This window comes from Colletes latitarsis, chromosome 11, assembly GCF_051014445.1.
Source record: "Colletes latitarsis isolate SP2378_abdomen chromosome 11, iyColLati1, whole genome shotgun sequence".
NCBI classification, from domain to species: domain Eukaryota; kingdom Metazoa; phylum Arthropoda; class Insecta; order Hymenoptera; family Colletidae; genus Colletes; species Colletes latitarsis.
This window is the reverse complement of record NC_135144.1, coordinates 9,604,917-9,677,005: the sequence shown is the minus strand read 5'-3', so window position 1 is coordinate 9,677,005 and position 72,089 is coordinate 9,604,917.

Below are 72,089 nucleotides of genomic sequence, written 5' to 3'. Positions count from 1 at the left end.
GTGAGTCAGGTGCTATAATGGAGGCACAGAGATGAGCTTGGAACGAGGGATTTCGGGGTAGCGGTTTTATAGCGAGCTCGCAATTGTGGGAGTTGGGACGGTGGAATGTCGTGAGGGCTCCCAGGGTCCACCCTTGCTGCCCTAAAACGTTAACCACAGATTTCTCGGTGGATTAGATCGCTTGGTCAGGCGAGGCCCCGAGCTACGATTTGCGGGCATCAGGGAGACGAAGAAGAAGAGAAGCTGCCATGGTCCCCTCACGGTTCCTTGCGTGTACCCTCTTATTAGGGCGTGAGCCTTATCTAAGGGTCACAGGGTCCCCGCGACCTCCAAAGTCCCACAGGTACACCGAGGATCCTCTAGAATTCCAGGAGTCACTCTATACGCACATGCGTAAGGGAAACCTAACGTCTGCACTGGCGACATCCGGGGGGAGGTGCCAGGGACCAATTCCACCCCCTCATTCGCTACGAATATCCATTATTTAATTACGGGGACCCTTAACAGACCTCTTCATCAGATAAACGAAGTAATCCTAGAGCCACGTTTACAGAACGTAAGTAAAATAAAAATTTATACGTATATTAGGTCACCTCATAAATCATGCTTTTAAGTTTGTTTGTCTTCACCCTTATTATTCACACCGGTATACTATTCGTGTCATTGTTCAGATTCCTCAATGGTAATGGTGTAATGATAAAAAAAACTATATGTAAGTATCGATAGTTGACAAAATACAACGTGTAAAAAAATATAGGAAGAATTATCAAGCTTGGAAGACGAGTTGCGCGTAAACTGTAGAATTTGTGGAGCATTTTCTTCGAGACTCGAGAATCCTAAATGAAAATTGTTTCATAATTAAACGGGAATGTCAGAAAATGTCAAGAATTCTTGGAACGGGATTCTGGAGCACCGCCATTAACAGTGAGCAATGGCTGCAACGAGGAAATACTGTTAGTTTCCCGGTACTCTTTATAACCATGCTTGACGATAACATTTATAAGTTTTGGACTCGCGGTGAAATCGAGAACCCGGTAAGGTTAAATCGGCACGCCGATCAATGAATTAGACAGGTAGGCAGAGATGCCAGACGGAGTCCCGGGTGCACCGGGGACACCTCATTCCACTTTCTCACACTATGCCAGATCATGCGTACGTGAGCTCGTAGAGTTTTGAAGAGTCGACAAAGGCACACTGACATATGCCTCCCTTCTCGATTATCCGAAGTTGCCCAAAATAATTTCGGACCGTCTCGTAGAAGTCGAGAGACAAAGGCTCACATTCCTCTTTACGTAACATACATAGCAATCATATGAAAAAGTTAAATGAAACTAACAATTTTTCGATCTATTATATTTGGCACGTCAAATGTACGGAACGAAATGCTTCTCGACAAGCTTGGGCATTCTGACCGTCGATAGCGATATAGTTCATCATAAAGTAATATGTACTTTTGAATTTTCCTACAGGCCTCTGCTGACCACTGATGACCACTCCCGATACTTCTGACAACGTATAACGATTACAACTTGCTACTGCCAGCCTCTCCCAGCTTCTCTCAGCCTCTGCTGGCCTCTGCTGACCACTGCTTATGTTTTTGACAACGTATAACGATTACTACTGACTTCTGCGTACCTCCGCTGAACTCTGCTGACCGTTACTGACCACTCCTGATACTTCTGACAACGTATAACGATTACACCTTGCTACTGCCAGCCTCCCCCAGCCTCTGCTGGCTTCTACTGGCTTCTACTGGCTTCTACTGGCTTCTGCTGACCAACGCTTATATTTCTGACAACGTATAACGATTACTACTGACTTCTGCTAACCTCTGTTGGTCTTTGCTGATCTCTGTCAGCGTGTGCTTGTCTCTGCTGAACTTTCTTGGCCTCTGCCGAACGCTACTGACCACTGTAGGTATTTCTGATAATGTATAACGGTTAATACTTATTACCGAATGCCCCTACAAGTCTCTGCTTGCCTTTGCAGGTTTCTGCTTGCCTGTGCATGCCTTTGCTGGCCTCTGCTGAACACTGCTGACCACCCCTGATGCTTCTGACATCGTATAACAATTATTACTGACTTCTGCCTGTCTCCGCTGGACTCTGCTGACCATTGCTGACCACTCCTGATACTTCTGACAACATATAACGATTATGACTGGCTACTGTTAGTCCCTCCCAGCCTCCGTTGGCCTCTGCTGACCACCGCTTATATGTCTGACAATGTATAACGATTACTACTGACTTCTGCCTGCCTCCACTGGCCTCTGCTGACCATTGCTGACCACACCTGATACTTCTGACAACGTATAACGATTACAACTTGCTACTGCCTGCCCCTGCTGGACTCTGCTTGCCACTGCTTGCCACTGCTAGCCTCTGCTGACCACAGCTGACCACTCCTGATGCTTCCGACAACGTATAACGATTACTACTTGTTACTGCTTGCCCCTGCTGGACTCTACTTGCCTCTGCATGCCTCTGCTGACCTCCGTTGGCCTCTGCTGACCGCTGCTGACCACTGCTGACCACCGCTTATATTTCTGGCAACGTACAACGATTACTACTGGTTACTGCCACCCTCTGCTGACCTCTGCCAGCATCTCCCGACCTAAGCTGCCTTCTGCCAACATCTCCCGACGTCAGCTGACCATCGCTGACCACTGCTGACCGTTGCTGACAACTTGTGACACGATATAATATAATATAATATGTTTATATGTATTAAAGTTTTGTATAATGTAAATCTATGGCAATAAATGATATAATTTCAAAGAATTCTATGTATTCTCATCATTTTTTACCCCTCTTTTCCTCTCCAAATTTCGAATTCCTGGAAATAACGTCATTTCTAAAATTTCCTGAAAATTCTCGGATCCCTGAAACTTACCGGCGTCCCTGAAACTTCTCGGAATCCCTGAATTTCCAAGAAGTTTCAGGCAGTGGCAAAAATTCCGGCCTGAATTTTTCGGCAAAAATTTTAAAGAGCCGTTACGTAATATTACGTAACATTACGTAACATTACGTAATAGCTCTTTAAAATTTCTCGCGGCCGGAATTTTTCGGCAAAAATTACGTAACATTACGTAACATTATGTAATATTACGTAACATTACGTAATAGCTCTTTAAAATTTCTCGCGGCCGGAATTTTTCGGCAAAAATTACGTAACATTACGTAACATTATGTAATATTACGTAATATTACGTAATAGCTCTTTAAAATTTCGCCGGCCGGAATCTTTCGGCAAAAATTATGTAATGTTACGTAATATTACGTAATATTACGTAATGACGCCATTTCCAGGAATTCGCAAAAATTCCTGGCGGCGGGAAATTTGAAATCTTTCCGGGGAACTTAGAAAATTTTAAAAGATTCGGAGTGTCTTATAACTAAGGGAATGATTTCGATAGGAAAAGAAGGGTAAAAATGATGAGAACACATAGAATTCTTTGAAATTATATCATTTATTGCCATAGATTTACATTATACAACACTTTAATACATATAAACATATTATATTATATTATATCGTTCCACAAGTTGTCAGCAACGGTCAGCCGTGGTCAGCGATGGTCAGCGATGGTCAGCTGACGTCGGGAGATGTTGGTAGAGGCCAGCTTAGATTGGGAGATGCTGGCAGAGGTTAACAGAGGAAGGCAGGAGTCGTAGTTTTCGTTATACGTTGCCAGAAATATAAGCGGTGGTCAGCAGATCCCAGCAATGGCAAGCAGAGATTTCCAGGGGGGAATAGTAGCAAGTAGTAAGCGTTATATGTAGTGAGAAGCATCAGAGGTGGTCAGCAGCGGTCAGCAGAGACGAGCAGAGGCATGCAGTGGCAAGCAGAGATCAGCAGAGGCGAACAGTAGCATGTAGCAATTGTTATACGATGTCAGAAGCATCAGGGGTGGTCAGCAGTGTTCAGCAGAGGCCAGCAAAGGCATGCACAGGCAAGCAGAAACCTGCAAAGGCAAGCAGAGACTTGTAGGGGCTTGCAGTAGTAAGTATTAATCGTTATACATTATCAGAAATACCTGCAGTGGTCAGTAGCGTTCGGCAGAGGCCAAGAAAGTTCAGCAGAGACAAGCACACGCTGACAGAGATCAGCAAAGACCAACAGAGGATAGCAGAAGTCAGTAGTAATCGTTATACGTTGTCAGAAATATAAACGGTGGTCAGCAGAAGCCAGTAGAAGCCAGCAGAGGTTGGGAGAGGCTAACAGTAGCCAGTCGTAATCGTTATACGTTGTCAGAAGTATCAGGAGTGGTCAGCAGCGGTCAGCAGAGGCCAGTGGAGGCAGACAGAAGTCAGTAGTAATCGTTATACGTTGTCAGAAACATAAGCAGTGGTCAACAGAGTCCAGCAGAGTCTGAGAGAAGCTGGGAGAGGCTAACAGTAGTTAGTTGTAATCGTTATACGTTGTCAGAAGTATCAGGAGTGTGTCATCAGTGGTCAGCAGAGGCCTGTAGCAAAATTCAAAAGTACATATTACTTTATGATGAACTATACCGCTATAGACGGTCAGAATGCCCACGCTTGTCGAGAAGCAGTTCGTTCCGTACATTTGAAAATGTTTAACTTGTTAACGGTTTAGGAGAAAAAATTAGAAAAATACACTTTAGTCTCCATCTCACTTCCTCTTGAAAAGTGAAAATCTATATAATATGTGTATATTAATTTTGATATTCAAAATATTTAAAAAACAAGTAAAACTAACTTCTAAATGAGAAGGAATACATGGGACACATTTCTAATCTCAAATTATATTTTCGGAAAAGAATTTTTTTCTCGAAAGTGCGTAGGAATTGGGAGTTATATCTATTCACCAAAAATGGTTGTGATCAACCCCTGCAATCGAAAATAATTTTTCCAGAACAGTTTGAAATTTTTTAATTTTCTCGAAACTCTATTTACTGACATGTAGACAGCCTCACAGTTTCGTGAGTGAGAACCACATTTGCGCGCAGTTATTAAACGTTAATAACTTTTTAGCGAATCTTCGATCAACAAATTGTAGAAATATAAGCAGGAACTACAAGAAAACATTGTAACGAGGGCCCCTAGAATGAAATACTAATGTAAATATCTGTATAACGATAAAATGTAGGTTGGCGACTATATGGCGACGAACGAGTGCAAAGGGTTAAACCTTCCGATCAATGAATCGGAGGCAGAGCCAGCGAACGTTGATGAGGGACTCGTTGACCTACTGTAAACCATCCAGACTGGCAGGACTCGGTCGATATGACCACCGTGCGACCAACGGTTCGGGTTTGATTCGCACGAGCGATTAAACGCGCAATAATAAATTTCGGGAAAAGGGAAGGCGGCGGACGCGGAGGGAAGAACGTACGCGCATTCAGGAAGGCGAGGAACTGTACGGTCCCCGCGGGCCCATGGCCTGTGGTTAGGGCGGTGCGCAGCCTCTCTTTTTTTGCGGCCCGACGATTAGATAAACTGCCTCGGCCAGGGTGCACCGTGTGCCCACATTGTAGAAACACTCTCTAGGCCTGCTATTAGTTAGTAGTATAGTTTAAACTCGAGACGCCGGCCAAGGGGACGGCGCGGAACGGAACGAACACGTAAAAAATGAAAGTCGGGTCCTCCCTTTTAAACGCCGCTAATTCGCGACCGACCCAGGCGCCGGCTCACTTCCTTGCAACTCTATTTCGTTTCTTTTCTTCTAACCGAGAGATTGTAATGAGACTATTCGTTCTCGAGTACATACGTGGACGTTCCATGTAGTTCGTTAATTTTTCCCCTAGGGAAGAGTTGGCTAGTTTATTTTCCTGATTTGCCACGGTCGGTACCGCGGCGTTCCCGTTATCGACGGCGCGCCAGGCTCGAGGCCCACGTAGTTTCTCAACGTCGCCCGTGTCAACCGCGAATGCAAACGCGCTCGACACCGAGATTCCGCCGTTCTCCGATTCGTTCATTGACTCGAACGCTCCTACCGCCGTGCCTCGGCGTTTTCGGGCACCTTGTATCCGCCCGATGCTGCCACCTATGGGCGTCCGTGGCAACGGAGGCGTGGTTTTCAACGCGGAAATGTTTGCTTTCTGTCGGGTTTCGCGGCGTTAAAAGTGTATCCTGCTTTGCTTCGTTCGTTACTTTCGAACTTTGGTGGCGGAATCTTTAACGAATATATACGACTCGTCAAAAGGGAAGTTTGTTTTCAAGTAACGGAGATTTTAACGCCCGACGAGGTCCGTATGAAGATACATTGCTTTCTACTTAATATTTCTCTCAAATTTCATTGGCTACTCGATATATATTTTCTCTTAGACTATATCTATCATATTTAACCCTGAATGGGGTTACAAATTCACGGAAACGTAGGGCTCGACGAATTCAATTTTGCTTGAAAATGTCGTTGTTCACTTTACGTTACATTCTGTAAACGTTTTCATTCATCCATTAAAATCTTTTAAATCTTGTATTTCTCCAGGCCTGACATTTGAATTATGAAAAAGATCCGAGACGCTTATCGAAGTCTCTAATTTAGTATAAAAATTACCACCAGCATTTCTGTAGCTCTCACAGATAGATTCGTCAACGAACAGTCGACAGCTGTGTATTCTCATTCTGTTCGTACCGACGATTCTCGTTCCTTCTGGAACTAGGTTTGCCCAAGCTGGAGCACGGTTCCACGAAGAAAAATCACCGATGGACTATAAACGCGTGTAAATTCTGCGGCGGTCGACGCGCGGCAACCGTGGATTATCGGCTCATAATTCATCCGGGCTCAAGACAGTGATTGTCAGTTTGCACCGGCGTTACATCCGCTCGGGCCGCGCTTCGGATCTACGTAATGGATCATTACAGACCAAACGATAATCAATTTTCGATGCACCAGCGCGGGCACGAGCCGGAAAGAGATCGTTTCGAATGGTCCATCCGCCGACGCGTAATTTCCGTCCTATCGACTCCGATATTCGTGATTCTTGGGAACGCGGGAGAAAGTTACTTCGATTCGTATCGATCAAATTGCAAGGGAGGGCTGAGAAAAAAGGTTACCTCGGAACATTGTACTTATTAACGACAGTATCCGATTGTCTGTCGTTTATTAAATTCGTATTACCAGTTCCAGTTGGCTGCAAGAACACTGTCGTCAAAGTTTTAACCACCTTATTATTCGTGCAGAAATTTATAGAGAAATGGAGCTCTTAATACGAGATAAATTGCACGAATCGAAAGACTCGATCGAGTTACGAACTCCATTTTAAGATATTTGAAGAAACTTTAATTTTCGTTTTTTATCGACGCTATTGATGTTTTACTGTTGTTTAAATTGAAACGCGTTTATTGCATTCAACAGAATATTCGTAAAACTAGTCGGTCCCTCGTTGGTAATATTCCGGAAGAACTTTCGATTACTTTTGGTCTTGGTGGCTATTAGTATGGCTATTACTGGTTAGAGTATTTAATAAAAATGTCGGTGAGGTGTGCTTGCGTTAAGACGTCGCCAGTTTTCTTTGTTGATTCATTACGTCAATCCTCGAACGCGCGTAAGGTAACACTACGCCATGCTGTAATTTCCGCGTTCTTTAGCGAGCTTTCCTGTCGGCTTACACGGGACGATTGGACGGAGGAATTTCTATGAAAAGAAAACTGACAATTTTTCAGGGGACAGCACTCTATTCACAATCAACAGAAATCAACAACTTTTGATGAAACTTTCCAGGGGACAGAACTCTATTCACAATCAACAGAAATCTACAACTTTTGATGAAATTTTCCAGGGGACAGAACTCACAATCAACAGAAATTAACAACTTTTGATTTTTTCGTTAAATGTTCACGACGTACGAGAATAATTGACAAATTCTTCGTTTCTAGTAATCTTAACAGGTTCACTATCTATTATATCATAGCACCACTCTTTTGAATACTTCGCTAAAAGACTGGACAGTGAACGTGTTAATTACTTAGAAGGTGAATCTAATCTTTTCCAGTCTCGAGTTTTCGTTTTCCTATAGAATTTTAACCCACTTGCATCATTAAACGGAATAATCCGCGCACAATTTGCAAGTTGTTTAATACCATGCAAATTGGTGATGTCAATTATAGAATAATATTATAAAAACGAAGAAACTAAAGAGACTTCAACTACCAATAGCTCACGAATACCTCCAACAGAAGTTGAGTGAAAAAGGACATTTAAACAATGCACTGTACGTAAATCGATAACAGTCAGAAGAGAAATTGTTTTCAAATGTGTCATTTACGACGTTCAAAAACACACTATTTTGAATTTTATTGATTTTTTCATTCAATTGTCAAGCATCATCTATGACAATTATGTGTGAAAGACGATATCTACCAGATGACCACCACAATCACGTTTACAGATATCAATTCGAATATGAAAATTTTCGATGACATTTTGGCATATTTGCTCGTTTAATTCACCACTTTATTTCTAATTTAGGTTATGAATCGTTGCTGGTTTGTTGGCCTAAACTTTCCTTTTCAAATAACTCCAAAGAAAAAAGTCCAGTGGGGTGAAATGAAACGAATATGGTGGCCATTCTTGAGAACGACGTGGAATTGACGTTGATGGTTCATTAGCAACACTTTCCCGAACAGCAGTTGTTTTGATCTATCAGACTTTGAGTTCTCACGAACAGATCCAGTTTTATCAAATTTTTTAATCAAATTTCGAATTGTCTGCTCAGATAGAAGATTATGTATAAAAAAGCACGTACGTAATTTACGATGGGTATTTCTTATTGAACACTGATTTTCAAAATAAATTCTAATAACTTTAACACGCTGTTCGATCATATACGACTCCATTGTTGAAATTATCTATCATCGTAGATCAGAAATAACAGAAAGCGACAAGAAATAAACATGGCGTTTGACAGATATTCTCATTCAACATCCTAAAGGTACTTTTCGATAACCCTGTATGACGATATACATTAATTTCCACCTCACTCGGCGACCATAAGTCTACAAACTCTGACGAAACGAACTCTACACCTGAAAATTTCTAACGATCAAACGTAGCTTTCAAGAACTTGCATAATCTCGTGTTTACAAAGACTATTTTGTACTGGTATTCGATATTTTTTTATTCAATTAGCAAATATTAAATATGATAATAATTCGTGGAAGATGATATCTACCAAATGACCACTACGACCACGTTTAGAGACATCAATTCGAACATAACAAGTACGTAAGTGCCAGAGCAAATTACACGTTTCAACGATCCGACATTTCCTTTTTTACTCGATCGTGTTTTTAATACTCGTCATTTACGCCTCTACACATTCAATATACAGACCAAGTGTACACATACACGTGTATCGATATTTCTTGAATTCGAACAAGGTAGAAGATTACAAAATAGCGATTTTCAAATATTCTAAAAGACGATACCGTAAAAAATAAGTTTTCACTATCTCCATTTTGGAGACTAGTTTCTTTCAAACAGGATTGCAGACGATACAAAAATACGCCTGGAAATTTTTAACGATCAAACGTAGCTCTCAAGAACTTGCATAATTTCGTGTTTACAAAGACTATTTTGTACTGGTATTCGATATCAATCTAGCTGTAAACTGTGAAGAGCGATGTTAACGAACCGCCAAAATAATATTCCTATAATCTTATAAACTCAAACGTCAATATTTCTCGAACGAAGGGGTTTGAGAACATACTTCGTGAATTTTAACCCTTTCCACTCGTATGTCACCATATAGTCGCCATCCTACATTTTATTATTACACATATATTTACTATTTCATTCTAGTTTCTGCTTAAATATGTGTGTATATGTATGGTGTCCAGCATGGGGGGCCCACTTCAAGACTACATTCTACGCATGAAAACAATAACAAAAGTTCATATAAACATACGTCCTATTCGAGCTTGTTTTCGAGCTATGACGAGTTGCATGTTGATATAATTATTTCGAAAGATATTAATTAACGAACGCAAAAGTATTGTATAAGGCTTGAATTTGAATTTTGGCTTGAATTTTAACCCTTTTCACTCGTATGCCTCCGTACAGACGACATTATACGTTTTACCGTTGCCCTCGTATGTCGCCATACTTACATTTTATTATTATAAATATATTTAGATTAGTATTCCATTCTAGAGACCCTTGTTACAATGCTTTCTTTTAAATTTTGCTTAACACGTTCGCTACCAGATGAAAACCATACAATATTCTGGAAGATTAACATTTTTATTTCAGCCCATTGTAAACTATATAACCTACAAGTTGATTCGATATTTATTTTTGTAATCTTGCTAAAATTTACTTCACAATTAATTTTTCTAGTTCCTTAGTGGAAAATCCTAACACCCATGTACGGATGATTAAAAGGAGATATGTTGAATAACATAAACATACAAACAGATATATTATAATGAATGAACGCGAATGAACTGTACAAGGTTTCCATGACATGGCGTTCGACAGATATTCTCATTCAACATCCTAAAGGTACTATTCGATAACTCAGTTGAGGATGTCGCGATTAACGTCGATAGCGGTTGATCCTTGATGTTTCATCGTGGGTCGCCGTGTCGCGATTTCCAGCGACGATCGGTAAGCTTTCGGTGATACGTATGGCGAAATTCCGGGTAATGAAAGGGCTGAAAACCGCGGGTCCCGCGATTCGGCGCCGCGAAGAAAGAAAAGGGAAGCCGTTGGAGCGACGCGGTCGGTGGAGGTGGAGGAGGCGGTGGCCGTTACGGAGAGGTGGAAGCGGTCGTTGGAGGATGGACCTCGGCGTTGATAGAGAAAGGGGAAGGGGAAGAAGACGAGGAAGCGGCGAGGTGTGCACAGGTTGGTGGAAGCGGCGACGACGACCGGGTATACAAGGAGATGGCTATGGGTGGTATTCGAAAAAGAGGAGGCCACGGGGACGATACGCGGGGAGGAACGTCGCGAAAGAATGGAACAAGAGGCCAAATCCGCGGTGGATTATCAATGGAGCCGGGCAGATCGAGGGGGATCGGGGTAAAAGGATGGTCCGCGGCGTGGACAGGTCTCTCTGGTGAACCGGAGGATTCGGTGCAGGGAACAAAGGCAGCGGGAGGCAAGGCGGAAGATAAGGGAGAAAGGAGAAGAGGCGAGCCCGCGAGGAGTCGTGGCGCAGCCAAGGGGGTTAGTTAGGCGCGTGGGGCCACGTGCGTTCCCACGGTTTCGAGAGGCATATCGCACCAGCCCTCCGTTTCGCTTCCCTCATTCCCTCTCCTGGCCGCGTGGAAGGCCAGCTCTCGATGCTTATACAACATTATATACGGTTTTAAGTGTATGCATACACGTACAGATTCCCCGGGTACGTACGTATACCCCGGCAGAAATGCCTCCGCCATCCCCTTCCACGTCCCGCCAACGACCAAGTGGTTCCCGAGCCTCCTACACCCCCTCGATCTCTCCCATTCCATCGCCTCGTCCTTCCTCCTCGCTAGCGTTGGCGGCGCGGTGACCTTTGACCTCCCATTACCGGCTCGACTGACCGACGACTCGACTCCCTCGCACATGCAGACCCGTGCACGCCGAGACACGGTACCTCGATGCAATATAGACGTACGCGCTCGTCGGGCTCCCTCGATAGCTCGAGCGTTATGGAATTTTCACGGAATTGAATGTTCCTGGGGGATGGAAACCACCGAGGGTAGCCGCGGTCTACGCTCGATGCAACGCGGTTGCCTCGAACGATAATGGAAGTCCTCACCTGCGAATGGGCCACACTTCCGGGCGTGGATGTCGTAATCGCTAGAGTAAGGGAGCAAGTGTAGTTTTTAGGGGGTAGGGTGAAAGGGGATGCTAATGGGAATATATTTCGAGGTTGGAAAGTTTCATTTCTTTCTTCTGTTTCTATATCGCACTGTCGATTTATTTGTACGTTTACGTTGAGAAGGTAGATTAGAATGTACGAGGGTCGTTCAATAAGTCCTTAGAAAAACATAAAAAAACAAATTATTTTAGGTAGATTCAACATAATCTCCTTTTAACTCTATACACTTTTCCAAACGTTTCTACAATGTTTTTAAGCCATCTAAAAAGTAACATTTCGGAAGTTCTTCAAAATAGGCATCTGTTTGGGAGGTGAGCCATTTTTTTAAGTTTGGAAATAAAAAAGAGTCACTGAGGGCTAAATCTAATGAATACGGTGGATGTTGTAATAATTCGAACTTTGCATCGTGCATTGTCTTGATGCAAGAGGAAGTTCCTTGCTTCAATCGACAATAAAAATAAAACCATGTGTTGGGTATAACTGAAACTTTGACAGTTGTCTAGTGAGTCATGATGCTTACTAAAAACAAACCATCTTCGATACTACGAGCGCCAGGTCTTAGATTTTCTAAGGACTTATTGACCGACCCACGTACCATAACGCTTGGTGACATCTAATGATTCATGTGCAATAGCTTTAAAACTGTACATACGCGCGTCTTAAAGCAAACATTGATTGTTAATGAATCTCCAAAAGTAAAGTTTTGCTGCTTGGATCCAAAAAGCTCAATAGTATGTAGGGTATTTTAACCCTTTGCACTCTTATTTATATTTGAGATACCAATCAACTTCATCTTTTGTTTATTTATTTTATTTTATATACAGGGTGTTCGACCACCCCTGTAAAAAATTTTAATGGGGGATTCTACAGGTCAAAATAAGATGAAAATCAAGAATACTAATTTGTTGATGGAGGCTTCGTTAAAAAGTTATTAACATTTAACGTTCCGCCCGTACTGAATTTTTTTCTTGAAAATGCGTAGGATTTCGGGGGTATGTGTAATGACCAAAAATTATTGTAATCGACTCCTGCAACCGAAAATAATTTTTTTAAAACGATTAGAAAAAATTTTTTTTCGCCGAAAAATTTTGGCACCTACCCCCTGTCAATTTTTCTTAAAAATTAGTTTTTCATTTTTGATAATTTTATTTGACGCCCTACAGAAAAGTTGTCTAATACTTTTCTGTAGGTACCCATGAGCTCTACTTCAGAAAAAAGTTTCATTTAAATATATTCACTATTGTAGGAGTTATGGCTGTTTGAAAATTGGACCATTTTTATGAGGTTTTTCTCATTTTGCGGAGTCAAGGACCAACTTTTCGAATATTTTTGCGATTTGTACATATTCTCCACCAAAATACGCGTAGTTTGCTTTTTTAAACATTAAAATCGTCCAATCCGTTCAGGAATTATGACGTTTTAAAGATTTCGAGAAACCATTTCTAGCCTCAAATTAGATTTTCGGTAAGGAATTTTTTTCTCGAAAATGCGTAGGATTCCGTGGTTATGTGTAATGAGCAAAAGTGATTGTAATCGACTCCTGCAATCGAAAATAAATTTTTCAGAATGATTTGAAATTTTTTAATTTAATTTTTTAATAACTTACTAACTTACTAACGAAGCCCCAGTAAAGAAATTGATTTTCGTCTTATTTTGGTCTCTAGAATCTCCCATTAAAATTTTTCACAAGGGTGGCCGAACACCCTGTATATACACACATATTTAACGCTTGGACTGCCACGTCATCCATAGATAGGTGATAGGATTTCCCACTAAGGAACTAGAAAAATTAATCGTGAAGTTAAGGCGAAGAGGAAAACAAATTGTAAATTTTAGCAAGATTAGAAAAATAAAGATCGAAACAACTTTTTGATTATATAGTTTACAATGGGCTGAAATAAAAATGTTAATCTTCCAGAATATTATATGGTTTTCATCTAGCAGCGAACGTGTTAAGCAGAATCTAAAAGAAAGCATGGTAACGAGGGTCTCTAGAATGGAATACTCATCTAAATATATTTATAATAATAAAATGTAAGATGGCGACTGTATGGTGACATACGAGGGCAACGGTAAAACGTATAATGTCGCCTGTACGGAGGCATACGAGTGAAAAGGGTTAAAATTCAAGCCAAAATTCAAATTCAATCCCTATGCAATACTTTTGCATTCGTAATTAATATCTTTCGAAATAATTATATCAACATGCAATTCTTCATAGCTCGAAAACAAGTTCGAATGGGACGTATGTTTATATGAACTTTTGATATTGTTTTCATGCGTAGAATGTAGCCTTGAAGTAGGTCCCCCATGCTACTGGACACCATACATATACACACATATTTAAGCAGAAACTAGAATGAAATAGTAAATATATGTGTAATAATAAAATGTAGGATGGCGACTATATGGTGACATACGAGTGGAAAGGGTTAAAATTCACGAAGTATGTTCTCAAACCCCTTCGTTCGAGAAATATTGACGTCTGAGTTTATAAGATTATAGGAATATTATTTTGGCGGTTCGTTAACATCGCTCTTCACAGTTTACAGCTAGATTGATATCGAATACCAGTACAAAATAGTCTTTGTAAGCACGAGATTATGCAAGTTCTTGAGAGCTACGTTTGATTGTTAAAAATTTTCAGACGTATTTTTGTATCGTCTGCAATTCTGTTTGAAAGAAACTAGTCTCCAAAATGGGGATAGTGAAAACTTATTTTTTACGGTATCGTCTTTTAGAATATTTGAAAATCGCTATTTTGTAATCTTCTACCTTGTACGAATTCAGGAAATATCGATGCACGTGTAGGTGTACACTTGGTCTGAATATTGAATAAGGCGTAAATAACGAGTATTAAAAACACGATCGAGTAAGAAAGAAAATGTCGGATCGTTGAAAGGTGTAATTTGCTCTGGCACTTATGTACTTGTTATGTTCGAATTGATGTCTCTAAAGGTGGTCGTGGTGGTCATTTGGTAGACATCATCTTCCACGCATAAATATCATATATAATACTTGTTAATTGGATAGAACAATCAATAAAAGACTATTTTGAATTTTACTTATAAAAAGCTTCCTATAATCCATTTTGAGTAATCCCATAGTGGATATCAATTACCGATACCAGGTATTAACGTTCCCATACCTCGACATCAAGGACTCATCAACATCGAATAATATAAAACTCGCTTATCGAACAAAAGCAACTAAATAAAAATAGAAGATGCACACTCCAGATTTATTTTTGCGGTAAATCGAGGAAGATGCCTTTGGCCTCGCAGGAAAGTCAGCGAACCGTATATTTAACCGCTTGTTGTTCCGCGTCACGAGCACCTTCCGTTTCGGTGGAAGAAGAAGCCGTGTCGTTAACACGAAGATACGATCCCTCGACGACGTCGCACCGTTTAACGCCCCCTTTCGCCTCCGAGAACTTCTCCTAATGGATTCGCCGGCCTACTTCAAATTGCCGCAGGAATTGATGCTCCGGTTGCTCCGAAAGAACTTACTTAATGACGGTGAATCGGTACAAACGAATCTCTTCGCGCAACTTTCGGCCCCGGTCCTCGGTTTGCTGCAATTCCGAGCGGTCGTTAAGCCAGAAATCGTTGGAGGAATCGGTTGGCTTCGAACGCGATCGAAACCAGTGCAACCGTAAAGGCTTCAAAGTCTTTGAGAGCTCATTCGATAGATTTATCGATAGAATCCGGAGGAAGCGGTTGTATTTTTCTACGAACCGTGAACAGCTTCGAACGGATACAGAGAGTGGCAGCGGGGCCCGCGTGGGGGTCCTCATCGTGGAGCACCCGCGCCGCCAAAGAAGACGCTCGCAGGATATTCCCAAGAGCAAAAGCCTGCAACCGAGGTCACTCCTCCTCGTGGGAGGGCCCCCAGGCGCCGCGTAGCCTCCCCCGTCGGCTCACCCAGCAACGAAAAACAAGACTTTATGGAGCTACATCGCTGAATGTACGCGCAGAGGCACGGTTGCTTCGGCCCAGGGCCGGTCGAAGGCCAACGAAACCCTGAACGCCTCGCAACGACGTTTCAAAAAATCTTTTGAATAATTGTACGACTTACTACGTCCGATTCCTGGCCCGGAATTAATGAAACGGATCGCGAGGGTTGAGCCTCGAGGTGCCGAGGCGTGGCGCGCCTCGGAAATCAACGGTTACCCTAACAAGAGCATTTGCTCGACGACTATCTTTGCTCCTTAATATTTCGATCTTCGTTTACTATTATTAGGGGCCTCGAATCCCCTTGAATCCTCTTCGACTATTTGGCGCGAAAAATTTTAAGTGTTAACCCCCTGATGTACGATTTAATTCCAAATAATTTTTCAAACGTATACTATTTCATTTTGTTTAAATTTCTTCGTACAAAGGATGGTAATGAAAAAGAATTGATTTGTTTTACGAATACCTCGTGAATGTAAATATGTGTCAATGTTAATATATAAAATTTCATGGAAGAGTGAGTAGCCTAATGATTGTAAAACTTGGCATCAAGAACTTGTAACGAGTCAGACTCGTTATTGTATAGCAAAGGGTTAAATGTTATTTACGCTAATTACGACATCTCTGATTACACAGATTCAGTATTTTTGTAAATTGTATTCGTTCTTTCTGGAATCTTTTTTTGTTGTTGATCGTGTCTCAGTTCATGTTAGAGCTTTGTAATAGTAAACAGGTATCAAGACCATATTGTGAATATTATATAAAATATTATATGTTTAATGCAATATATATTTATTTAACCACACACTGGAACCAATGACCTATCACCAAGTGTATTAGTATCTTTGCCAGTATTAATAATTTTTTTTATTTTAATATTACACCGTTAAGTTTACAACCGATTCCATTGGGGATTTTTTAGTAAATATCTTGACTAAGACAATGACATGTATACTGGTGAATATATAGCTTCAGCTGTTAAATAATAAGAAAGAAAGAAGTGGACAGGAAATTTGCTGTCGACGATTATGAAAAATTAGATAAATATACAGATACAGATTTACAGTGCAAAGTTTACACCATTTTTATTGCTTGAAAGGTCAACAATATTTTACGTAGACTTCGACGTTAATATATTTTCTAGTGTTCCTAATGTCGATAGTACTATTACAAAATTTATCGTGTCGACCATGTTAATTTTCTTTTTTTTATTTTATTATTACATCACAAAATTTACAATCGATTCCATTGGGGAATTTTTAGTAAATGTGTTGACTAATTCAATGACACTAATAGTATACTGGTGAATACATAAGTTGGGATGTTAAATAATAAAGGTGAAAGAAAAACAAATTATAGGATGTTCATCATGTTAATTGGAATTGAATAAAAATGTTTGATAAAAATATGTTTCATGTAATGTATGTATATGGATATCGAGAAAATTTATTTAACCACGCTTTGGAATCAACAACAACCTATCCCTAAGTGTATTAGTATCTTTGCTAGTATTAATAATTTTGTTTATTTTAATATTACACCGTTAAGTTTACAATCGATTCCATTGGGGAATTTTTAGTAAATATCTTGACTAAGAAAATGACATTCTGTATACTAATAAGAGTGGAAAAAGAACAAAATATAGGATGTGCATCGTGTTAATTAGAATCGACTAAAACTGTACGATCTTACTAAAATTGAATATACAGCAATTCACTGTTGTTAAATGACAGAGTAGATACATTGTGATATGTGTAATAGTTTGTTGTTCTTGTAAAATAAAACCTAATATCGAATTAACTGAGACAACCCACTATAAAGTTCCCATTTCATTAGTCCTATAAATAAAAATATGAATTTGTATAAAGATTCGCAGTCTATCGACGAGTATATGTTTATAATAATTGCAATGTTTAAGATTAGAGAATTCGTTAAGCACGATAGCGATAAATCCTGGGCCCCAACAACAGCTTGACATCTACGTTACGTCGAATCGACTTCGTGCAGTAGTCTATTGGCATTTGGGACGACAGCGTCATGATTTGTTGGAGTAATTCATCTTTGTTAGCGGACGACCGTGAACCTAACTGTCGTTTTATGTAATCCTATAGATGTTTTATGGGATTCGCATCAGGGGATTGGGCTAACCACTTTAGAACATTGATTTTCTCATTGTTATACAAATTTCTCAATCAACTTCGTTGTATTCTTTGTGCCGGGCGCGAACCTCGGTTTCGTTTTTAAAAGAATTCAATAAATCAAAGATTTAAAATGTTTTTTGGAACAGAAAATCCCCCCCATAAAAATAAAACAGTACAGTCGAGTCTCCTGTAACGCGTTTCTCGTACAAGAACATTTCAAATGGCTTGAAAAATTTATCTATTGCAACACTTATTGGATGTGTTAAATTTGTTGTACGTAGTTGACATTTATGAGCAAACAATAAAACATTGCTCTCTTTTAATTTATTCTAAGAACGTCTTCAAATGTGTTCAGACGTATGAGTAATGAAGTTCTTTTGACTTGCTTAATTTACGTTATTGGAATCGTAGAACATTAGAGAACATCCAGGTAAAATTTTTTATATGCTGTATTATTTACCTGGAAAAAAAATGATTACCCACAGGTTTGCAAAATGGCTGAAATAAATAGAAGTAAGAAGAAATATGGAATAACCTTGGTGGATAAGAAAATTTATGATGGAAAAGATTTTAATAAGGGCTTTGATAGGCGCCCAAAAGATAATTATATAAAATAAAGTAAAAAACCGTTTAATTTTAACACGTTAGAACCTTATTTTAAATTAGGATGCGTCGTTAATATGTATCAAATAATGTTTTGTCTTATTGGAAACAATTGTTTTAGTTTATAATTATATGAACTCTGTATTATATACGATAAACCTAAATTCAAGTATGTAAAAATCTACATATTCGTTGCCATTTCTATTATAAAATTTTATTTATTAACCGTATCAATCACAACTTGATACTTTGAGAACGCAGTTTTTATATACGTAAGTCTCATTTAAGTACAATTTATTTATTTCTCAGATTTCATATAAATTAATCGTCTTATTACCATGTTTACCATAACGCGGTTTCTATGGAATACGTTTCCTGATTTCAGTTAATTCTGATTTTCTTCTAACACGGTTTCCATATAACGCGGTACGAATTAATCGGCGTTACAGAAGACTCGACTATAGTAAATTAGATGTTCGTCGATCTGGAAACGACACACGTACCGATATCTTCGCCAATAATTACGTGGTTCCAGTGAAAGATTTGAAAACTTGAATCCGTCCATAGATTAAGGGGTTAGGTAACTCTAAAATTTTGAATAATTCGATATTTTGTTTTTCGGCTTAAATAATAGTTTGAAGCCTTAAAATCATTATGTCGGAACAATGTTTTTGCTGAAAATTTAGAGCCTCGAACAATGACGTATATCTGCTTATATCTGCGTATATCAAACTTTAAATGCATTTTCCTCGGAACTATGTTCTACAAAACGGTGTGCAGAATTACTCCAGTTCTAATTAATCAATTGCTTTGAAAATTTACAGTTATCTTTACTGTTATATTTATTAAGCATTGACGATCCGTTTTTTAAAAAATTGTCTAATAATTCTGCAAAATATTAGTAATAAAAACTCGATTTTTGATCAAATTCGATTTTAGGTTTCAAATATCTGCCATATTGTTCATTTTTATACAAACTGAAATGTCTCATCGTCAATGCTAAGGACTTTTATCATAGTTAACCCTCTATGGGCCGAATTTTTTTCTTGAATATAAACTTACGAACCACTTTGATATTTGATGCTGCCAACCGTCATCAATATTGTTATTAGTAGACTGCGGATCTTTATGCAAATTCGTATTTTTATTAATAGAATTAATGAAATGGGAACTTTATAGAGGGTTGTCTCCACCCCTAAATATAATAATTCGTATCTTACTTGAAACATTTCTTATATTTTAGCATATTAAATGCATTCTGTAGTTTTTTGAAAATTTAAATTTCCCATAAATGCATAAATATCCGCAGTCTAGTTATTAGTTATCTCAGAAACATTAAATAATTAATACGTACACGTCATCTTGTGAGAAAACTAAAATTATTTTGTAAACTGTCGATATATTAACATGTGACCTGAAAGTTACACGGGCCCATAGAGGGTTAATGGAATATTTCGACAACCATTTTACCATAATCCTGCATACCAGTTAGGCATCAAAAAATGAAGTGGCTCGGGAACATGGCACAGTGTAGGCTTAATTATAAATATTTTTTAAACATTGCCAAGGGTCTTTTTCAATATTTGTTATACCTAAATATAGTGCAAAGTCTCAGGATGATCGACTGCTTACTTTTTCTTCATTGTAGCTTAAAAAATTGCCTTGTTTTCCATACCGCTAGAGTTACCTAACCCCTTAAACTAACACGAAACGAAATTGAATATTAAAAACGATCAAAACGGGCCACCGTAACGATCACCCACGCGTCCATCGTGGCTTCATCCCCCTCGCGGGCGAAAGAAATAAAACTACGCGTACGGTCTTTTATAGCTGGCACGGAAAAACCGCGAGCGCCTGTTTCGAATTTACAGGACCGTAAATAATACCGAGAACACGGGTCTGGAGCATGAGACCGGATAAACGAACGATAAAAGCAATTTCACCCGGGATGAGCGCGCGTGCTGGGCACGTAGGAGGCGAGTTACAAGCGAAAGCGTCATTAACCGGACTGTACTTGCAAGAACGAGATAATTAACGCGTTAAACCGGCGCCACGTCAAGTTATCAGGCCTCTCCCCGTTTAATTACGTATACCCACGTGTTGTCGCTACTCTATTCGACCACCGGTGCTACACGTTCGCGGCGATCGCCGCGCCGGTAACGATCGATACGAAGATCTTTCGAATTCTTCCGCGTCCCCGACGACCGACCGATTCCTCGCGAGTCGAACAACCGGGGGGAGAACAAAAACGGTAAAATACGCCTGGATCGCGTACGCGCGGTGTGCAACCAAAAGAAAAGAGCTCATTGGTCCCTCGGAGCGACCATACATTTACATACGCGAAGACGTAACCGCGCGAATTAATTATTCTGATTAGGGGAGACCGGGGATGAAAGTGACAAATTAGTGCGTTTATTCTTTTCTGACTTGATCGTTCTTCGTTGCGTATGGCAGGGTCAGTTGCCCTAATGTGGAATTCGTCCCTAATTTGCAACACGGCAATATTAAAGAATCGTGATTTTCCCATTTGTTGGCGACGAATGTAATCGATTACGATTGTCAAAAGAGCATAAAATGTCCTATAAATTCATACTATTTAAGTTTTTATAGTTCTGCAAGCAAGTGAAGCAAGTGTATAGAGAAAAGTATTCCACGTTAGGGCAACTGACCCCATATTGGGTTGCATCGTAATTATTTTTTCATATTCAAAATTGTTCTCCACATCTATTTTGTATTCCTAAAGCAATAAGCCTGAATTATATTGATACTATTTGTTAACAATAACTGAAAATCATGTCGATAGGGTAGTACGCGATCTATGTTATAATATGTACTTACCATGTATGTATGTATATAAATATGGACCACGTTGTGAGGAATGTTTCAGAAAAGTGTAAGTAGTTGTCCAAGTAAACAGAACTAGTAATTGTAATAATTCGTTAGTCTTCCAAAATAGTAAACCGTAATATAAAATTAACATTATCAAGTTCTTTGATATGTCCAAGTGTATTTAATCTAAGAGCGCTCTGTATTATTTTATTAATAATCGCGTGCAACGAAAGGCGCGAGCACCGAAGGCAATAAATACACATAGCAGGTCACGCTACCGGACATTTTAACGTCACCTTTGACCGGGCTGACGCTCACGGGGCACCGCGGGGTGCAAAAGCGTCACAAAAGCAGTAACAGGTGGTCAAAGCTACCGCCAAGAGGACTCGGGGTGTCAGTGGCTCTTTGTCAACGAATAACGAAGGGGGCGTTACCACCGAGCTCGTGTCCCAGAGGGTGGGAAGACCCCTGTGCAAAGAATGGGACGAGGGTGCCAGAAGACAGTCGATAAAAGAGGCAGAGATGAGCTCTGGATACTTAGGGAACGCTGAAAGGGTGCAAAAAGGCGAAGTCTATTGTTCGACTGCGAGGCGACTGGAAAATTTCTCTCTGTTCGCAGATTTCAGACGACCGATATTACAGGGTGGGATTTTCGGTGAGAAACTGAAATTTTTTAAATGGATGTTGCAACTTTAATGTTCTTTGATTTATTAAACACGCATAGTGTCTTACTATTTCTCTCGTGCCACACGTAACCCGTTGTGTGTCTCGTACAACTTTCGATAATAAATACTGCAGATTACCATCGATTATCCGACCTTAATTAGAGACACGATGCACGGATAATCGATTTTTTCGGATGATCGAATGATCGCATCTTGGACCGGAGAAAGATCATTTATTTCAGTACATTGTATTATTGAACCTGTTGAGGTTTTACTTCACAATGTACTTTCTTAATTATATGTTTCATTTTTAATAAGTAATGAGAAAACTAGCTGTACTGATCTATAATCGGTGATCCAACAGGTGGCGATCGATTTTCTGCACTACTTCATCAACACAAGTGGAATTTACGATTATATTTTACCATTGTATGTTTTTTATAAATTTTTGTCAAATTCCCAAGATACAGAAAAATAGCAGCCATTTAGATCTCGCGCTTTACTTCGTGCAACACACCTACTTTTTTTCACCGAAAAAAAATAAGAAATGCTCTATGAGTTTGTAAGTTGTTCCAAGTCGCGCGCAACGTCTACGATTATACACTATGATCGTTCTTATGCGCGCGTTCAAGTCTCCACGTTTCAACTCTGGATTATCGAAACAAAAATTCGTCGTTTGTTTTGTCCGGAGCATTTTGATTGTTAAATTCCCAAGATACAGAAAAATAGCAGTCATTTAGATTTCGCGCTTTGCTTCGTGCAACACACTCTTACTTTTTTTCACCGTAAAAAAATAAAGAACGCTCTATGAGTTTGTAAGTTGTTCCAAGTCGCGCGCAATAACTACGATTATACACTATGATCGTTCTTATGCGCGCGTTGAAGTCTCCACGTTTCAACTCTGGATTATCGTAACAAAAATTCGTCGTTTGTTTTGTCCGGAGCATTTTGATTGTTAAATTCCCAAGATACACAAAAATAGCAGCCATTTAGATCTCGCGCTTTGCTTCGTGCAACACACTCTTACTTTTTTTCACCGTAAAAAAATAAAGAACGCTCTATGAGTTTGTAAGTTGTTCCAAGTCGCGCGCAATAGCTACGATTATATGTATACTATGATCGTTCCTTATGCGCGCGTTGAAGTCTCCACGTTTCAACTCTGGATTATCGAAAGAACAATTCGTCGTGGTTTGTTTTACCATTGCCCGGAGCATTTTGATTGTCAAATTCCCAAGATACAGAAAAATAGCAGCCATTTAGATCTCGCGCTTTGCTTCGTGAAACACACTCTTACTTTTTTTCACCGTAAAAAAATAAAGAACGCTCTATGAGTTTGTAAGTTGTTCCAAGTCGCGCGCAATAACTACGATTATACACTATGATCGTTCTTATGCGCGCGTTGAAGTCTCCACGTTTCAACTCTGGATTATCGAAAGAAAAATTCGTCGTGGTCTGTTTTACCATTGCCCGGAGTATTTTTATAAATTTCTGTCAAATTGCCACGATGCAGAAAAATAGCAGTCATTTAGCTTCAAGATCCAACGTTCGAATCTATACGTTTCGACTCTGGATTATCGATACCGGATCACCGCGGCAATCGTTCCTCCGTTGCGCGATCGCAACAACGTCCCTCGTAAGTTTCAATAATTACCCGACACGTGATTCGTCATACGAAATGAAAACTGTCCGATAGAAGGTGGATTCGAAGGAGAAATCGCGAGTTGCCACAGCCGAATGAGTCCCACGCAGAGACGATGATTAAAATTGTAAATATCTACGGCCGACCCCCGGTGTTACGACCTTTGCGCACCTTCGGCACCCTACCGGCTCACCCCATATATCAGCGGATATTAGATTATGGTAAGAGGTGCGCATTAACGAACGTGGATGCGCGCACACCTCGTTTACCGCCCTTAGACTTCGTTCACGTGCCATTTTTCACGCACCCGGGCCCGTCTTCGTGCCGATCGCCGATTTCTCCCCGGGAGCTGCGAGAGTCCCAGGCTTTTTATCGGCTGCTAGTATCAGTCGATCATCGTTGAACGCTTGATCCACCGCGAGGGGGATGCGTTCTGTCAGTGAATACATTTCTCCTTGTTAGAAGTGGGTGAAGGTTCCGTTGAAAGCCACCTTCGATAACTTTTTATGGCGTCCAATCTGCGCGAGGTTTCCTCTCTGTTAACCGGAAGGTCTCAAGGGACCTTTCTACTTTGTGGGATCAAAAAAATCGAATCGATCTTTTCGTATGTAGTCTCGAAAATATATCTACCAAATAATAAATTGGTATAACAACTGGACGTAAAACTTTAAAGGTGGTTTTCTTGAAACTACATTTTTCGACACTGCGTAGACAATAACATGAAAACTATTCAAGATATCAATATCAAATTTATGCAGTATCTTTAGAACTGGTATCTCTATAACAAGAACTAAGATAACTGCGATATATGCAATACCTTTTCTTTTATTAACAAAAAAGCAACCGAATATATGAAAATATTCAGTACCTTTTCGTAAAATAACTGCCATTGTAACATTTTTCGTTTTTTTGAAAATATCTTAGTTCATGTGATAATCAAACTTGTCTATATTAAGAATATCTTTGGTTTTTGGATTTCGGATAACTCACAAAGAAACATCTTTTTTTCTTGCCTACAAAGTAGAATGGCCCTTTAAGCAATTCGTTATTCTTGTTTACTCGAATAAATTGTAAACGAAAAAGTATCATGTTGAAACTTGGAAGCCCACAGAGCGAAAAGTGGAAATTACTACGATTTATTATTGCACGAAATAATTTCCCTTTAACTTAAGCTATCTTAATCGTAACCAATTAACTTACCATTTCTAGATCGGTAATACAAAAATTACGTACTGCATAAAATGTAACCGTAAATTGCTTAAATGAAATGTAAATAAAACGTTGAGGAAAAGTCAGTTTCTACTTTAACTGTTCCTCTTTTGCGTGAACTTATTGGTTAAATTAATAGATGATACTTAACGTTATACGAAGTTGAAAATATAAAAGATATTACAAAACTGTAGCACAGGCCCACGAAAGTATTCGAACGATTCTTAATTAAAATCGGCAAAAAAGGGTGCAGTATAGTAAATATTTTGAAATTGTCGCATTACTTTGATAGAAACTAGTCCCCAAAATGAGGATATTGAAAACTCATTTTTTAGGGTACCGCCTTTTAAAATATTTAAAAATCGCTGGTTTGTAATCTTTTATCTTGTTTGAATTAAATTACTATTACTATTTCTACTATTATAGAATATACAGAAATAGAAATAGATATAGAAATTACTTTTCAGCCTATCCTCAAGATTCAGAAACCGGACACTTAAGGATTGCTCACGAATACTTATTACAAAAATCAGACCCACCGATCTGCAACCTTTGTAACCAACTAGTATCAACACACCACCTACTGTATGAATGTTAAAGATTTGCTGTCCAAAGGAGAAAATATGGACTCCATCCAGAAACATCGTTGACTTCAGAGGACCACATCAGGAACACCTTGAACTATCTGAAAGAAACCCAATTATACCATAAAATTTAACAGAATTACCCAAAAATAATCGACCTTGTAGTCAATGGGACATTAAACCCAAAGGAAAAAAAATTACATATTTCCATCCCTCAAAGACCAAGATCAAGCATCGTTCGTAATAGTTCGAGCAACTCGGTCAGAGAGGGTACCGGGGGGGGGTGGCGTTTCTACCGAATCTTCTAAAACAGCGGCTGGTACGATGAGAAAAGGAATCGAGGGGGCGGCCCCGCTGGTTCTCCGCTGGTAGAAAGTGGTAAAGGGGTGCGGATGGGGGCAATATTTTCATGGCGCTTAGCGGCAGGCCGACTCGGACGGCTCCCATCCGCGCAGCACGACACTTTATTTCCGAATGTATCGGCGGTCCCAGCAGTGCGCCACGACATACAAACGCGCACACGCGCGCACGCGGTCCGTCCTCCCCCCACCCCCCCTGTACGCAGCTATATTTTCCTGAATATATGTAGCGCGCGTATATACATACATCGAAGATTAATCGAGTCAAAAGGCCGCGGTCGTTACAAAGTGTGCCGCCCGCCGCGACACAAAACCCATGCATTACCGGTCGAACGTTGTCGAAGGAAGACCGCGTTCGTGTTCTAACGTTCATCTTGTCTCCGTCGATACACCCACGCTGTCCCTTCGTGCCTTAACAACACCCGAAGGGAGACGTCGCCGCGGAGGGTTGCGTCGCCGCGAAAACCGCCGGTCTCGTTCGCCTCGCTTCTGTGAAATCGTCTTGTCTTCTCTTTGCCGTCTGCGAGCGTATTTGCGTCGAGGGTTTGCCGCACAATGTACTTTTTAATTATACGAGTCGTTGTTAAGTTTTATCTTTAGTTTTTATTATTTTGGACGACAAGCAAATTACTTTGTTACTGTTACAACGGCTCACAACTTACTTCGAGAGCATTCCTCACGACGCGATACATATTTATATACATACATACAAACATACATGGTAGATATATTTGGACAATAGATGTCACGCGTCTGTTTATTTCGTACGTAGATCGCGTACTACCTTATCGATTTCAGTTATCCTTAACAGTCGTTTATTTTGAAAATGGCGTAAGTCCATTTTCCAACAAAATCGAGTTAGCTACCTTAACACTAGATTTACGGAAGCCGTCAATTTGACGGATGTCAGATTCCATATTATAAATATTACTTTTTAACAACTTATGTTGAATTTGTTTGATGCAATGACATGAATACATATTCTAATTAAAAGAAAAATCGTATTTTAAGGTAATCGTCAACATGAAAGGTATCAATAAATATACGTGCGATCAATACCCGTAAATCTAGTGTTAATAGTCACATTTTTGCACGATCTTTTCATTCTGAAGCAACTTGTTACTAATGTATTGAAAATCATTAAGATTTTGTGACACGAAAATTTGCTGGTTAATGAAGCGATGAAAAAGTTTATTTTGAAAGTGGCGTAAGTCCCATTGTGAGAGTTTCAAATGGATATGGAAAATATTATGCGATAAAATTTTATGAGATCCCAGCTTTTTTACTTTGTTGCGTAGTGTTATCAAAGTAGCAGTTGAATTATCAATGTGCAATGAATTTGTTATAAATACAGAACAGAACATTGTTGAAAACCAGAGTGACGAACAGTGTTGTTTCATTTGCTGAGTATTTTGACTTGTTTCTACAGTTTTCTTAAATTCGGATCGCTAAATTTCTGCTTCACTTGTAATATTATAAATTTCAACATGTTGGAAAATGCTCATCTTCAAGATACGTCCGACAGTGACGCAGGTGATTAAAATAACTGCCCTACACATGTTCACATAATAATTATTATTAAAAATTCGAAGGAAATTTTAGGAATTACTACCAAAAAAAGATTTTTCAGAAAGTGAAGATGATCTAAAAATTACTCATTCTAATTTTGGAAATATTCGAAAAAGAAAAAGAATTATAGAAACATATTGATCAACAGAGAGTGAATCTAATGATGCAGACGATTTGACAACAAAAATACTAAGAAACAAGAATAATAACACTTAATATTTTTTGGACTTTATAACATAAAAGTGTATACATTTGTTTTTATTTCAAGGGAAATTTACGTTTCCTATGGACTTGTGATATTATTTCTTAAATAATCTTAATTATGCTAATTGGGATGATAAATTTGACACCCTCAGAAACCCAAAAACATTATTCTACTGTGTCATCTGTTACCCATATTTTTAAATTTAATCCAACGCAAACCCTTCAATATCTCGATTCGAACATAAATGGACTTACGCCACTTTCAAAATAAAGGGCTCAATTATTGTACGTATAATGTCGTTTAAATATTTTAATATGGAATAATTTCGAGTAATTCTCGCCCGAGCATTAACACTAGGTTTACGGACACTCGTTGCACATATTTTCATTATAATTCGCTACGTTGACAGTTGCATTAAAATGCAGTTTTTCTTTTAATTAGAGTATACATCCATATCATTACATCGATTCAATTCAACATAAATTGCTAACAAATAATATTTATGAGTCCTATAACGTTAAGTTTAGAATCTGAATGCGTCAAATTGACGCGTACCGTAAACCTAATGTTAAATTAAATTCTCATGTTGTTGCTAGTTCGTATTAATAACGATGCTTAGATCGCAAAGGGTTAAAATGAAACCAAGTTGGTCCCCAAGGAATCGACGTCGACACGTCGAAGTGGCGTTCTTTCCAGGATCTTGAGCGGAACATTTTGATTCTGGATCGCGTACGGGGTACGAGGATCACGGTGGCGATCGCGTAGTCACGAAAATAATGATTGATCGAGCAATTAAATTCCGTTGTCGTGCGGCAGGCGGGGGCAGGCTCGCGGTCGGCGGCGGTGAAGGTTCAGGCCGTGGCCGAGGTCGGCGGTGCCGGTGCAGCCGTGTACCACGCTGCAGGGTGCCATTCGGCCACAATTGCTGGTAATGAGCCAGCCTAAGGCCTTCTGACGGGCCTCTTACGCCCCCTTGCCTACGAATTCGCATTCTCACGTCCATCTCCGGGCCACGATGACAACAGAAATCGACCAAGACGGACCCCGACGGGTATCCCGACTTGGAAGCGGTTCCAAGGAATTCCGCTTGATTTCGAAGAAACTTGCACGACGACCGCGTGATTGACCTTTATACGCGTCGCTTCCTTTTTCGCCGGCTCGTTTTTCCTCTTCCTTTTTGGGGCTGCTTGACGCAACGAGGACTCGAGCCTCGGGGGAGCTTCGGTGGATCATCGGAATACAAATCGAACGCGTGATTATAACGTCACAGTTCCCATATTAACGCTTATGAAGATTGCACAGGGTCTAAACCGCCAAAAATAACGAGATTTGTAGAAATTATTTAACTTGGTTTCGTTTTAACATTTCGTGTATTTAAGTGAAGCTTCTCGTGTAACGGTAGTGTAGGATTGGTGTATTCGTGTATACCGATCGGGGTGAGTTATACGTCATTCGATTCGTCTGATTTAGTACATTATTAATATGCATTTTATTATTTGCGGAAATTCGTTATTTTTGTTTAAACTTGTCGTAAAGTTGCAGTAAAAACGTATGGTTAAGTATATTTTGACAGGTTCACAGGTAGAAACACATGACTATCGTTACTGTGTTCATGGTGTAAATTATAAATGTCAGGTAGTCAAATGATAATTTGTTAAACATGTACCCGAATGAAATTTCAGCTATTTCTGCTAATATTTCATTGAATAAATCTCCATTTTCCTGTTAGGTACATTTACTAAATACGTAATGGCTCAGGTATCCAATGAAGTTACCCTTCTTGAAAATATAAAATATTGTTAGTATTATATGTTATAAAAAAGATTAAAGAATGTGTGGTCTCAATTTAATTCGTGTAAGCATCAGTAATGGGATCTTCAAAATTGACAATATTTTCTACGATAAAATGTCAATTCATCAATCACGACAATCTTCTCTGCCCTTCCAATTGCTGTGCAGAAATTATACACTCAATCGACCATTATTTGTTCTATAAAATAAGACCATTGCAGAACAGTATTTTTATTTAATTTTAGTTATATAATAATATGACATTGTTCATAATTGTATGTTAGCATATATGTTAATTTTAAGACATTTGTAGCAGAGTTAGGTTTGGGTTCGGGGGAGGGGGGGGGCAATATTTTGTACTGTTGCCACACATTCTGTCTATCTGACCTACTCCTGCATAGTATGTGCATAAAAAAATGATTTTTATGCATACATGTTTAACAAATTAGCACTTGACTACCTGGCATTTATAATTTACACCATGAACACAGTAACGACAGTCATTTGTTTCAACCTGCGAACCTGTCAAAATACAGGGTGTTCGGCCATCCCTGGGAACAATTTTAATGGGAGATTCTAGAGGTCAAAATAAGACGAAAATCAAGAATACTAATTTGTTGATGGAGGCCTCGTTAAAAATTTATTAACGTTTAAAGTTCTGCCGGTACAGATTTTTTTCTAGAAAGGGAATAGGATTTCGGGGGTAGGTCTATTCACCAAAAATTATTGTAATTGACCCCCGCAACCGAAAATAATTTTTTTAAAACGATTTCAAAAAATTTTTTTTCGCCGAAAAATTTCACACCTTCTCGAATTTTTTTCTAAAAAGTGGGTAGGATTTCGGGGGTATGTCTATTCACCAAAAATTATTGTAATTGACCCCCGCAACCGAAAATAATTTTTTCAGAATTAATTACAAATTTTTTTTTTCGTCAAAAAATTTAAGCACCTACCCCCTGTCGATTTTTCTTAAAAATTCCTTTTTCATTTTTAATAATTTTGTTTGACGCCCTACAGAAAAGTTGTCTAATACTTTTTTGTAGGTACCCATGAGCTCTACTTCAAAAAAAAGTTTCATGGAAATATATTCACTATTGTAGGAGTTATGGCTGTTTGAAAATTGGACCATTTTTATGGAGGTTTTCTCATTTTACGAGATCAAGGAGCAATTTTTCCAATATTTTTAGAATTTCTACATATCCTCTACTAAAATACGCGTTGATTGCTTTTTTAAACATTAAAATCGTCCAATCCGTTCAGAAGTTATGACGTTTTAAAGATTCGTATGAAAATTCGGGCAGACATTTCTGGCCAGAAATTATATTTTCGGTAAACAATTTTTTTCTCGAAAATCCGTAGGATTTCGGGGGTATGTATAATGACCAAAAATGATTGTAATTGTCCACTGTAACTAAATATAATTTTTTTAGTATGATTTGAAATTTTTTAATTTCGTCAAAAAATTTCAGTACCTACTCGAATTTTTTTTTCGAAATTGGGTAGGATTTCGGGGGTATGTGCATTCACCAAAAATGATTGCAATTCAGCCCCGCAACCGAGAATAATTTTTCCAAGACGATTCAAAAGTCTTTTTTTCACCCAAAACTTTCATCACTTACTCGAATGATTTGAAATTTTCGAATTTAATTGTTAATAACTTTTTAACGAAGCCTCCGACAACAAATTGATACACTTGATTTTCGTCTTATTTTGGCCTCTAGAATCCCCCATTAAAATTTTTTCCAGGAGTGGCCAAACACCCTGTATATTTAACCTTACGTTTTTACTGCAACTTTGCGACAAGTTCAAACAAAAATAACGAATTTCCGCAAATAATGAAATACATATTAATAATGTACTGAGTTTATATTGATAAGAATGTATTATAAATACAAAGAAAAAACAGATTTGAGGTATAATCCAAGTAAATAAGTACAAAATTGATTGATCAATTGGTTTTTAAGTTATCGTGCACGCCAACTTAAAAGACATGGTTTCCAGAAAAACGCGTTCAAAGGTTGATGTTGTTTCAAAATACTTGCACACACGCTACTAAGAGCTGTTTATTCGCGATTCCCACGAAAATCTCCACAGAATGTACAAATGCGAACAGATACTCGACACCGAATTTAAAAAATATGATCGCACTTTCTAAAGTCCAAGTGGAAAACAATATTATCACGTTTAATTTCGCATCTCGTAACAAAGATGGCCGCTATTTATCGAGGACGTCTCCTCAAAAAACGCTCTCCTGAATCTCGAAGCGTAGGGAACCCCACGTCCCACGCGACACCTGTTCGAAAAGCAAACAGGAAACGCTCTGTAATCAACCACTGCTTCATCCTCCATCGTCAAACAATCGGTTCACAAAAGGAACCAAGAGACTCTCGATCGTTGAATTAACCGAGCGCGTTAACTATACACGGAGCGTGCGTCGCGTACGCATAAAATTGAAGCTAATTCCCCTATCATCATGACAATGAGAGTCTAAACACACGCCGGCTTCGAAGGATGCAATCGAATTGTCGTCGGCTCGGTTCCCTTTGATGACTGGGGATAGATCGTCGCCGAGGCGCGCGCCGACGAACGAAAAGAAGAAGAACCGGGAAGGAAGGTGGAAAGGTGGAAAGAAAGAAAGGAACCGAGAGACAGCGTGGAGACAAAAACGAAACCACCACCCTGGCCCTTTTACCGTCATTCTCCACGCTCTCACCGCGCCATTAGGCCCGCTCCGGATAGATACACAACCGTCTTACGAAAGGGGAGCGTCCCTCACCCCTCGACCGACTCACCCTTTCCGAGAAACAATCTGTTATAGCGGTCCACGTGAATGGCGAAACGTAAAAGTACCCTCGAGTTCTCACGTGGCCGTCTCAATGGATCCTCCGGAGGACCGCCACAGGGAGAGAAAGAGCAGACTCTCGGGCTCCCCGACGAACAAGGACGCCGGAGGATTCGTCGCGGAGTGCGGTTTTCAACGAAACCAATTATTAGATGCGTCTCGGAGTCGAGGAGACGAAGAAAGGAGCTCGACTATCGATGTGAAATACGCGGGAACTTATAGTTTGTCGCGGACCGTAATTGGAAACGAGCCCGCGTGAAATACTCGAGAAATTTAATTTTCAAAAGGACGCTGCTCGGACTAGGAAGGGGGTTTGCGAAATATTACGGATCGTTTCGCTGCTAGTTTTGTTTGGGGGTCGACAGAAAATTTTGTAGAGCATTTTGTTAAGTGTTGATTCCGGAGAATGGTTAAATAATCTTCTTATTAGGTACAGGGTGAGGCACGAACTAGTCTCTATGATTTTTCAGCCCCTTCTCGATAATCTGATGAAAAAATGTTTCCTATCGAACGTTAATCAGTATTTAATCGACATGAAATTACAGTTGCTTAAATTTAAAAACGAATTGTTTTTCGATAAAAAGTTAAGGTCACTGTTATATTTTTAATTTCATTGGAGGCGTCATCGAGACGAATTCAACGACCTGCTACACAATCACTTTCAGATGACATTTTTGGTTTACTTGATTCATGACCTAAATTAGAAATGAAATTGGTGAATTAAGCGAGCAAATATGCCAAAATGTCGTGGTAGATATCATTTTCCACACGTAATTGTCATAGATGATACTTGATAATTGAATAAAAAAATCAATAAAATTAAATAGTTTCTTGTTTACTTAAAAAGGAACTTCCTATAATCTATTTTGAATAACCCTGTATACAGATATATTGTATTACACGTACAATATTTTATAATATTCACAATACGGTTTTGGCTTTGGCACGTGTTTACTTTACAACACTCTAATATGGACTGGCATATATACAATAAAAACATTCCAGAAGGGAAGAAAACGGTTTACGAATAAGTGTGACTGTATAAGCAGAGATGTCGCAATTAGGGTAGCATCTAACATAAAGGATCGCTTTTTGCTTTGTAATATATCACATATAGTGACTTCTATGGCCCGTTGAGAGGAATGTTTTCTTTTCACCTTGAAAATTGTTCTAATTAAGACGAGGAAATCACGGGGGTCGAGTTAACCCCAGTTCCACGCGCAATTAAGCCCGAAGTTGGAACCGCGGCGCATCCTTAAATGTCGTTTTCGAGCCATGGTCACGTATGACTGCTCATTTAGGAGGGCCATTCATCCTCGGGACACTACTCTTGTCCGGTCATCTCGGAGAGCACCGTCCGATACCCTCTCTCCCTGTCTATCATTTTCTCTTCAGGCTCGCGCGCGGTCTTATTCGAAATGGAACGAAACAAATTACTCGCGTTGCCGTGGACACGTGCTCTTTCCGACTCGCCGCGTGTCCCAACGCTTTCTCTTCTCTCTCTTTAATTGTAACCGCCGCTTGGGCGGGCACCGCGAGCAGGGTGGGCGGCGAAGAGGGATAAAACATTTATTATTCCGAGGGTTAAGTCCCTGTAAATACGTACAACCAGCATAAAGGAACGAAAAAGTCGGACAGGAGGATGGAATGTTAACCCTTCGAGTCCCTTCTCGCACTTTTGGCGATTCGCATCTTAGTCATTCTTTGTGTTTATAATTGCTTTCTACCTTCGGATCTGGACTCCTTTTCGTGGACAATTTGTTGCAGCCCACGATGACTGAACGTTACACGTCTATTCTTTGTACGATGCGTTCCCCCCAACCTTTTTGTTTCTAGAAACGTGGACAGATTGGGAGGGTTATACGATCTTAATCCTCCGCAGATACCATTTTGTATCTTACCCAGGCGCGTACGGTCTTTTAGGATCGCTTTGTTTCGCTCGTTATCTTCGAAGATAATTTTTCCAGGGTACAATAACGAATTAAGTATCTTGTTCCTATTGTAAGGAGTAATAAGACGAAACGTAATCGAAAATCTCACTTGCGTCGGTAAAGCAGAGAAGGTAATGGTACAGCTAATTAATTTTCTCATTACTTGTTAAAAATAAAATATACATTCTGCAGAACCTCAACAGAAAATCTCCTACATCCAAAAATCACACGATGAAACTGCAAGAATTTTGCTTAACTTAAACGACCAAAGTGCAAAGTTACTTATATTCTTATAAGAAGTATAATTTCTTCTTACGACGTCCATTTTACAAGAATCTAATAATCGAAGAGCCAACATAAAAACCTCAATACCTATAAATAGTAGAACCCGAAAAAATTGTAGGTTATAATAATCAAAGTACTTTGAAGAATTTTAACCCTCCATCGACACTGCCATTTTACTTTTTTGGTCATTATTGTAACCATCTCAAACTGTGCATTTTAACTGAATAGAAATGTAGCGTGACTCGAGCAAGCAACAAATATGGTGGTTGAAATGGCCAATGTAAAATCTTTAACACCTATAAATAGTAGAACCCGAAAAAAATTGTAGATTATAATAATCGAGGCACTTTGAAGAATTTTAACCCTCCATCGACACTGCCATTTTACTTTTCTGGCCATTATTGTAACCATCTCAGACTGTGCATTTTAACTGAATAGAAATGTCGCGCGACTTAAGCGAGCAACAAATATGGCGGTTGAAATGGTTAACATAAAATCTTCAACACCTATAAATAGTAGAACCCGAAAAGAATTGTAGGTTATAATAATCGAAGTACTCTGAAGAATTTTAACCCTCCATCGATACTGCCATTTTACTTTTCTGGCCATTATTGTAACCATCTCAGACTGTGCATTTTAACTGAATAGAAATGTCGCGCGACTTAAGCGAGCAACAAATATGGCGGTTGAAATGGCCAACATAAAATCTTCAACACCTATAAATAGTAGAACCCGAAAAGAATTGTAGGTTATAATAATCGAAGTACTCTGAAGAATTTTAACCCTCCATCGACACTGTCATTTTATTTTTCTGGTCATTATTGTAACCATCTCAAACTGTGCATTTTAACTGAATAGAAATGTCGCGCGACTCGAGCAAGCAACAAATATGGCGGTTGAAATGGCCAACGTAAAATCTTCAACACCTATAAATAGTAGAACCCAAAAAGAATTGTAGGTTATAATAATCGAAGTACTCTGAAGAATTTTAACCCTCCATCGACACTGCCATTTTACTTTTCTGGCCATTATTGTAACCATCTCAGACTGTGCATTTTAACTGAATAGAAATGTCGCGCGACTCGAGCAAGCAACAAATATGGCGGTTCTATGCACCCTAGGCTCCATTCGTTGGGCACCCCCTTGGCCAAGATAAAGGCACTTGTCGAATGTATCTTGGTCAATGGATACGCGCCCCCTTTTCTCCGTTCCTCCGATTCGAATTCACTCGGTGCACCTTTGTGCGCGTCGGCCAGACCGAAGAGAAGCGAGACGCTGCAGGGACACTCGCTTCTCGCGCTGCCCTGACAATGGACCATTCGTCCGCCATTGTATCTCCGGCGCATTAATTGTCTCTTTGAAGCCCGATGACCTCCGTGGATATGAGACCGCTCCTCTTCCCCCCTCCCTTTGCCTTGCTTTGCTCTGCCCTTTCGATACTGGCACCCTTTTGTACGCCGACGTCGGTAAGGGTTGATAAAGTGTGAAGGAGGGGCGACAGGAAGCGAGCGTTGGCGTCATTGGAAATTCGAGGTGAACGTCTCGTGAATGGCGAGCGTTCTTGATTCATGATCAAACTTGGGCGTATTCTTTTCTCTTCTTCGTAGATGAATGATTAATGCTTGATCCTCTCGGTCGAAGAAAAGTAAACACGCGTTATTCGATCTCGATCTTGTTGTTCGTCGAGTATCCTCGGTATCGCGACAGTTTTTAATTTCTTGGTCCTTCTCAGGTTTCGATCTAACGAAGCAGTCTAATCAAAATACGTTTCATCGAACTAATTATTTTTTATCGTGCAATGACGGACAATGTTGTAATTATGAAATAACACAGAGTCAGCACACACTGGTACTGAAACTGTATTGTAATGATCTTTGTACACTTAGCGAAAAACACACATCTGGACTTTTAATTGTCACAATGAATCGATAGTACAGACGACGTTTCAACGGTTAAAAGAAACTTTGAAATTGGCATTTGTATAGATCACGGATTACAAAATTAATTTATTTGGAAAATAAAGATCGTCAGATAGATTTACAAAGAAGCAAGACATTTCACCTTTTGCATCGTAGGAGAGCAACCATAATTAATACTGTTCGAATTAGCATATCGTTCTGGGCGGGTTCCTTTTAAATCCATCGAATTTGACGAAAAACGAGCCGTCGAGACGAGAAGGACAGATCGTCTAGCGGGAGATCCCCATAAATCCCTTTGGACGATGTTCGCTGAATTACGAGCGATATCGAGGAAGGGCTCCGCCGATATAATTAAAGAGGCGATCATCCTCCGCAAGCCTGCTCGTGTCTCGCGTTGGAATCCAAATTTTATGTCGGTATCATAAAAGCGCGTGACGGCAGAAGAATTAGGACGGCACTCAGTCTCTCCACTATGGCCACCATAAGGACCACTAGAGATATATAATGGCTAATTCACACTGGTGTTGTTTACTGAACTGCCCCTCGATGCGGCGTGATTTCTGATCTTCGAGTTTCGGTGTCCCTTCCTCGTTCACCAAAATTATTTCATCCGACACTAGTCACAGAAGACCCGTAAACTTTGTTTTTAACACTTCTCACGCTTTTTCGTAAAAAATAGCTTCCTTTACCGTGTCGTGAAAACGTAATTAATTTCTCGAATGCACCGATAATCCCGTAAATATGGAGAATCGGTATGAAATCGGTTTCAAGGCGAAACGTCGTCGCGGCAACCGTATAATCTGTGTCCGTTGGCCTTAAACCAACGAGGCACGGATAAGGAGAGGACGCGTTGGCGAGAGGGAGAACGAAGGCGAAATATGGATGAGTAATATGGGTTCCTCACTACCCTCACGGAGGACGAGGCAGAAAGGCAGACGAGGGTGTCGCGATTCCCCGCTGTGCATTGATGGCCTCATCTAGCCTAGGAGACCTCGGGAATTCAACGGTAATTACCTTTTCTTCGGCCCGACGCCAACGAGAGGTGTTTCTAGTGTACCGAACGAATGGTGCTTGAAAACCTGGACAGCAGTTTCAGCCGGTCGTAAACTTTCATCAACGTGTTTTGCGGGGACGTAATGATCCTGTAAATCCGACGACGATGCGTAACGTGTCCAGTGATACGTCCAGTCCTCGTTATTATTGCTATTGAAGCAAGTGTAGCGTATTTTCGAATACTACTTTGTTTGAGACATCGTTTCTCGCATTCTTTGGTATTGTTCTTTGCTTCTGGGGCTGTCTCGAAAAAGTGAGAATCGTCCAACGATTCGGAAGAAATAAAAGAATGAAGACCGCCGGCGTGAGTCAGGTGCTAAATAATTTCCGTCCCGAAGCAAGAAAAGAGCAGAGATCCGCTATCTTCGATTCCTCCACGGCTATCTGCCGGGCCACGTGACGTGGATATAAGTTACGAGCGTTCGAATAATTACGCGGTTCGGTTTCGAGCCGGGCCGCGGTTAGCGGAAGGCGAAAGACAATTTTACGCAGCGGGACACCGTCGTCCCTGGCGACCCGGTGGCAGCCTCCTTTTCTGCCAACTATTTACCCCCACGAAATCGACAGCTAGGAAACCCAATGGCCCGGCGATCAGGTCCCGTTTAACCCAAAATATCACGAAACTTTTTTCTTTTTCGCTCGCCCCGCTAGACCGGTGTTCTTTGCCATCTGCGAAACGCAGGTTTCCGGAAAAAATAATTTACGACGCGTTCGAAAGCGATGGCCAGCGTTAGTCTGGCTTTCGTTGAAATTATTTAACTTGGTTTCATTCTAACATTTAATATCTTTATATTTTAACGTTAGTACAATTTATTTGGCATGTGTCTTTTCTCAGTAGCAAAAAACAACGTTGCTCCTTTTTAACAAAAAAAACAAACATAAGACCTGATCAAATTGGTATTAAAATTGACGAGTATTTCATGTCAACTTGGTTCCTAGGTTTTATGTTTGATTATAAGAAGTCGTTTGAATCTCATGTAACTTATGTTTGGAAAAAATGTATGAAAACTCTTAACGTTATAAAATTATTACGTGCAACCTGGTGGAGATCAAACATATTGATTATGGATGTTTCGTTTACTATCCCAAGACCAAAAGAGCAAGAGAAATATTGGAAAAAGTATAGTATTCAGCATTACTGTCCTAGAATAATTTCCTTATTAGAACCATTTCTAACACCTGCATACAATCCAACAAAACAATAAAACACTTTTTTAAGTAGAAATTCCCAACTATCGCTGAGGACTGCACAAGGAAACTGTAGCTCGAATTAGAGGATTCAACAAATAATAAACTGTTTTTTTATAAATAAAGAATTACGAATCATGCGTTACTTATTTCCTTATTTCATATTTTTCCTTTCTAAAAGTGTAAATTCGATATATTATGCTATTCCATATTAAGCACACGTAGTATCCCATATTACGAGTACTGTGAGCCTAATATGGAAAATGAGGACTTAAGAAGTAAACATTTCCTAAATTGTTATTATATTTTAAATTTGACTGTTATAAGAGTGTAAAATTTCCTATAAATTCATACTATTTAAGTTTTTATAAAAATTCTGCATGCAAAAGAAATACGTGTACAAAAAAAAGTATTCCATAAGGGCAACTGGCTCTGTATTAGGGTTTTTTCTATTTTAGACGACTAACAGATTATCTATTACAAATTACTATATCACTTTACAACGGCTCACACTTTTCTTCTAGAACATTTCCCACAACGCGGTTCATATTTATATAGATACATACATACATGGTAGACACATTTGTCTCAAGACAATAGATGTCACGTGTCTGTTTATTGCGTATATATTAACGTAGATCGCGTATTACCTTATCAATTTTCAATTATTCTTAACAGAAACTAGTGAAAGTCCACTGTGAGTAAAATGTATAAACCCTCTAAAAGTATATTGATTGTGGCGTTTTAGGGTTGAACGCAACCCCCGAAGCAGATCCCACGCGTTACGGGGACGTTAATTGTTCCCGGTCTGTGGATCCAGAGTCGCACGGTTCTGGTTGCGCAACTTTCGAGGTCGTGCGATCAGGTATGCGGGAGACATCCGTCAGAGAAGAAAGTTGCCTTCATTAGTCGGCTCGGTGCTATCCGAAAAACGAGTCCGTGGGTCTGCTTTATGTAAATCAGTCGCGGCGTAATTGGCACTGAACGAAAAAGCTAATTACCGAAATCGTGCACCCGGGACCCCTAGGACCCTGGGCTCCATCAACGCCCAGCGGGATATCGCGACACCCTCGCTTCCCAGCGATCTCCTCCTCCCTCGTTTCTCCTATGTATATGCATCTTTCCACGGACACGATCACCGGGGCCCGCAATATTATTCATCCGGGACCGATATACGACTACCTGCTTCTCGATTATACTCGCTGCTACTCGGCTAAGTCGGCTCGCGTCGAAAGTGGCGAAAGAGATATATTTCAAGTCTATTCTCCGTCGTTTTTCTTTTGCTCCATTCTTTCTCGAAATAAGTAATGAATAATATCGTAAATCTCTGCGGCTGCCCGGCGTCACCGTGCTTTCGCCCCTTTGTGCGAAAGTGCGCGAGAAAATTTGTTCATGGAGATTTAGTGGGCCTCGTCGCGCGGTCTAACCCGTGCTCCATCGAGCACAGCGTTGTTCTCTTGCTTTTGCTTCGACGAGTCGATCGACATCGACGATCGTGATTACCGGGGATTCCGTAACACCAAATTACGAAGACTCTGTTTCGTTCGGAAGTGCAGCAGTCGTTCCGATCGTGGACCCCACTTAGGATTAATATACTCCTGATTTCCTAAGCCTCTACTGGATTTAATCAAATCAATCTAATTTGTCAGTTCCTTTCTATCGCGACATAGACAATTCTCGATCCCCGTCGAAACCGACGAACAAGTAAATATGCTCGATCAAATTGCGTTTCCTGCTCCGAAATTTATGGGTTTCGGTTTCCGATGACGTCAGCTTGCGAAAATCTATATATCAAATCGGGAAGGCGCGCATCGGAGAGATGATGAGTACCAGCCGAGGATTCTTCAGAAGTGATCAGCGGGGGTCCTCGAACGGTCCACCATCCTACGCCGAACGACAGCGCGAGGAATATTCCCGAGCCGCGTGTCGGCTGCTCGAAATTTGTGGTTTTCCTTAAACGGCAGCTTCCTCGTGTTTCCCTGCCCGGCGGGTTCACCCCTTTTCAGAAAAAAAAAGAGAAGAAACGTTATTAATCGTCGCGGGACCGTTGAAAAGAGGCAACGACGAGGCGATTTCGTAGGAGTACGCTTCTCTACCTGACGCTGGTGGAAGGATGCTCAGGTAGCCGGTGGATCCTTTGACCTTTCCACCGGCTGTCCTGCGGGATACGTCTCGTTCCTGTCCACCTTCTGTCTTTTCTCACCGAAAGAATTCCGCCAGCGGCCGATTCCTAGGGGGCGGGGTACCCCGACTTCGGTCAGCTCCCGCTATTCATTTTAGCTGCCTCCCGAGAGAATGGGAGAATTAATAAGTGACATCTCACGGAGAAAAGGTTTTACGCGCGGCCGCGACCAACGGGGAGGAAAGGGGGAGGGAGGGAAAGAACAGAAACGCGGGGAAAAGAGAGAAGGAAAAGGGAGGACCTGGTCTTTCACGCGGTTGTCTTCGATCTGCCGCGGACCTCTTTGTTGTGCCGGTGCTGGCCTTTGTCAGGAAGGCGAGAAACGGAACACCTTGTCTTAGGTCGCAACGCAACACAATGCCCTACGAATACACCGTGTCTAGTAATTCGGAACGAGAGACGACGGGGGCTCCAGGTGCTGATCACGGGGAACACCGGACCAATTTCGATAATTATGGAGGATGACAGGGGATTAACCAGCCACGCGCGTCTACGCGACAAGCAGGATCGTTCGTTAAACAAAAATACAGATCTTAATTGCGCTGGTCCAGTTGTCGAAGCGTTAGGGATTACGGTCGTCGCGAATAAACTCCCAACAAAGGCAAAACAGAGAAACTGAACAAAGAAAGTGACGACTGAAGCAAACTGGCATTTTTCAAAGTAACGAATATTGTTTATAGGAGTTGCTATATCATTAGTTATTAATTCCATGCAAGGAATTAGAGAAATTAACAAGAAAACTTGAGTACAGGGTTATCCAAAAGCACCTTTAGGATGTTGGATGAGAATATCTTTCAAACACCATGTTTGTTTCTTGTCACCTTCTTTTATTTTGTTGGTTGGTGAAATAATAATTGAAGAAATCATAGTTGTATATTCTCAAGAATTTCTATACAAAGTAAGATTTGTTCGCTTTAGTTGCCGATACAAGACTGTACAGAGAGGACCACAACGTGCACTGCACTTGCACAAAGCCTAGATGGCAGCAATACAATTTTTCAATACACTGTTTGTTTCTGAATTGTATCATGTCGTGCAATAATATCTTATTAATAACGAATTAAAAAATTCATTACCTAACATTGAAAATATTTTTTAGCGATGAACAGGTAATTTAAACATTAATTTGACGTTAGATTCGTAATTCGCGGCCCTGGAAACCCCAATGTACTAATTTTCGTATAAATCAAAGATCGATTTCATATTTTGCCCGCGTTTTGGCCACTTTTGCACACTGTACGACGTAGCGGTGTAATCGCGACGCGTCAAAGGAGGACGCCGCAACGATCGGTCGAGGGTGTACCGTTCGAAACGCCCGTAGGATACGCCGTGGAGGAAGATGCAAAAAAGGTAGGACGATCGGACAGCACTTCCCACGAAGTGTGCGCGCGATCAATGGGGGAAGCGAGCCGCTACATGACGAATGGGGGCGCAGCCAATTTAGATGCATAGAGGTCGCGGCGTAGGGTCGTCCGGCGACCTGTCGTGTCTCATTCCTCCGGCGACCAACGTCTACGGTTCTCTTTCGTTCGGCGTAACGAGAACGATCGTGATGCTTTGTCCGGCACTTCTTGCACGCTCATTATCGAAACGGTGAAAGGCTGCGTGCCGTGGCCGATAACGGACGTCAAATCAGCTGCTAATGAACCGGAGTAAGCTACAACTACCGAGCTGCGAAGATTGTTTCTGGTACGCGGGACCGAACAATCCGGACGATTGATGATGCCCCGATGAAAATTAGCCGGGGGGACCCCGTGGGACACTGGGGAAAGCGTAGACGCGGTTCGAAAGTTTTGGATCATTTATAATATTCGCTTTTCCGATAACGACGTTCGATCGACGGGGCCGCCATATTGATTAGTCGCACGTTCGAGTCACGACGCGACGTGTTCGGTACTTTATGAATCACCGTAGATATAATTCTACGTTTGAACCATCTTCTTGGATTACAATTCATCCAGTTGTGTGTATAAACATGTTTTTAAAGTACGTTTCTATTTAAACAAAATGGTATATATATATATTTATGTAGCATCTTTTCTATAGATAGTATTAGAATAAACATGGGTTCAGTATCTAGTGGTAAATATAGCCCTAAATTATGTGTATCTAATATGCAATTAACATTTATTCTTTCATTTTCTAGTCTTGAGGTATACAACTTCAAAGTGGAACAAAATGCTAAGAAGATCGAGCATTAAATTGTAAGAGGATCCTTGTAAGATCCTTGTAATATCGAGGTTAGCGATACAGTGAAGACCAAGGAAATGCCAAGAAGTAGGACCAATGAAATCCACTCCCTATTCTAGGAGTTATGATCATTTGAAAATTGGACCATTTTAGTAAGGTTTTTCTCACTTTGCGGGGTTAAGGGACAATTTCTCCAATATTCTTAAAATTTTTAAATATTCTCTAACAAAATACGCGTTGTTTGCATTTTGAAACATTAAAATCCTTCAATCTGTTCAGCAGTTATGATATTTTAAACGTACGTATGAAATTTTGGAGAACCATTTCTAGCCACACATTATATTTTCAGAAGCGAATTTTTTTCTCGAAAGTGCATAGAATTTTGGGGGTATGTCTATTGACCAAAAATGATTATAATCGATCTCTGCAACTGAAAATAATTTTTCCAGGATGATTTGAAATATTTTAATTTCGACGAAAAATTTGTCTACCTATTGAAATTTTTTTCTCGAAAGTGCGTAGGATTTCGGAAGTACGCTTATTCACCAAAAATGATTGTAATCGATCCCTGCAACTGAAAATAATTTTTCCAGGATGATTTGAGATATTTTAATTTCGACGAAAAATTTGTCTACCTATTGAAATTTTTTTCTCGAAAGTGCGTAGGATTTCGGAAGTACGCTTATTCACCAAAAATGATTGTAATCGACCCCCGCAACTAAAAATAATTTTTTTAGAACGATTTGAATTTTTTTAATTTTACCGCAAAAAATTATGCACCTCCTGTCAATGTTTCTTAAAAATTCGTTTTGTTTGACGCTGTAACTAACAGGTATCCATGAGCTCTACTTTATAAATAAATTTCAACGAAATACATTCACTATTGTAGAAGATCATTAGAATCAACTATTCATCCTCGAATCCCTGAAGCGATACGAAGCGCCAGTGCTCATATATCGTGGCTATGCATTAGTGTGTGTGTAAGTGGGGGGACAGTTTCCTTCGAGCACCGGTCTGCTATCTGAAAATACTAGCTTGCTTTTTTCAATCCGTCCCATAGTCAACTCACATGTATTTATGCACACAATTCAGTGAATAGTTTCTCAACTGACCTCCGAATTTTGAGGTCGGCAGGGCAGTCAAATTGGGCCACGAAAGTCCATAAGGTGTAAGGTCTACTCGTACATCTCGTCTGTGATACATACGTCAGTCTGTGTTAACTCGTTTTCACATTACTTGTCAGAAATAAAACATATATAATCAAAAAATCCATTGTGTATTAAGAACCTCAACATAATCTACCAATCGAGACTCATTATTTAAGTGCATTTTTAGTGCCCCCTTTAAGAATTCTTTTCATATAACGACTCAGTTCTTTGATGGTAAATTATTTATATTTTACTAGATTTTCGATGTCCAATACTTTTAGTACTACCGTGCTATGGATGCCCTACGATAGAAGTCGGAAGGACTTAGCGGCCGCAGGAAGAAGCCGCCGGGAGAAATTGGTACCACCTTTCATTTTGTTCGGCTGATTATCCGGCGCATTATCAGCATTGTCTTCGGCAAATCTGATATCCCGCGGCCTGGGTGGCGCGCCGGTGTAATTACTAACACGAAACTACAGGCCCCGTCCGCTGATTGGGTGATCAAAAGCTCGCGATGACGAAGATCTCTTACCCTGCCCCCTCGAAACCAGCCGGAAAGAGCGAGAGAGTCGCGTTCAACGCCAGCCAGGACGAAGAAGGACGGTCCCGAGCATTGCATCTTCATTATAAATCCTGAGAATCACCCAAATTGATAACGGCATCCGAAGGCTGCCGTAAGGGTCCTCGTAATACTCTAAAGAGTGCTCACCTCCACCCTCGCGCAGCGGGGTGTCCACCGGGCACAAAATAAGACGAGGCCACTTTCGCTTCTCCTCCTTCAGTTGCTCGTATATTCTCCCCTCGTCCGCGTTCCGCTTCTTCCTCCGTAACGGTTTCGAAAGGTGTGCAGCTTCGTTACTTCTTCTATCGACTCGCGAGAATTACGACGGACCGAAATGGATCTGGAAAACGACAGCCCACGGAACCGTGAACGGTTCCACGGAGCGGGCGGAGAGAAAGGGCGAAGTAACATGGATCTATGTTTCGTTTCTAGAGCTTCGATTCGTTCGACGTCTTCATTACGCAAGCGTGGATGCTTCTACCGAGGTTTCGTGCACGCTTACATCGACCAAAAGGTGTTTGACATGTCGGTATTATGGTTTCGTCCTTGGCATGGCAATATTCCGAGACTATAGTATGAAAGGCGATGTTTGCGCGGCCTTAACTAAATTAATTAAAAAAGATGAAAGACAGAGGACTTGTTTAATTCTGAACTTTGGAACGAATAATGAGAGAAGATTCGCCCTCAGAGTCGATCCAAGTCCGGATATAAAGGATCGCCATAATCCAGGATTCATCTCTCCCCCTCCTGCGAACGAGCCGTTAACCGCAATTGACAGTGTTAATAAAAGACTTCGCAGGGTACCAATCAGCCGGCGCGGGCATCGCTGAAAGCGACAACATCCAAATGACGCCGTAAAGTCCCGCGTAAAATAAAGAGAGCCTCAAAGACAGTTCAATGGAATCTTCTCGCCGCGGGGTGTCGCCGTAGACCCGAGCAAGAAGCACCCGATCCTCGGTTTCTCTCTTTTTCGATCCCTCAGCTGTCCTTCACCTCCTTTTACAGTTCTGCCATATCTCGACGAGAGAAGGTTCGCGTAGGATCTCTTCGTTACACGCCGGGAATAAGGAGCAGAATGACGCGGACGGGGTGGACGGGAGGTAGAGGGTTAGTCGTGATATTTCCTTCACGAAAGTGTTCCTTGAACGGTTCCTTGTCGTGGAGTCCTCCCGGAGGAACGAGGGAACCGAGCCTGGAAGCAACCACATCCTTCGCTGGCTGACCGGTGGAAGATTCATAAATTATTTCAGGAAAAAAGGAGGAAAAGTATTTCCAATTACAGTTTTTTGTGAAGGGTTGCCGCGGGCCACGCGGCAGGGGGTCCGCTTAATGGCGACCCGCACTCACCGCTCCTCCTTCTCCACCTCCTCCTCCTCCTCCTCCTCCGTCGTTTCTTCTACTCCTTCATCCACCTCCTCCTCTCGCGCCGCCGTCTCTCTACCGATTCTTCAGGGTCCTCCGACACCGCCAACGCGGTATATTCTTTTTCTTTATCCTCCCACTACGAGCCACGTTATTCCTCTTTCGTTTCTTCTTTTTTCACCCTGCGTCTGACGAGCGCCGGTGACACGAAAGAGGATCGATCATCCTGCGGCCGGGTCTTGCTCGCGAATTGGCTGTCGGGGCAAGGATAACCGCGGGGGTGACTGGTATCGATTGGAACCGTTTTTTGCATTAACGCTAACCACGGTTCTTAATTCTCAACAATCGCTATTCCCTTTCGTCCACTTAAGGGGGCAGATCTATATGAACTAAGCGACAAGTGATTCATCGAAATATTGAATATCTTTATTTTTCATTGATGGAAACTGTATGATTCTTTGCATCAAATTTTCAGTATTACAAAAAAAACCAACAAACTATGTAAAACTTTCAATATAAGTAATTAAGTGACAGGTGATTCATCGGAATATTGAATATCTCTATTTTTCATTAATGGAAACTGTATGATTCTTTGCATCAAGATTTCTGTATTAAAAAAAAAAAAACATTAAACTACGTAAGTTTTTAAATGTAATGAATTAAGTGACAAGTATTTCATTTAAATATTGAGAATCTCTGTATTTCATAGATGAAACTATGATTCTTTGCATAAAATTTTCAGTATTAGAAAAAAAGCCAACAAACTATGTAAGACTTTCAATATAAGGAATTAAGTGACAGGTGATTCATCGAAATATTGAATATCTCTATTTTTCATTGATGGAAACTGTATGATTCTTTGCATCAAGATTTCTGTATTAAAAAAAAAAAAACATTAAACTACGTAAGTTTTTAAATGTAAAGAATTAAGTGACAAATATTTCATTTAAATATTGAGTATCTCTGTATTTCATAGATGAAACTGTATAATTCTTTGCATCAAATTTTCAGTATTACAAAAAAAACCAACAAACTATGTAAAACTTTCAATATAAGGAATTAAGTGACAGGTGATTCATTTAAATATTGAGTATCTCTGTATTTCATAGATGAAACTGTATGATTCTTTGCATCAAATTTTCAGTATTACAAAAAAAAATAACAAACTATGTAAGACTTTCAATATAAGGAATTAAGTGACAGGTGATTCATCGGAATATTAAATATCTCTATTTTTCATTGATGGAAACTGTATGATTCTTTGCATCAAGATTTCTGTATTAAAAAAAAAAAAACATTAAACTACGTAAGTTTTTAAATGTAAAGAATTAAGTGACAAGTATTTCATTTAAATATTGAGTATCTCTGTATTTCATAGATGAAACTGTATGATTCTTTGCATAAAATTTTCAGTATTACAAAAAAAACCAACAAACTATGTAAGACTTTCAATATAAGGAATTAAGTGACAGGTGATTCATCGAAATATTGAATATCTCTATTTTTCATTGATGGAAACTGTATGATTCTTTGCATCAAGATTTCTGTATTACAAAAAAAAATAACAAACTATGTAAGACTTTCAATATAAGGAATTAAGTGACAGGTGATTCATCGAAATATTGAATATCTCTATTTTTCATTGATGGAAACTGTATGATTCTTTGCATCAAGATTTCTGTATTAAAAAAAAAAAAACATTAAACTACGTAAGTTTTTAAATGTAAAGAATTAAGTGACAAGTATTTCATTTAAATATTGCGTATCTCTGTATTTCATAGATGAAACTGTACGATTCTTTGCATCAATTTTTCAATATTAAAAAAAGAAACATCAAACTATGTAAATTTTTAAATATAAAGAACCAAGTGACAGTTGATTCATTAAAATATTGAATATTTCTATTTTTCGTAGTTGGCTATACCACGAAGATTACACAAAAAATGTTCTATAATCCACAATACTTAACATTTATCTCTCAATATTTAACAGTACATTCTTAAATATATATTTTCAAAAAATGAAATAAAAGAAACGAGACTTCCACCTTAATAAACTCACAAACAGTGTCTACCTTTGCTTTTGTTTCGCCATTTCTGAGAAAAATAACTCCCATTATGCATACCAGCCAATAAACAATATTAGAAGAATTCGTAGACTCTTATTATCCGAACATTCTATTTCTCGACCGGTTTCGATAAATGGAATTCTACTGTATTATAAATTTTTATCGAGAACCAGATAGAAGATAAAATTGCTGGTGTCGTTGATTATACCCCAACGTAAATTATCATTCCTCAAGTGTTTGCAACGTTCAAACTTTGTTCGCTACGATATCTTAGTAAACGCGTAGGTCACACATGCCATAATAGTTGAGCATTCCATTTGAAAAATCTGTTACTACATATCTTCCTCCATATACAGAACAATATTTTACAAGACCAAAAGTTTAATTTTAGACCATTGAAAACTGCACGACTTAATATTCGTCGCAGTACTTATTTTCATAATCTAACTAAAATTCATAAATCTTATCCAAATTTATTTCCCTCAACGTCTCAACTTGAGAATTAATTTCTCTAATTGCAAATTCTGTCATCTATATATGGACCACGCGACAGTCAAAGTGTTAAACAAATTTCAAAAATTGTAACAGAAAAGAAATCGATGAACCGTGGTATAGTGAAGAATATCGGTACTGTCCATCGATACGACGAGCCATAAGCGAGGAAAGTGCTATTATAGCAACGTACTTTCTATTTGATGTTCTGCACAGAAGAAATTGGAAACTCCGTACGACCAAAGAATGAAAGTACAGTGGCCTATTGTCGCGCTTAGAAAGTTGTAAGATGAGATTTGCATCGTATCGTAATTTTACCGCAACTCTGTCAGACCTGCATTTGCCAAGTTCCTTTATAAATTTTTATCCGGACTAGTACAGAAAAATCTGCGCAATATCAAACAATTTGAACTACGTCTCTGATTAGATTACTTAAATGTAATTGAAGCTTGATGATTGAAGGAAATATTATAGTATTTAAGGCGCAGGATAAAACGATACGCGTCTCGATGGAATATGAAACGGGGGGAAAAAATAAATATCCGCCCTCGTGCGTGGTGGACGTGACAACAGCAATCCTACGAGTGGTTAAACACAACCGCAGGGTTAAAATTTATTGCTGTCACGGTCGTTAAAGCGTAACGTCGCATTAGTTTGTTCTGTGCGGTCAAAAACTTGTGGTCGTCCATGATCGCGAAGAGAGCATTCTTTTTTGCAAATTCAGAACTCGTATATCATCGCGGCGTGAAAAACTTACTTTTCCTCGTTGGTCCATTAATTACACAATTTAGAATTTGAAAAAACTTAATTTCTCTGCAATAGAAAAAATAAAAGTTAGAAACTAAGAATCTTATACGAAAGACTTCGATGGAAATGCGACAGTTTCGTTTTACTTTTAACTCTACAAGACTGCTGCGTTTCTAAAGAAATTTTTTCGAGGATCGCAAGAACATGCACGATATTTTGGAACAACTATGGCTACATGCGTGGGGGAAGAGGTGGGATAAAGGGACCTGCCTTCATATTTCTGGCAGAACGCCATGCGGTCGCCGGTCATGTAGCGCCATAGGCAATAATATTCATAATTAATAGGTCGCTGCTCTGTGAGTGACGGTGAATAAATAGAAGAAACAAAAAATTATCAAAATGGGTCGTCAATTATACCGGCTTTTAAATATTTCTTTCGTTACAATAATTTCGTCGTCCACTTTTTTCGACCTTCGTTCCCCGTGCTTCACTGTAAAGAATTGGTATAATTCATGCGATATTTGCGAACCAAGGACGAACTTACTCCGCAAAAAGAAACGCGAGAAGGTTTACATCTCACGACGGGCCCTGTTCCGTTCACGAAATTGCTACTTCGTGACGTTACCAAAATCTTCCACCTTGTTGAAAATGATATTAAAAAAGTTATATTTTCTCAACTTGGATCTTCAAGAGAGGATAACCGAAATGCCTCTAACATTTTTCAATTTTTGCACTTTAATCACAAATTGGTTTTCCTCGCAAGCTGTCTACTAGCGTAAGACTCTCGCAGCTGATAATATTCATTCCAAGGAAAACAAGGAACTCGAAGTATTTGAGAGCGTACAGAGAAAATGGTGGTCGGTTGGAGGGACGAAAGTGTAATCGTGGTGGAAGAAATTCGAAAAGTGACACGGTGGCGAGGACACCGGGAATCAGGGAAGCCAGGTGAAGGAAGAGACGGTTCAGTTAGAAAGAGGGCTGTTGGCTTGTTTATGGGCGTTCGAGGTGGACTTCCCGGAATGCTCGGCCCGTGTAAAAGCGGACCTAACCAAGCGACGGATCCGGCCACGACCCTGCACGCGGGCTCACTCGATCTCTGAGCCAGGAACATCGAAACGCAGGACGTATTGCTCTGTCACCCAGGGACCGGCGATCTATTAGTTATGAATATTGTTGCCCACAGCGGTACATGACCGGCTCGACCGCGTGGTGTTCTCCCAAAATATGTACGGAGGCTCGCATACGGGCGTCCTTTCCCCCCTTGCACGCGGCCATATTCATTCCGAAATGTCACGTAAACCATAGACGAACGCGGACGAACGATACGTCTAGCGAAACATCGGAATTCCCCACCTAATCGCGGGGGGCACGGACCAATCGCCACTCGTTTATTTTCCTTTACCCCACCACCAATATTGGGGCAATTACAAATCTTTTGCTCACGCTTACCGACAAAACTCGAGAAATTTCTGGTATATTATAGACTATGTTTATGTATTTATGGGAAATTTTAATTCTCGAAAGATTACAGTATGGTACGAATTATTATATTTAGGGGTCGAAGCTACCCTCTACAAAGCTTCAGCTTTAAACATGATTTTTCTTTTAGAATATAGTTATGTAAAGGCTACTGTTAAAGAAGCAAAATAAGGTTCGAGGAAATTTAATTTCCTCTCTGTGGTTTCTGTTATAAATATGGCACAAAAGCAATATTTAATCGTGGGGGACACGGACCAATCGCCACTCGTTTATTTTCCTTTACCCCACCACCAATATTGGGGCAATTACAAATCTTTTGCTCACGCTTACCGACAAAACTCGAAGAATTTCTGGTATATTATAGACTATGTTTATGCATTTATGGGAAATTTTAATTCTCGAAAGACTACAGTAAGGTACGAATTACTATTAGGAGTTGAGACTACCCTCTACAAAGCTCCAGCTTCAAACGATATGATTTTTCTTTTAGAATATAGTTATGTAAAGGCTACTGTTAAAGAAGCAAGATTAGGTTCGAGGAAATTTAGTCTCCTCTCTGACACTTAGGGTTTCGGTTATAAATATGGCACGAAAGCAACATTTAATCATGGGAGATACGGACCAATCGCCACTCGTTTATTTTCCTTTAGCCCATCACCAATATTTATGTATTTATGGGAAATTTTAACTCTCGAAAGATTACAGTAAGGTACGAATTATTATATTTAGGGGTTGACACTACTCTCTACAAAGCTCCAGCTTCAAACATGGTTCTTCTTTTAGAATATAGTTATATAAAGGCTACTGTTAAAAAAGCAAAATAAGGTTCGAGGAAATTTAGTCTCCTCTCTGACACTTGTGGTTTCTGTTATAAATATGGCACAAAAGCAACATTTAATCATGAGGGATACGGACCAATCGCCACTCGTTTATTTTCCTTTAGCCCACCACCAATATTGGGGCAATTACAAATCTTTTGCTCACGCTTACCGACAAAACTCGAGAAATTTCTGGTATATTATAGACTATGTTTATACATTTATGGGAAATTTTATTTCTTGAAAGATTACAGTAAGGTACAAATTATTATATTTAGGGGTTGAGACTCCCCTCTACAAAGCTTCAGCTTTAAACATGATTTTTCTTTAAGAATATGGTTATGTAAAGTCTACTGTTAAAGAAGCAAAATAAGGTTCGAGGAAATTTAGTCTCCTTTCTGACACTTAGGGTTTCTGTTATAAATATGGCACAAAAGCAACATTTAATCATGGGGGACACGGACCAATCGCCACTCGTTTATTTTCCTTTACCCCACCACCAATATTGGGGCAATTACAAATCTTTTGCTCACGCTTACCGACAAAACTCGAGAAATTTCTGGTATATTATAGACTATGTTTATGTATTTATGGGAAATTTTAATTCTCGAAAGATTACAGTAAGGTACAAATTATTATATTTAGGGGTTGAGACACCCCTCTACAAAGCTCCAGCTTCAAACATGGTTTTTCTTTTAGAATATAGTTATGTGAAGACTACTGTTAAAGAAGCAAAATCGAGGAAATTTAGTCTCCCCTCTGACACTTAGGGTTTCTGTTATAAATATGGCATGAAAGCAACATTTAATCGTGGGGGACACGGACCAATCGCCACTCGTTTATTTTCCTTTAGCCCACCACCAATATTGGGGCAATTACAAATCTTTTGCTCACGCTTACCGACAAAACTCGAGAAATTTCTGGTATATTATAGACTATGTTTATGCATTTATGGGAAATTTTAATTCTCGAAAGACTACAGTAAGGTACGAATTACTATTAGGAGTTGAGACTACCCTCTACAAAGCTCCAGCTTCAAACATGGGTTTTCTTTTAACATATAGTTATGTAAAGGCTACTGTTAAAGAAGCAAAATAAGGTTCGAGGAAATTTAATTTCCTCCCTGTGGTTTCTGTTATAAATATGGCACAAAAGCAATATTTAATCGTGGGGGACACGGACCAATCGCCACTCGTTTATTTTCCTTTACCCCACCACCAATATTGGGGCAATTACAAATCTTTTGCTCACGCTTACCGACAAAACTCGAGAAATTTCTGGTATATTATAGACTATGTTTATGCATTTATGGGAAATTTTAATTCTCGAAAGACTACAGTATGGTACGAATTATTATATTTAGGAGTCGAAGCTACCCTCTACAAAGCTTCAGCTTTAAACATGATTTTTCTTTTAGAATATAGTTATGTAAAGGCTACTGTTAAAGAAGCAAGATTAGGTTCGAGGAAATTTAGTCTCCTCTCTGACACTTGTGGTTTCCGTTATAAATATGGCACGAAAGCAATATTTAACCGATAAATCGATAAATCTTGCTTCCCTCAGACTAGGTACCAGCGATTCAAAGCAACACCTATCTCCGCGCGTACCCTCTGTGTTTTTCTTGCGACATCGTTGGAGATTATTCATTTCTCATCACCATCAACGACGTTGCCAACTTCTCTTATGCACACCGGGATAACAAAGAGCAACAGATGCTCCGTTCGTAGTTAACGATGACTTCCGATAAATCACGAGATAATTACACCTAACTAATCCAGGTAACCGTGCACAGTTTCGTCAGAAATATTCTTTTTGATCGAAGATGGATGGAGACTTGTACAGGGTTGCGCGCAAACTTGAGAATTTAATTAATTAACCGGTCTCGGTTTTCGCTTCTCTAACGTGGAGAAGAATAGTAACAAATACTAACGAATTGTGACAGTTCGTTTCGATACGATTGCGCGTAAAGCTCATAGTCGGAATGCAAAAGTGATTTCCTTCGTTGTGAATTAATCTATATTCGTCTTCTGTGCAGACCAGTTCGATTTTGGGCAGGAATGCGCGACACTCGCGGCGGGTGTTCGAGTAACACGAGCGACCTTTGACCCGAGAGGCTCTGCCCGAACCAGGGTGCGGCGCTGGAAGTATCCGAAAGGATCCGCGGTCCGAAAAGGAGACGGAGGAGTGGACACAGAAATATACCTCGACAATAGGTCCCAGTCATACGATAATAATGATCAATTATCGATCTGTCATTCAAAGGGTACGCCGACGGAATGCACGACGAATCGAACTCTTTTTCTTGTTCATCGTCTTCGTTTTCTGCTGCTCTTTCTTCTTCGAGACCGCCTTCAATCACCTTTCCCTCGCGTCGAAGCGATCCGCTTGGCATTTTAGTAGCATTTCATGGAAAATGTTAATGGTATACAAGCCGCATGGTCTGGCCGCTTCTATTTATACCACTTCGATTATTATTGAGAAAAGGGAGCGTTTCTTGCATTCGACTGGCAACGAGCCTTTGTCTGTTTTAATTTCATCCTCGACCATTCTATTATAGTATCTTAAATTTAATTTACATTTCTTTTTTTTCAAATAACAAAACACATCGGGGTAAAATGTCTGAAACGTGATTCTGAGATTGTTTGGGATTTTTAATAACGCAAAGGGCGGCGGTGTTTGTCTGCACGGTGCTGGCCAATTTTCGATCCAGCGAGCTTTCTCACAGCAGTAAACCGAGAAGTAACTACCGGCAGCCGCAAAAAGCCTAAAATTAAATAATAATAACGGCAGGTTACGTAGTAAAAGGCGCTGCTAACTGGGGCCTCCCGGCGGGCAAATACACGAGTTCGAGAGAAAGAGATCTCCGTTGAGACCAGCAAAGTCCACAGGCTACAGATTAACGTAATTACGTTTATTGCGCGTCGAAGGAACAAGGGAACGTAGTGTCAATGGATCGCGCCAGCGAGATTTACGTTTCACGGAGGACGTTCGAACGTTATTTGAATTTATTATTAGGCCCTCAGTGTCCATATACACTCGGTACGGATAAAGCTGTTGGTCTCGTAATATGCACGACGTTGTGCATTGCTGTTAACCTTCGGGCACTATTCCTATCATTTCCTTCGACACGATTCAGGATCCATTCTTCTAGATTAAGAGTTCCGATACTGACTGGTCTACAGCCGGTCCGAGAATCGCTTTTTAAACGAACCTCTGTCTGGAGAGCCCGTTCGTATAATCTTGAAATGTTTTCTTATAAGGTAGACATCGAACGGCGTCTTCCTTCGATTGAATTACATTCGACGTGTCCATACGTTCAATTCGTGTCTGCCGTTTCCTGGTTCGAATGTCATTATCGCCACTAACTCGTAAGTTATTAAAATATCGATGTTGAGACGTATGTATCAAAGACTTATTGAGCATTGTGCGATACAAGCAATTCAGTCGAACCTGTTGCGCTGTTTGTGGCCAAGAATCGTTACAAATATGGCTATAACTTGGGATCAATGGAGTTGGAAGCACGTTTATGCGTTACTTTTGTGTTAGTTAAAGTATGCTTTGTTAGTTAAAAATATCGTCTGTTTTTAAATTACAACCAACTCTTCAAAGTTTCGACATCCTCGTTCGCCAGTTGTAATTTGAGAAATTTATCAGTTTTCCTCAGTGTTGAAGTTTTTAATTCACAATGTATTTTTTAATTACATATGTTTTATTTATAACAAGTATTTTGAAAACGAATTAACTATGTACAAAACGTGTTACATTACAGACTGATATACAGTAAGGAGCTTAACTGAACCAATAATCACAAGTTTTGTATAGATCATTATTTACTGCTAAGAATATAAGAGAATGTTAAAAAACAATATAGTTGTACAATAGGTTTTTTACTCACAATCAGTCGAACAGAAAAATACGCAAGTAAGAATAAATATGTATCCGATTTCTCCAAATTGTTTAAAAAAAATCATTTCACCATGGCGTTAGTCAATCGACAGTGCAAAGATTAAGAAACAAACATTGAAAAGTGTATTATTAAAAGATGATCAAAAAAATTATCACCGCAAGTCAAACGACAAATACAGGGTGTTCGGCCACTCCTGGGAAAAATTTTAATGGGGGGTTCTAGAGGCCAAAATAAGACGAAAATCAAGAATACTAATTTGTTGATGGAGGCTCCGTTAAAAAATTATTAACAATTAAATTCAAAAATTTCAAATCGTTCTGGAAAAATTATTTTCGGCTGTGGGGGTCAATTATAATAATTTTTGGTGAATAGGCATACCCCCGAAATCTTATCCACTTTCTAGAAAAAAATTCGAGAAAGTGTGAAATTTTTCGACAAAAAAAAAAATTTCAAATCGTTTTGGAAAAATTATGTTCGGTTGCAGGGGTCAATTACAACCATTTTTGGTGCGCATTTTCGAGAAAAAAATTCAGTACGAGCAAAACTTTTTAACGAAGCCTCCATCATACTAATTGGTATTCTTGATTTTCGTCTTATTTTGACCTCTAGTATCCCCCATTAAAATTTTTCCCAGGGGTGGCCGAACACCCTGTATAGATAAGCAAGCGGACAGTACGAAGGACCCTTAAAAGAGCCGAGTTTAGAAGAAAAATATCAAACTTCTAAACGTTAACTATTAAAAAAATTTCTTTCGCTATTTTTAACCCTGATAAAAGTATCTATAATGTTTATTTTTTAATATTCTCTTATATTCTTAGCAATAAATAATGATTTATTATTCACTTCACAAAGTGAGATTTACGATTATACAATAGTTGCTAAACTATGTTCATTAAATTTTTCCCCCCTTAATCGGTTAATACTTTTCTTTTTCGACCAAGTATCTCCTCGCTAATGGTTATCTTCAAATTCCTAGAGAAGCATTGTATATATATTTAATCTAAATCAGCTGCTGATTTTCTGTAATTTATAATTATTTATCGTTAACTGTATGCAGATAATCTCAAGTAGTTATATATCCTATTTGTATTACGCATTTATATGCGTTGCTAATAATCCTGTAAAGAGTTACACAGCATTCAATAAAAAAAAAAAAATCATACAATAGTTTGATTTGTTACTCCTGACACTCGGAACTAAGGAACCAGATTCTTGGGACCAGAGTAGGTCCTAATCTAAGTTTAAAGTTTTAATTCGTTTACGTTTGTTTCTCTGTAGAAATTAGAATGCGTGACGGGAATTGTTATACGGTATCCTCGAATAGAATGACCGCTCTTGGGACGAGAAAAATCGCGCTGTCATTTTCGCGCTGCGATACGAAGCCATCGTAGTGGCGGTGACATCCGCGGTGCAAACGTAAAGAAGAATCACGAGTAAAGACCGACCGTCGACTCGCGGGAGGGGAATAGAGGAAGAGGGATGGCAACGCGCCCCCCGTCGCGACCCCGTCGTCTAATCATTCTTTAAACGTGCATAAACAAGTCTCCGCGCCGGCAGTCGGGGAATAGTACATGACTAATGTCATTCCTGGACCAACCAAAATCCCCTCTTTCATCCCTGCGTCCCCACCCCTGTGTGTTCCATCCCTCGCGACGACCAGAGTTACGCCAGAAACCAGAAATCGACCACGGGCGAGAAGGGGGAACGAGGAAGGTCGAACAAAATTGGAGAAGCCACGATCCTGGTGGGGGTGAAACGACGAGGACGGGAGGGATGCGTTGGAGAGCGAGCAGCAGGCGCGGCAGCCTAAATCTAAAATGCAAATACACTCAACAAATCACTATCGGTGACAGGCATCCTTACTTTTAAAAAAGAGGAAGGAGAAGCCGGTGTACGGGACCCCCTGCTAGGGGTTTCGAGGGTAACTCCAGGTCCCCTGAAGGCGAGTTTACACCGCATGCGGTCAACGCCTGTTGATGCATCCTTATTCGGCTGCTTCCTTGCGCGCTGTTGCGCCGCCGACCTGGTGTTAATGTACGCGACTCGAGCCCTCAGCGCGGATAGGAAGGCTACCCTTTACCCCCTATCTTTCGAGACAATATTTCGCTTCGTTTTCAACATTAACCATCGAGGGATTCCACGGTCGAGATCCGCCCGTCGCAATTAACGGTTTAAACTTTACGATTTTCACGAGTCATGTTTCGCGTCGAAACGTTGTACAATCGACTGGGAAGAATAGACCGTAATGTTGCCATCGTCACAGACCGCTCGGAGAGCCTGAAACGTCCAACGAGTTAAAGTTCGACGGATCTTTCCCATGATCCTGATCGTAACGTAATTCTTTCAAGACCTACAAATAGTCATCGTCGATGTTTAACAGTTCCGTGCCCCGTTTGACATTCTCGATCATCGTCCATTCACACTCCAGATAACAGATCGCCGGCACAACGTGTGTCAACGTTAATCTTAGGCCCCCGGGATCTCCTCGATCATCCTCGTCGGCGCACAACGGGCGACCGGAAATCGCGAGCGGACCAGCTTTCGGCGTTAAAGCGGGCCAAAACGAATCCGCTACGGGCGAGGCAAGTAGCCCAGGCGTGTAAACGGTGCTTTAAACCGTGGATGTCGGTGGTGAGGTCCTGACTAATGGAATCACGCTTTGCCTCCTGGTGATACGTAGGATCCTCCAAAGATTTTTCTCCCTCGTTCTTCTTCTTTCTCCGGTCGGAAGGGATTCCGGGTACGAGGCGCTTCTAGTCAGCCACCTTGACCGTCTCGTCTCCTAACGGGGCTCCCTCGTCGAGGGTGGAGTTATGCGTTATTTATGCGCGAGAAAGCGAGACGGACTCGGAGCAAGGCGGCAGTGCTGAAAGTATCACATTTATTTCATTGGCCCGGTTCGAAGGCGCGGGCCCGTATAATGCAGCGACCGCACGACAGGGAGCACTTTATTCAGTCGCCTACGAAACAGTAGGGGCCGTGTCACCCTGAAAAACATGGGTGACGCCACTGGGATCATTGGTACTCCTTTATTATGGTCGACGTCTTGTCTCGGGCCAGCGAGTATTTGTTATGGCGGAGAACTGTGTTCCACTGGCGTACTAGGCGGACCTATCATCCCATTATCGAGGACTGTCAGGCCTACCTTATCGGTAGAATTTGGCTACGACTATGCATAGCGAGAGTAGAATCGAATAAAAGTATTTCTTCGGAAAATAATTTGTTTACATGGCAACGTGGAACTCAGGAAATCCTACTAGTCTATTTTTATTGCACTCGTATAGGTTTTTCCAATAAGATAAAACGTCATACTTCAGAATACAAGATGTATATAAATATTATAACATGGACGAAATATCCATTTTTTAAAATCCATACATGTACGATTTATTGGAATTAGAATTTTACTTTTTCCTACAGCAACAGCTTTTTTAGGTTATGTATTACCTCGAGGACAAATATCGTCTCGGGAAGCTACACGAGGGTTAAGGATTTCGTAAAAATCGACAAGATTGATACGTATATGCTAATTCCGTTCACCCTGTCGATAATTAAATTAGTACCGAAGCATTAACGTCACAGGATTCATAAACAGGACGCGCGTGCACAAAGGATTATACTCCTTAAATCATTTCCGGAGACTATGTTGCATTAATATATGCTTTTAATGAAAAGTACATCGGTATTAACTCCCCGGGCATAAGTTAGTTTTGCGGCGGTAATAAAATTTTGAGTTGAAGGTCATACGCGAGAGTACTTCATAATTACAGGGACGTGACTGACCCATAAATTATTTTAAAGACCGCAACGCCTGTCTGTGCGATACTTTCAGATAAAACCATAATTTTTCGTTACGCTACCCTACAATATAGCGCGTGGACGAACGTTCATTTTTCGTGCTTTAACGATCCCTTGTTACAAAATGGAGTCGCGAATTCGAGACTCGTATCGTTTAAACTACCACAAATTCTGAAGCTAATCCTAATATCTTTTACTCGTATTCTACATAGTTCTCCTGTACGAAGATGTGTAAATCTCGTTGGACTTGAAGTTTTCGATGTCCAGTAAGAAGAAGGGAAGGTCATACTTTATCGTGAAAGTCCAAGGATTAGGACGTTAACAAAACTCGGTAGGAGAATACGGTCTCCAGAGTTTCGTGATTGGTATCATGTTTCTTGATCTATTAAAGCAATTTTTACCGCGTCTCGAAGGCGGAAAGGAAAAGAGGCGTATATATCACCGGCATACGCGACGACAACCTCGAGATTAATTTTAAAAAATGAAACAACGTGTCGCGTAAGTTTTCACCGTGGTACCGTGGTAATAGATTTACAAAGTTGGACCGGTGACACGCGCACGAAACTGAAAGGATGCAACACTGATGGTCGCGTATTAATCTTATCAAGAGCTGGCTCCTTAGAAGGGCGTGGCCGTGTCATTAATCAGACAGCCGGGACTAATGATTCGGTGTCGTGAACACGATAAATCCGTCGACTTATTCGCCGGGGATACTGATTTCGCGGCACGGTCTGAAATTTACATTCGAAAATTACTGAAACCGTTCGCACGGAGTCGGGACGACCTCGCGAGGGAACGGTTCCAGGGTACTGGCGATCAAATCATCCCAAGGATTGTTCAACGTGATTGGACGAATCAATCTCCCGGTTCCAGACGAGGCACCGTGGACGTCTGCGGTTCTCTCTTCATCGTCTCGGACCGATGCTTGACGTTTTTTTTTGCCTTCGTACCGCGGGAGTCGTCGCACGGCTTGTATAATTGAACGCCAATGAAACACTCGATACTTTCTCGCAGTGTTTCTCAAATTGTGGCCTGAGGGACCCCTACGGGGTCAACGAACGTGTTGGCGTGGGACCACCGACTCCCCAAAGGCAAAACGAAGCGCTTTATTTATTTCTTTAACGCACGGTATGCACTCGTGATATCGCGAAGTCGCTTTGGAGACTCCTTTCAAAGCAGAAGGACTTCAAATATACTTGCACGGTAAGATTTGCCATAGGAAGCTTCGTTTTCAAGATAATAGCAAGGAGAATCCACGAGTAACAGACGCGTTTCGACGACTGCTGACGCCACTGTGGCGTCGTACGAATTACAACCGCCGGAGGTCGCTGACGCTACATTGGCGTCGCACGAATTTTACCCGCAAGAGACTTTCGAATCACCATCGACTACTTTCTTCTATTCTCATTTTGCAAATTCTTTTTCAATTTCTATGGTTGTCTCGCATTTGACGGACGTACACATAATACACAATAATTTTTTAACATCGTTTTCTACGAAAGCTTTTCAATCAACCAATTAAGGCAGGCTTCTCGTGTAATAGCAGCATAAACACACGATTTTTATATAATTTTTGTCCAACGTTTTCATTATTTTAAGGACTGCACAAAATCCTTGGTTAAATAATGCAGCAGCCAAGTGAGATGCAAAGCTTTCTAGTAGATCATCCCTAGACAAATCCTCATAAATTGGTAAGAGACGATCTTGAACACGTTTTGAAAAGGCATGTTGCTCTAATTCATGAAGTTTTCCTGCCGCTTCTGCAACTCCCTATTCGCACCAGCTTTCAACTCCTGATGGACAGTACCGGTGTTGCGGATTTTCATTAGATGAACCCATGTGGTAGTAAGTGGCTGATACAGCTTTTTTCATCTCGTTCACAGAATCCAGATGTCTTCTAATTGCAAGTCTGAGAACAGACTTGCCATAATATGTTTAAATTATTCTCTTCGTCCATTCTAGGTGTTGAATTTCATAAACATCGGTAGGCACATGCTTGGGACGTTGTATACCCACTTATGGTCGAGACCACTTGTTCTTTCAGGCTCTGACGCATTTCACTATATCTTCCTTATTTTTTCGAATTGTTATACTTTTAATTTATGGGAACAAAAAATAATTGTTCTTTTTGACCTGTTACGCGACAATCCACCCTTAATACGGTTCGCATTTCTCCCGAACGGAAGGTACTCGAGGTTTCGGCATAAAGAATATTCGCGCGTCGGTGCCCCTTTTCCCTCTCCTTTTGTCTTCGTGGAGTCCTTCCGCAGGATCGAAAGCATCTATCGGCATCACGCCGCGAAGGAGCGTGCGAGCAAAGTGCAAGAAACACCGGGAGAACTCACGGAAGGAGAGGGCCGGACGAACGAAGGGAGGAACAGGCGCCAGTACACGAAAGAAGAAACGGCGCGTACGCGAGCCCCACGGAGGTGAAGATGCGTGAAAGTGGAGGTGGTTAGTAGCGATCTAATTATCTACGCGACGGGAAGTCGCGACCTCCCTCTGGGCTTCGCCAGCATTCAGGAAACAAGAGCAAATTAAAAGGAGCCTGAATGGCCGTGGCTCGCGCGCCGACCGGAGTATGTTCCCGATGATCGTCAGGCGATTTTGATACATGCTCGCCCCCGATCGTCCCCGGTTGAATGATTCTCACGTACGCGAAAGGGGTAAGACAGATCGTTTTACGATCTGGTAACCTTTCTTTCGATCGTTCCAACACTTTCAAATTAGCCTTCTCTCTGACGGAGCACGTGTAAACACGCTCGAACGGATAAAACGAGGGAAGTGATAAATGAAAGTAGGTGAACGGACTAATCTGTTTCGTTCTTTTGCTTCTTGTTGAATTTGTTACCTTTCGGTTCCTCTGCCCGGTCCGTCTTCCTTCTTTCGATTCTTATTACTTTCATCTCGCGAGACAAAACAATGTTAATCGTTGAGGTTTCACTGCTCGATATATTATTTCAATTATACATGTTTTATTTACAACAAGTAATGAGAAAACTAATTAGCTGCACGAGGCGTGTTACGTTACATTACTGACTGATCTATAATCAATGAGTGATCCAGCAAGTGGCGATCGATTACCTGATCTACTTTATCGACGCAAGTGAGATTTACGATTTTGTCTTGTTACTCCTGACAATAATAAATGTCGTGCACGAGTTTATACATAAATGATGTTACGATACTTCTTGAATTTAACTTCTACTTTTATTTTATTTTCGTTTCTGTTGTAACTTCTGATAACTTCGTTGATGTACTTGTTACAATTATATTTTTCTTATTATTCTGCAAATAAGAGTTGCAGAAGCATGTAAAATAGGCACACTTTCTTGCATTTAGTATGTTCATTGATCTGAGCTATTCATAAAAGATTTTGATTTTATATTCGTAGAGAATACTTCCTCTTGTCCTGAAATTTTCATTCCCAAGCATTTTTCAATATTATAAAGGACGATTTTTCCCTCTCGAGAAGTAATAGTGTCGATAAAGTAGAGCAGATAAGCGATCGCCACCTGTTGCATCACTTATTGATTTTAGATCAGTCTGTGATGTAATGTAACACGTGTCGTACCGTTAATTGTTCTTCTCATTACTTCCCTAGTAGTACAAAAATATTGGATAAATATTTTTTTCAAATATTGGAAAAATGTTTTCTAAGCCACACTTTTTCATACGAGAAAAATATTGGATCTGAATATTGTATACATGTGCAAAAAAATATAAATTGAATGTTTAAAAAATATAAGCCAAATATTCAGAGAATATAAACGAGATATTTAAAAAATGTAAAGTAAATATTCAGGGGGTATGAACTAGATATTTAAAAAGTGTGAATCCAATATTTGAAAAATATAAATTCAATATTTAAATAACATTCAATAAAATCTTCAAATTTAAGAAAAAGTTATATAGAAAATTAATCTCTCTATACAGAGTGTTCGGCCACCCCTGGGAAAAATTTTAATAGGGGATTCTGAGGGTCAAAATAAGACGAAAATCAAGAATACCAATTTGTTGATGGAGGCTTTGTTAAAAAGTTATTAACGTTTAAAGTTCCGTCCGTACTGAATTTTTTTCTCGAAAATGCGCAGGATTTCGGGGGCATGTCTATTCACTAAAAATTATTGTAATTGATCCCCGCAACCGAAAATAATTTTTTTAGAACGATTTGAAATTTTTTTTTTTCATCGATCGAGGCACCTACTCCCTGTCAATTTTTCTTAAAAATTCCTTTTTCATTTTTAGTAATTTTGTTTGACGCCCCACAGAAAAGTTGTCTAATACTTTTTTGTAGGTACCCATGTGCTCCACTTCAGAAAAAAGTTTCATTGAAATATATTCACAATTGTAGAAGTTATGGCTGTTTGAAAATTGGACCATTTTTATGGGGTTTTTTTCATTTTGCGGGGTCAAGGACCAACTTTTTGAATATTTTTGCGATTTGTACATATTCTCCACCAAAATACGCGTAGTTTGCTTTTTTAAACATTAAAATCGTCCAATCCGTTCAGAAGTTATGACGTTTTAAAGATTCGCATGAAAATTCGGGCAAACATTTCTGGCCAGAAATTATATTTTCTGTAAACAATTTTTTTCTCGAAAATGCGTAGAATTTCGGGGGTATGTGTAATGACCAAAAATGATGGTTATGGCCTCCCGCAACCGAAAATAATTTTTCCCAAACGATTTGAAATTTTTTAATTTTGTCGAAAAATTTGTCCACCTACTCGAATTTTTTTCTCAAAAGTGGGTAGGATTTTGGAGGTATGTCTATTCACCAAAAATGATTGTAATTGACCCCCGCAACCAAAAATAATTTTTCCAGAACGATTTGAAATTCTTGAATTTAATTGTTAATAACTTTTTAACAAAGCCTCCATCAACAAATTGGTATTCTTGATTTTCTTCTTATTCTGGCATCGAGAATCCCCCATTAAAATTTTTTCTAGGGGAATATTCTATTTCTAATATAAAATAAAGATACGTTTTATAATAAGAAAAAATATTTTTTTCATAATATGAAATAAATATGATCTGTATATTTAAAAAAAATATTCTATTTCTAATATTGCATAAAGATTCATTTTATAATAAGAAAAAAATATTTTTTTCCATAATATGAAATAAATATTATCTGTATATTAGGAAAAAATATTCCACTTCTAACATGAAATAAAGATTCATTTAATATTCTGAAAAACATATTTTTCTCGTAACTTGAAATAGATATTTCCTGCATATTTAAAAAAGAATATTTGTTACTTAATATAAAATAAACATTGTATGTATATTTGAATATTAAAAAAAGATTGTATCTCTTTTTAATATCATACGAATGTGTATACAATATTTTGTGCTACTAGGGATTATTACAAATAAAACGTATATAATTAAAATAATACACTGTGCAGTAAAAACCTCAACAAATAGCAACGACGAAGTAAGGAAAGGTACGTTTCATATTGGTCCAACGATGGAAGAAAGCTGTATTCGGTCGTCTCTTATCGGTCGAGACGCCTCAAAGTCCCGACAAAATTTATTGGTCTCGCGGCAGCAAGGAAGGAAATGATTGATGTTACGCTTTCCGGTATAAAAATTTACCAGGGAGCTATCAATTTCCGGAGATTATGAATTGCCCGCTTCGTTGCTAATGTAAACTCCCGGCGAAAGACGTTTAATGGGTTCTAACATTTTTTCCAGTTTAAGGGACGTACAATTAGTTAAAGAGGTATCGATTTATTTTCCGTCCATTTTATTTTCTGCTCGTGCTTTGCTTCCGGCCACTTTTATGCGAAGATACGCAGGTAAAAAACTGTTTCTAAACCAGACGAAATTAAAGCAAACTTCGCGGTGCGAATTAAATGTTGGGTGCTCGAGACTTTCTAAGCTTCGAGAGCCTTAAAACCTTTCGAGCGATACCGGATCTAGACGTAAGCGAACCTAGGCAGTCGCCTGGGGGCGTAGGAAGTCCATAAATCACAGAAATTATTTATTTTTTTTTTATTACACGTCGGTAAAATTCAAATTCAGTGTGTGATTTGTTAACCAGATAACGAAGTACAGATTTAGAGAGTTCCCGGACGAAATGTTTAAAACTATGAGTTACTCGGGATATAATTTAGGCTTTCGATCGCTTTTCAGTGATTCAACGATCATTTTTGCGTTCATAAAATTCCGTTGGAATTATCGTTTGATGTTTAATCCTTTTAAATAATTCTGATCACTGTATCTGAATTTCATCCGGAGGCATTATCTTCTGGCCCCCAGTGTACACGTGTACCGGGTCGGTTCATCGTTAGGCAAAACGTGTTGGGTTCCGCTCGGGGACCTTTCGTCGAGGTCCTTCGTTTCCGATTCAACGCAGGTCGCCGATCGCGAGGAATTTCTCATGTCACGCCGTGTTACATTATTTATCGACGGTGAACAGTGCTCCGTAACCTTTTACCCCGCGATGTTAAAGGGTATATTTGAGATTTTCCGGCGCGTGAAGTCGATCGATGGATCGCGGGACGCGCCAAGTCGAGACGTCTCCAATAAGTTCGCCAAGTTTGTTCGATCTGACAATTTTTATTCGTTCGACGAGCAATTAAATAAGATTTCTATGGGTTTCGAAAATAATTTACTTACACGAATTTAACTCGAACAACAGATCGGTTTAAGGAAATAACAGTCGAGGGGGAGACAACGATAATTAGAGCGATTCGATAGCGAAGAAATTGCAACAGTTAATTTTCCAATAAATCGCTGGTTAATTCCATGCTCGTATGGCTCTGTATTTTTTTATTTCTCCGGGAGTTAAAAACTCAGACGTAGAAATATACATAAATATGTGAAGTGTTGTCAGCAAGCTGCAGGAGGTTATAGGCGGTTAACAGGTTCATTGCCACGGCGTTCAAAATAACCCAGCATACAGTAACTTTATGGCCGAGGGTATACGCGGGCTCGCGGAACGGAAAAATATTTTGCACGACACTTGACATTTTGATAATAATCCTGGCAAAGTAAATCAGACGAAAAGGAATTGAATTTTTTGGAATGATTTTTTTTAAACAGAACTTTCACGAAACTATATTAACCGAGGTATAGTAGTTACTGTAACGTTTGTTTCTACGGTTTCACAGCTACATTCACGATTGCTTTTCCGTTATAAGATTCTGACCGCGATCGCACGAAAGTTAGCACGCGTCGTCATTTATTATTCACACCTACCAAACATAGTCGTCGCGGTCGAGCCCCAGAAATCTTTAGAATGGAATTCCAACGCAGATGACGCAATGGAATTTCAGATCCAAGCGCGAGGACTCCATACCGTTCTGTCAGTACGAAAGATTCGTGATGACAGAAAATAAATACCACACACTGCACGAAACTTGTTAGTAAAATTTCTTTAATTTCCAACGGTGTATTATTATGTCCAGCGTAAAGTTTAAAAAATGCTGGTGGTTATCCAGGGTGTTCGGCCACCCCTGGGAAAAATTTTAATGGGGAGTTCTAGAGGCCAAAATAAGACGAAAATCAAGAATATCAATTTCTTGATGGAGGCTTCGTTAAAAAGTTATTAACAATTAAATTCAAAAATTTCAAATCGTTCTGGAAAAATTATTTTCGGTTGCGGAAGTCAATTACAATCATTTTTGGTCAATAGACATACCCCCGAAATCCTACTCAGTTTCGAGAAAAAAATTCCTTACCGAAAATATAATTTCTGGCCAGAAATAATTGCCGGCATGCGAATCTTTAAAACGTCATAACTTCGGAACGGATTGGACGATTTTAATGTTTAAAAAAGCAAACTACGCATATTTTGGTGGAGAATATGTACCAATTGCAAAAATATTCGAAAAGTTGGTCCTTGCCCCTGCAAAATGAGAAAAACCTCATAAAAATGGTCCAATTTTCAAACAGCCATAACTCCTACAATTGTGAATATATTTCAATGAAACTTTTTTCTGAAGTAGAGCTCATAAGTACCTACAAAAAAGTATTAGACAACTTTTCTTTAGGGTGTCAAACAAAATTACTAAAAATCAAAAACGATGTTTTAAGGAAAATCGACAGGGGGTAGGTGCCTAAATTTTCTGGCGAAAAAAAAATACCAAATCGTTCTAAAAAAAAATATTTTCGGTTGCAAGAGTCGATTACAATCATTTTTGGTCATTACACATACCCTTGTAATCGTACCCACTTTCGAGAAAAAAATTCGAGTAGGTATTGAAATTTTTTGACGAAATTAAATATTTCAAATCATAATAAAAAAATTATATTTAGTTACAGGGGTCCATTACCAGCAATTTTGGTGAATAGACATACCCCCGAAATCCTACTCAGTTTGGAGAAAAAAATTCCTTACCGAAAATATAATTTCTGGCCAGAAATGTCTGTCCGAATTTTCATGCGAATCTTTAAAACGTCATAACTTCGGAACAGATTGGACGATTTTAATGTTTAAAAAAGCAAACTACGCGTATTTTGGTGGAGAATATGTACAAATCGCAAAAATATTCGAAAAGTTGGTCCTTGACTGCGACAAATGAGAAAAACCCCATAAAAATGGTCCAATTTTCAAATAGCCATAACTCCTACAATTGTGAATATATTTCAATGAAACTTTTTTCTGAAGTAGAGCTCATAAGTACCTACAAAAAAGTATTAGACAACTTTTCTGTAGGGCGTCAAACAAAATTACTAAAAATAAAAAAGAAGTTTTTAAGAAAAATCGATAGGGGGGTAGGTGCCTAAATTTTTCGATGAAAAAAAAAAATTTCAAATCGTTCTAAAAAAATTATTTGCGGTTGCGGGGGTCAATTACAATCATTTTTTATGAATAGACATACCCCCGAAATTCTACGCACTTATGAGAAAAAAATTCATTACCGAAAATATAATGTGTGGTCAGAAATGGTTCCCCAAAAATATAAAAAATCATAACTCCTGAACGGACTGGAGGATTTTAATGTTTCGAAATGCAAACAACGCGTATATTGGTGAAGGATATTTAGAAATTCTGAGGATGTTCGAAAAGTTATTCCTTAACGCCGTCAAGTGAGAAACCCCCCATAAAAATGGTCCAATTCCTCATTTGTATCACTTCATATGTAGGTATAGTCCAATCATCCAGCATATTTGATTGTCCGGCATTGTCCAAGTCCCGAGTATGTTGAATAATCGGAACTTTACTGTGCATGGAATATAAATTTCATGGTAAAAAAAAAAATGTCCAACTGTGCCCCGACGTGAAAAATTGTGAACAGATTGTGGAGCCATACCATTCGTTTGAAACGGCAATTGATACATATCGATGATTAAACCAGACTTGAAAAACACGCATAATGTGTGTGTGACTCGAGAGTCGCGCGAGTTCATAAAGGGTTAATTGGAACCTTACTGCCCATAGAGCAGAACGTTAAAGGGAATGCGAAACAACTTCCTTCGTAGGAAATTACTCACCCTGCGCACACACGTATCCAAACAACGGGCATAGAGGTGCAGCCGCGCTCGAGTCTGCAAACATCAAATCCTTTCCTCTGAAAGGATACCAAAGGAGGAACCTGAACTCTTCATTCACACACCCTCGGACCCATTTATCCATCTCGTTCCCCTGGAAAGCGTGTCAAGAGCTTCTTTCAATCACCTCGTCCGCCATACCGGGGCAAGACTGCTCGATTCCATCGTTGAGCAACTTAATTAACCAACCACGGCACGTCAATCGCGCTCGCGCGCGGAGAGAAGTCGGGCCCCGAGCGGTGGACGGTACGCGAAAATCGCAGAAATACGCATCGTCGGGGAGAAAACGGTGTCGGAAAGTGTGGGAGTATACCGAGAGAGAAAGAGCGAGAGAATGGGACGACGGCAGAAAGACGGCGTAGCAGAAAAAACGAATCGGGCCCCGGAGAAGCGTCGGAGAGGAAGAGGAGCCAGGCCGCGCGGGAAGAAAAGAAGAAGACGGCCACGAGAAGAGAAAGAAAACCGTCCACGGTGACGGTCAGCGAGCGCGAGCTGAACCCTGACCCTTCGTCCATTGTCGTCCATACTCGTTCCCGGTCGTCCGGGGCCTTCTTTCTCCCTCCCACGTGGCCCAACGACTCCGTGGGGCCCCAGCGTGGGCGAAACTCACGCGCGGGGGAGTAAGAGGTAAGGTACGAGGTGGGCCGTGAGGAGAGGAGAATAAGAAGACGAGGAAGGGGCGGAGGGGGTGACGAGTTGGCCCGCGGGCGTCCCGGGACCGTGAGAACACCACCTATAATATTATTTAGTCTGCCTCGGTTCGCCTCTCTTCTCCCTTTCTCGCTCTCTTTGTCTCTCCTCTCTTACCTCGCGCGCACTCTCTGCCCCCCGCCCCCCTTCCTTCCCTCTGACCCTCCTGTTTGACCCTCTCCGTTCCCCCGGGGATCCCTTTACCGTGGCTTTCTTCTTCTTCCTCCTCTTCGTCCGTTTCCACTGCGCGACGCTCGTCCGGCTCTCGCTTCTTCCCGCGGTACAGCGCGTGCAGGGAACGTGTCCGTCTTTCTTTCTCGTTGCACGGTCCCGTCGTGCTGGAAGAGGCAGCTAACTACAGGCGCTATACGCGGTTTACTCGCGCGCATTAATTGCCGTCGTAAATTGTTGCGGCTTTGCAGCCGGGCCTCGAAACGTGGCGGCGGCACGTAGGGCGCGGTGCCGCGACTCTCTCGCGTTCCGACGCGCGTCTCGCGCGGATGCTGCCCCCCAAAGGGGCTGGAAACCGCCCCCTCCACCATGGGAAATTTCAATTCTGATCCTGGAACGGACGTTCGACGGTCGCGGGGGCTGTGGGCGAGACTGGGGGGATGTAAGTAGGCTGCGTTCCGTTTCACCGGTTTAACTCTTCCTTTGTTGCGCCAGTCATCCACCCCTGTATTTATCCTCGCTGTTCTGTTTGATTTGGTTACGTCTCGATACCCTGAAACACGAGTTTGAGTAATGAAATAATAGTATTCGAAGAAACACTTCTTGTGTAATTTTAAAATATATATTGTTATAAACCCTTAAGTGGACTATTGGGGCCCTCTGCAAGTTTAAAATAATATTTGTTTAATATATATATGAATGTAATTATTGGAAAATTTATGTAATCCTCTATTAGTTCGTTATTTTTTAAATTTTTTAAAGGAAAGTCGATTACCAATTTGATAAGAATCAATATTAAGTAAAATAATTCAGTTGTGATTCAGTGTCCCCTTAAGGGATAATCAACCAATGTAAATGTTTCTAGCATCAAATTAAATTAAACATGACGAAGTTCTAATCGATGACTGCTTATATCCGTTTTGTCAATACTCTGACACTTCTGACGTAGTGTTTCAAATGGAAATACCAAGTTTTGTTTAAGATAGTTCTAACGGTGTTCTATTGATCTAGATCAGCATTTCTCAACTTTCTTTTTCCACGTACCCCTTTTGGCGGTCCAAGCTCGTGGACCCTTTCTATGAAATGTTCCTCGAATTGTTAAAAATTCTGACTTGTCCAGCTTAGAAGGAACACCAGACTTTTTCTGTTTCATTTTGTGTTCATTTTTGGTTCCAAGATCAACGACATTATTTTTTACTAGGTCTGCATCTTCGATAGAATTTATATTGGTCAGGAGAAAGGATCGTGGAAAAATATTCGATAAAAGAATTAGTATTTCCAGGTGTTTACGAAATTCGTTTTTTAAAAAGACATTAATTAGAGCCTTAACATGTACTTCTATCAGCATTTGAAAGTTTCCAAAGGCGTCAAGCTAGTAATTTCTCTGTACAAAACATAGTGGTAAGTTCAGGATATTGAGTCGAAAGATTTATTTCAGTTTAATAGCCAAGGTATCGAAAAGACAAAGTTAACGGATAACGAAACTATGTATCTAAAATTTCTATGTACAAGTTCAGGGATCTACAGATATCTATCTACGGTCCTTCTAGGATCCGCGTACCACAGGTTAAGACCATCGATCTATTCTATTACAGGAATTTTCTTTCGCAATTTCCAATCTAAACTTTCTGCCAGTGTCGTCTCCACCTTCGCTACTAATAGTTAAGATGGCACAATCAATTTAAACGAAATTAAAGGTACCAACGTTCGAGACAATTTACGGCGAGATAAACAATATCCCCGCGTCGTCGGCGATGTTTCTGCTTTCTTATTTTATCTCTGTTCGTGACAGCGTGTTCTTAGATTTGAGCCTGAAACGTGCGAATAGCACGGAAGGGAACAAGCAACGTCGTATTTACATTGTTTATTGCTCGGGCGTGAGTATCGCGTTGGTGACACACGCCATGCTTGAATTTGCCGTTCATTACTTTCACGGCTCACAATATGTTACGTAAGTACCTCGTATTTCTTAATTCGCGACGTTTTAATGATAGCCGCGAACACAGAAGCACCGGAGATTTACCGATACGTCGCTAGACAGAAACCAATTTAACCTTCGGGCACCCAACGTACTGTAATTGAATGAAACGCCTTACAAGGCTAGCGAAAATTCATTTTAAACTGCGAAAAATGAACGTCAGCTTGAGTTCTGTCCGACGAGAGTGACGTCTTGCGCAGGCGTTCGAGTCTCTGAATCGCGCAATAAACATACACGCACACCAATAACGATACGTGCGTACAACAACGCGCGACATTATTGAATTTACTATGCCGTATGCATAAGATGGCGTTATGACGCGTGCATCGGCAGCTTATCGTTATTTTTTAACTTAAAATCAAATATCTTTCGAATAATTACTCAATTAGGCATCGTACCTTTTCATTTACCTCGTCTGTAAGTAATTATAATCAGAATTGGGCAAAATGTAGTCC